Source organism: Zingiber officinale, chromosome 9A, assembly GCF_018446385.1.
Source record: "Zingiber officinale cultivar Zhangliang chromosome 9A, Zo_v1.1, whole genome shotgun sequence".
NCBI lineage: Eukaryota > Viridiplantae > Streptophyta > Magnoliopsida > Zingiberales > Zingiberaceae > Zingiber > Zingiber officinale.
In genome coordinates, this window is record NC_056002.1 from 4645013 (window position 1) to 4717101 (window position 72089).

The 72089-nt window shown below is 43.1% G+C and overlaps 2 protein-coding genes across 3 annotated transcripts; one reads left to right on the forward strand and one right to left on the reverse strand.

Annotated features, from left to right (window-relative positions):
- Positions 1-27252: 27252 nt before the first annotated feature.
- On the reverse strand, positions 27253-58910 carry LOC122021738. 2 transcript variants are annotated; one of them, XM_042579892.1, is made up of 14 exons: positions 58588-58910; positions 57347-57437; positions 57161-57245; positions 56973-57057; positions 44041-44110; positions 43394-43463; positions 42546-42591; positions 42217-42403; positions 40761-40966; positions 40592-40666; positions 28512-28581; positions 28305-28385; positions 27688-27767; positions 27253-27571 (listed from the first exon to the last, which is right to left on the reverse strand). In XM_042579892.1, the coding sequence occupies exons 1-14, from the start codon at positions 58719-58721 to the stop codon at positions 27493-27495; spliced, it is 1359 nt and encodes a 452-aa protein (XP_042435826.1). In that variant the 5' UTR covers positions 58722-58910; the 3' UTR covers positions 27253-27492. The 2 variants fall into 2 exon arrangements, with proteins under 2 accessions (XP_042435826.1, XP_042435825.1); XM_042579891.1 differs by having other exon boundaries at positions 42217-42463.
- A 2601-nt stretch (positions 58911-61511) lies between these two features.
- On the forward strand, positions 61512-63795 carry LOC122020116 (DELLA protein SLR1-like). The gene has a single exon (XM_042577879.1). The coding sequence runs from the start codon at positions 61624-61626 to the stop codon at positions 63607-63609; it is 1986 nt and encodes a 661-aa protein (XP_042433813.1). The 5' UTR covers positions 61512-61623; the 3' UTR covers positions 63610-63795.
- Positions 63796-72089: the final 8294 nt, after the last annotated feature.

The following is a 72089-nucleotide window of genomic DNA, read 5'->3' on the forward strand; positions in this document are numbered from 1 at the left end:
TTGACCGGATACTTGGCACAGAGAAAAGTCCAAGTGGGTCAAAGGGATTGACACTTGGTAAGGAAGTCCTAGCAGGTCAAGGGAGTGACTAGATGCTAGGCATGACATACCAACAGGTCAAGGTTGACCGGATGTTGGTTTGGGAGGTTTGGGATTTGGTTTTGGACAAAAATCAAGTGCTGGATCGATCAGTGAATCGATCCAGGCTCTGGATCGATCAGTGGATCGATCCAGACCTGTCCCAGCGAACAGAGAGCCTTTGGATCGATCCGTGGATCGATCCAGAGGTCCCAATCGATCAGTGGATCGATTGGGACGCGGCTGCTTCGCGCGATAAGCGCTGGATCGATCCGTGGATCGATCCAGGCGTTTTCCCAGAGCACAGAGGCGCTCTGGATCGATCCGTGGATCGATCCAAAGCCTCCCCGATCGATTGGGATCATTCGAATCGATCGGGATCCGACCGTTGGCGTCGTTTATAGCTGCAGGCGTGTGATGGCTGCGAAAAAAAAAACTCTTCTCCGTTTCATCTCAGATTACTCGCCAGCTCCTCCACAGCGCTCTCAAAGATCAGATCGCCAGTTCTTGAAGGATCTTGGAAGCTTTCCAAGTCAAGAGGCGGATCAAAGGCAAGAAGAGAAGCTAGGGTTAGGGTTTTCTGTACTCATTGTAAGCTTTGCGCTTGTATTTTGTTTCCCTTTCCTTTCTTCTTGTACTGAGAGTCTTGTAGGGCTTCTCCGCCCTCGGTAGTTACCGAAAAGGAGTGTTTTCTTAGTGGAGGGTGCGTGCGTGGTGTGGATCCTTGGACTAGTCACCTCTTGTGAGGTGGATACCAAGTAAACCAACCGTGTTAGCGTTGTTGTATTTGTTTCTGTATTTTCCGCTGCATATTCTTGAAGAAACGAGCAACGCCGAGCAACGAGCGAACGCGACGAGCTATTCACCCCCCCTCTAGCTACTTTTGGTCCTAACAAGTGGTATCAGAGCAAGGCCGCTCTTCACCGGAATCATCGCTGGAAGGGTCAAGCATAACAAGAAAAGCTAGAGGGGTGAAGAAGTTGGAGCAAATTCTTCAAGTTCAAGATTTTATCAAGCTCAACTTCAAGATGCAATTCCAAGATGGACTTGGATTTGACACAAGGGTGGCTCCACCATATTCATCTACAAGCTTCGATTCTTGGAAATCAAGAATCGAAAATTTTCTTATGATGGAGATAGAGCAATGGTTTGCTCTCATGGAAGGTTTTGAAGCTCCCACAAATTCCAAGGGCAAAGTACTCAAAAGGAGCAAGTGGAGCCAAGAGCAAGTCCAAAGGTGCGAGGCCAATGACAAAGTGACCAAGCTTTTGGTCAATTTATTGCCAAGCACCATCATTTGTAAAATTGGAGAATTTGAAGATGCAAAGGAACTATGGAGCAAATTGGCCAAGCTTCATGAAGAGATCCCCTCCACTGTACAAGAGCAAGAAGTATCCAGAGAGGGTGACTCTTTGGAGCAAGACCAAGAGAAGGGCTCCGAGGTTGAGAGATGCTCAACCTCCGAAGAAGAAGATCAACAAGAAGCTTCATCCTCAAGGGAATGCAACGAAGGGAACAAGGAGGGAGCATACTCCTTGTTTCATATTCAAGATGATGAAGCCTCCACCTCTAGGATTGAGGGGGAGCAATCCTTGGTGACGCCGGATCAAGAAGAAGGAGAAGCTTCTACATCCGGGTCAAGTGAAGAAGAAGAAGATGGTGCCACCTCCGAAATTCAAGAAATATCAAATGGAGGAGCAAGTGCCATCCCTATACAAGAAGGTATAAATGTTTCAATCAAAAATAAAAAACATATAATATGTTTTGAGTGTAGGGAACATGGGTACTATAAGAGCAAGTGTCCCAACTTGGCCAAGAAGAAGGGCCAAGTGGCACAAAAGGGCAAGGAGAAGCTCAAGGAGACCACCCCCGGGACAAAGAAGAGCAAGGAGCACATTGTGTGCTTCTTGTGTCAACAAAAAGGGCATTACCGAAGTCAATGCCCCAAGGGGAAGAAGATGGTCAAGGCTCAAGGAGGCACAAGTCAAGGGGGAGCCTCTAAGGTAAAAAGGAAGGTAACTTTCATTGAGTCTATTCCCTTACAAAATGGTAAAAAGCATGCTAGGTCATATTTTTATCATTTTAATGCAATTTACCATAAGAATAGAAAGCATGAGGGCTTTAAGGAAAAACATGTGGCCCTACATGCCAAAACTACACAACCTAAGGTTAGGAAGGTAGATAGACACTTGGGCAATAACTCTAAAGATTTTAGATACAAGCCCAAGAACAAATATGCTCATGAATCAAATGAAAAATCTAAAACTAAGGACTTAGTGATAGAAAATCAAGTCTTGAGGTCAAGGCTTGATAAAATGGAAAGGACCCTAAAAAGGATGGAAAATATCCTAAAAGGGCAAAATGAGCATAGCCTAGGTCTAGGAGCACAAAGGTCATCTAATGGCCATAGAGGTTTGGGATACAAACCAAAGGCTAAGAAGGATGTGCCCTCTTACCATAGAGTTCCATATAGTTATGGAACAAACCCTAGGTCTAGTGGTCAAGCCAAGAATACTAGGGAAGTCATCCCTAAGAGTATCTTTGCAACCAAAGTGACTAAGACTTCTAAGAAGTCTAAGAAAGTCACTAACAAGGTCACAAGGGAGGCTATCCCTAGAGTTGACCTAGAAAGTGTGACCAAGGCTTCTAAGAAGCCCAACAAGGTCACTAGGAAGGTATCTAGGGAAGTTATCCCTAGTGAGTACCTAGAGCATCCAAGGAGCACCAATAGGTGTTGGGTTCCTAGGAGCATCTTCTCTACCCCATAGATGAGTTAGAGAGTGTCAACTCCGATTAGAAGGATAGTTAACCCAACTTTGAGGAAATTGACACTCAAGGAGCATTTTCAAGGTTTTAGTTAACCTTTGAAAATGAAATGGACCTATTGATTACTCCTTGAAAGAGTAAAATGTGCCTAATGGTGGAAGAATTGATTTTAATCTTAAATGGCACATATTGGGAAATTCATAAGAACTATCAAGTTGGGATTTTGGTATGTTCTTAGGCAATTTAAGGCAATCCGGGCCTTAAATTTAAAAGTGCTACTCTTGAGGAAAAATGGAATATGCCAACATTTGAGGACATGTTTATTTTCAATTGGCATACATTAAATCAAGGAAATTAGAAATGCCAAATTTAGGTTTTGACATTCTCTTGTAGCACTTTAGGGCAATCTAGGTTTAAGTTGTAAGTTTAGCTAATACTTTAAGGATACTTAGATAGTTAATTTAGGTATATTTTATTTATGCTAAATCTTGCCATGATTGTTTGCCCATAATATGCCATGACATCATGTCTAGTTTTGCATTCATGTTTTATTATGAAAAATCCAAAAAAAAAATACCATGTCATGACATTCATACATCATGTAGAAATAGGATATTTTTTTTTGAAAATTATTTTCTTTTGATGTATGCCATAACATAATCATGCATTAAGTTTAATTCCTTGTAATTAAGGACGAATGGCATTTAACGACACTTATTGACAAGTGACATCCTGGGTGGATGTCTAATATCTCTAAAATGCCTAGATAGATATACTGATCCCTAGAATAGGGCAAAACCAAATTTTACATCTCACAAAGACCTCTAAGGTGACTTGTATGTGTTTTAGTGCATATTATATACAAGTGAGATGTTAGGATGATGAACAAAGCTCAAGATGTTGATTTAGTGCATTCCTTTGAGTTTTAAATTCATCAAAACACATAGTTATGTGTTTTCCCATCATTGGGAAAGCTAATGTACAAGTCATGTGCATTAAGCCCAAGAAATGTGATGGGATATTGGTTTTGAAAATGTTTTTAAAATGTTTTTGGAAAACCTTGGTGAAGGCTATCTTTTGATAGTAATCACCATTGAATAGTTAGACACAAACTTGAAGAGAAACACTAAAGTTTTTGCAAGTTTTCAAGTTTGTGTCAATCTTTGAAAATATGAAGTATTTTCATAGAAAACTATTTTTTCGTGATAGTAAACGCCCTAAATAATGTCTACACGAAATTTCATAATTTTTGGATTTTTGTAGAATTTTCTAGGGGTTTCTGAAGTTGACTGAAATGGAATTTCAGCAACTATCGAGCTCGATCGATCCATGGATCGATTGGAGTTCTGAATCGATCCATGGATCGATTCAAGCGACAATTCCCGCGAGAAGCTCGCTGGATCGATCACCGATCGATCGGGAGTCTGAATCGATCGGTGGATCGATTCAGAAGGTTCAATCGATTGGAACCCAACTTGATCGATCCAAGTTCGGTTTTGGTGGGAAGGCTGATTTGACATCTTTGAACTGTTTTAGTCTAGGTAACCATTCCAAACCCCTTAAATACATTTGTATACATACAAAGGGTGTTTTCATGTTGAAAACAAGGATGGATTGGTTAACGAAGACTAAGTAGAAGTTTAGGTTGAGGTTATTTCAAATTTTGAATATTTGAACCTCAAAACTTCTAAATTTGGGTTTCCTAATGTTTTAGGGATTCCAAGTCATTGTTGGTGCAATGACAGAAGTTACCACCATGTCTTTAGGGGGAGGGACTCTTTAAAGACATGAAAATTATTTTTCATGAACCTTGGAAGGTGGTTAACCTTCTGTTGTGAACTTGCTCAAGGTTGAGCATTTAAACTTGAAATGAGGAGAAATGGGGAGTGGATATCCTCATTATTTCAAGTGGACACTCAAGTGGTAGATAATGCTCAAGGTTGGGTAGTTGTCTACATTGAGGGAGAAGTTAAGGATAAATGAAGGGTATGAGACCTTCATTATCGTGTTGATCACAACGAGTGATGTTGTGAACAACGATGAGCAACTCTTCAGGGGGAGAGTCTTCAACAAATGGATTTGTTGAAGTGTGCCCGAAGTGGAGCATAGGTTGATGTGTGTCCAACGATGGGTTGATGTGTGCCAATAGGGGAGAATGTATGGTTAAGCTTAGGCCTTCATTACCTATGGGAAGGTCATAGGGGGAAAATGAAAGGACTCATGAAAGGGAGTAAGTTAGGCTTTCATTACCTAGATGGAGTTTGCCCTCTTAGGGGGAGAATGAAGAGCTTAATTTATGCTTTCATTACCTAGTGGCATGAAGAAGGAGGCTATGGGATTAGCCTAACTTACATATGGGATTGTAAGTGTTATTGTGGTATTGTCAAACATCAAAAAGGGGAGATTGTTGGTGCAATATCCCTCGGGTCAAGGTTGACCTGGGTAACCAAGCTGAGTCTTGGTTTGGGTTTAGATGTTTGACAATAGGATATTGATTGAAGAAGAGTCAAGTAGGTCAAGGTTGTTGGATACTTGATCGGAAGTCCTAAGCGGGATGTTAGGCAAAATGAAAGACCTAGTGAGTGAAGCTAGGCGGTATGAAAGTCCCGGTGAGTGAAGCCGGTGAAGGAAGTCTGAGTGAAGCCAGGCAGAAGAAGTCTAGTGAGTGAAGCTAGGCGGATGGAAATCCTGGTGAGTGAAGCCGGTGAAAGTCCTAGTGGTGAAGCTAGGCGGATGGAAATCACGGTGAGTGAAGCGGTGAAAGTCTAGTGAGTGAAGCTAGGCGGATGGAAAACCCTAGTGAGTGAAGCTAGGTGAAAGTCCCAGTGAGTGAAGCCGGCAAGGGAAAATCCGGATGGATCAAGGATGATCGGACATCCGGTGTTGAGAAGTCCAAGTAGGTCGAAGGATTGTTGGATACTTGGCATGAAAGAAAAGTCCAAGTAGGTCAAAGGGATTGACCGGATACTTGGCAGAGAGAAAGTTCAAGTGGGTCAAAGGGATTGACCGGACACTTGGTAAGGGAGTCCTAGCAGGTCAAGGGAGTGACTAAATGCTAGGCATGACATACCAACAGGTCAAGGTTGAACGGATGTTGGTTTGGGAGGTTTGGGACTTGGTTTTGGACAAAAATCAAGTCTTTGGATCGTCGATGGATCGATCCGAGCTCGATCGATCGTGGATCGATCCGCACTGCCAATGCAGAGCCTCGGATCGATCCGTGGATCGATCCGAGGTCCCAATCGATCGATGGATCGATTGGGGGCCCTTTCGCGCGATAAGCGCCGGATCGATCCAGGCGCGTTTCCCGAGAGCACGAGGCGCTCCGGATCGATCCAAAGCCTCCCGATCGATTGGGATCATTCGAATCGATCGGGATCCGACCGTTGGCGTCGTTTATAGCTGCAGGCGTGTGATGGCTGCGAAAAAAAAAACTCTTCTCCGTTTCATCTCAGATTACTCGCCAGCTCCTCCACAGCGCTCTCAAAGATCAGATCGCCAGTTCTTGAAGGATCTTGGAAGCTTTCCAAGTCAAGAGGCGGATCAAAGGCAAGAAGAGAAGCTAGGGTTAGGGTTTTCTATACTCATTGTAAGCTTTGCGCTTGTATTTTGTTTCCCTTTCCTTTCTTCTTGTACTGAGAGTCTTGTAGGGCTTCTCCGCCCTCGGTAGTTACCGAAAAGGAGTGTTTTCTTAGTGGAGGGTGCGTGCGTGGTGTGGATCCTTGGACTAGTCACCTCTTGTGAGGTGGATACCAAGTAAACCAACCGTGTTAGCGTTGTTGTATTTGTTTCTGTATTTTCCGCTGCATATTCTTGAAGAAACGAGCAACGCCGAGCAACGCCGGGCAACGAGCGAACGCGACGAGCTATTCACCCCCCCCCCCCTCTAGCTACTTTTGGTCCTAACACTCTTGACTTGGAAACCTTCCAAGATCCTTCAAGAACTGGCGATCTGAGATTTGTGAGTGCTGTGGAGGAGCTGGCGAGAAATCTGGAGTGAATCGGAGAAGAGATGCTGCAGCCAACGCACGCCTGCAGCTCAAATACGACGCAACGGTCGGATTCTGATCGATTCGAATATTCCCAATCGATCGGGGAGACTTTGGATCGATCCACGGATCGATCCAGAGCGCCTCTGTGCTCTGGAAAAATGCCTGGATCGATCCACGGATCGATCCAGCGCTTATCGCGCGAAGCAGCCGCGTCCCAATCGATCCACTGATCGATTGGAACATCTGGATCGATCCACGGATCGATCCAGAGACTCTCTGTTCGCTTAGGAAAGCCTGGATCGATCCACTGATCGATCCAACACTTGGTTTTTGCCCAAAACCAAGTTCCAAGCCTCTCAAACCAACATCCGGTCAACCTTGACCTGTTGGTACATCATGCCTAGCATCTGGTCACTCCTTTGACCTGCTAGGACTTCCCACCAAGTGTCTGGTCAATCCCTTTGACCCACTTAGACTTTTCTATTCATGCCAAGTATCTGGTCACTCCCTTGACCTACTTGGACTTCCTCGTGCCAAGTATCCAGTCAATCCTTTGACCTACTTGGACTTCCCAACACCAGATGTCCGATCATCCTTGATCCATCTGGATTTTCCCTTGCCTGGCTTCACTCACCAGGACTTTCACCTAGCTTCACTCACTAGGGTTTTCCATCTGCCTAGCTTCACTCACTAGGGCTTTCACCTGGCTTCACTCACCAGGACTTTCACCTAGCTTCACTCACTAGGGTTTTCCTTCTGCCTGGCTTCACTCACCAGGACTTTCACCTAGCTTCACTCACTAGGGTTTTCCTTCTGCCTGGCTTCACTCACCAGGACTTTCACCTAGCTTCACTCACTAGGACTTTCACCTAGCTTCACTCACTAGGGTTTTCCTTCTGCCTGGCTTCACTCACCAGGACTTCCCTGTCAAGTATCCGGTCAACCTTGACCTACTTGACTCTTCTTCAATCAATTTCTTATTGTCAAACATCTAAACTCAAACCAAGACTCAGCTTGGTCACCCAGGTCAACCTTGACCTGAGGGATGTTGCACCAACAATCTCCCCCTTTTTGATGTTTGACAATACCACAATAACACTTACAATACCACATGTAAGTTAGGCTAATCCTATAGCCTCAATCTTCATGCCACTAGGTAATGAACATATAAATTAAGCTCTTCATTTTCCCCTATGAGGGCACACTCCCTCTAGGTAATGAAAGCCTAACTTACACCCATTCATAGGTCCTTTCATTCTCCCCCTATTGGCACACATCAACCCATCTTTGGGCACACATCAACCCATGCCCCAATTTTGGGTACACATCAACAAATCCATTTGTTGACGACTCTCCCCCTGAAGAGTTACTCATCATTGTTCACAACATCACTCGTTGTGATCAACACGATAATGAAGGTCCCATACCCTTCATTTTTCCTTAACTTCTCCCTCAACGTAGACAAATACCCAACCTTGAGCATTATCTAACCACTTGAGTTCCCACTTGAAATAATGAGGATATCCACTCCCCATTTCAAGTTCAAAAGCTCATACATGAGCATTTTCTTTACAGAAGGTTAACCACCTTCCAAGGTTCATGAAAAGTAATTTTTCATGTCTTTAAAGAGTCCCTCCCCCTAAAGACATGGTGGTGACTTCTGTCATTGCACCAACAATGACTTGGAATCCCTAAACCTTTAGGAAACCCAAATTTAGAAGTTTTGAGGTTCAAATACTCAAAATTTGAAACAAACCTCAACCTAAACTTCAATGAAGCCTTCCTTAAACAATCCATCCTTGTTTTCACATGAAAACACCCTTTGTATGTATACAAATGTATTTTAGGGGTTTGGAATGGTTACCTAGACTCAAAGAGGTTCAAAGATGCTGAAATCAAGCCTTCCCAGCCAAAATCAGCAACTTGGATCGATTGGAGTTGGGTTCCAATCGATTGAACCTTTCTGAATCGATCCACTGATCGATTCAGACTACCTGGATCGATCGGCTGATCGATCCAGCGAGCTTCTGCTCGCGGGAATTGCCTTTTGAATCGATCCACGGATCGATTCGGCACTCAATCGATCCATGGATCGATCGGAGCTCTGATAGTTGCTGAAATTCCATTTCAGTCAACTTCAGAAACCCCTAGAAAATTCTACAAAAATCCAAAAATCATGAAATTTCGTGTAGACATTATTTAGGGCATACTTAATCATGGAAAAATAGCTTTCTATGAAAATACATCATATTTTCAAAGATTGACACAAACTTGAAAACTTGCAAAAACTTTAGTGTTTTTCTTCAAGTTTGTGTCTAACTATTCAATGGTGATTACTATCAAAAGATAGCCTTCACCAAGGTTTTCCAAAAACATTTTCAAAATATTTTCAAAACCAATATCTCATTATGTTCCTTGGGCATAATGCACATGACTTGTACATTAGCTTTCCCAATGATGGGAAAACACATAACTATGTGTTTTGATGAACCTAAAACTCAAAAGAATGCACTAAATCAACATCTTGAGTTTTGTTCATCTTCCTAACATCTCACTTGTATCTAATGTACACTAAAACACGGACAAGTCACCTTATAGTCCTTGTGAGATGTGAGATTTTGATTTTTCCCTAATCTAGGGATCATGCATATCTATCTAGGCATTCTAGAGATATTAGACATCCACCTAGGATGTCACTTGTCAATAATTGTTAAATGCCATTCGTCCTTAATTACAAGGAATTAAACTTAATGCATGATTATGTTATGGCATACATCAAAAGAAAATAATTTTCAAAAGAAAATATCCTATTACTACATGATGTATGAATGTCATGACATGATATTTTTGGAGTTTTCATAATAAAACAATGAATTCAAAAATAGACATGATGTCATGGCATATGATGGGCAAACAATTATGGCAATGTTTAGCATAAATAAAATATACCTAGATTACCTATCTAAATATCCTTAATCACTTAGCTAAACTCAAAATATACCACTTGTTTTAACTTAAAACGATACCACTTGTTTTAATTTAAAACATTAAACCTAGATTGCCCTAACTACTTCAAAGAAATGCCAAAACCTAAATTGACATTTCTTATTTCTCTTGATTTGTTTATGCCACTTAAAAATGAACATGTCCTCAAATGTTGACATATTCCATTTTTCCTCAAGAGTGATTACATAAATCAAGGCCCGGATTGCCTTAAATTTCCAAGAGAATACCAAAATCCCAACTTGGTATTTCTCAAGGTTTTCCCAATTTGTGCCATTTTAAGATAAAATCAATTTTTCACCATTAGACACATTTTACTCTTTCAAGGAGTAATCAATAGGTCCATTTCATTTTCAAAGGTTAACTAAAACCTTGAAAATGCTCCTTGAGTGCCAATTTCCTCAAAGTTGGGTTAACTACCCTTCTAATCGGAGTTGACACTCTCTAACCCATCTATGGGGTAGAGAAGATGCTCCTAGGAACCCAACACCTATTGGTGCTCCTTGGATGCTCTAGGTACTCACTAGGGATAACTTCCCTAGATACCTTCCTAGTGACCTTGTTGGGCTTCTTAGAAGCCTTGGTCACATTTTCTAGGTCAACTCTAGGGATAGCCTCCCTTGTGACCTTGTTAGTGACTTTCTTAGACTTCTTAGAAGTCTTAGTCACTTTGGTTGCAAAGATACTTCTAGGGATATCTTCCCTTGTATCTTTGACTTGACCTCTAGACTTAGGGTTTGTTCCATAGCTATATGGAACCCTATGATAACTAGGCACATCCTTTTTAGCTTTGGGTTTGTATCCCAAACCTCTATAGCCATTGGATGACCTTTGTGCTCCTAGCCCTAGGTATTGCTCATTTTGCCCTTTAAGGATATTCTCCATCCTTTTTAGGGTCTTTTCTAGTTTGTCAAGTCTTGACCTCAAGACTTGATTTTCTATCATTAAATCCTTAGGTTTTGGTCCATGAGCATTTTTGATCTTGGGCATGTGTCTATTTTCCTTAGTGTTCCCGCCCAAGTGTCTATCTACCTCCCTAACCTTAGGTTGGGTAGTTTTGGCATGTAGGGCCACATGTTTTTCCTTAAAGCCCTCATGCTTTCTATTCTTATGGTAAATTGCATTAAAATGATAAAAGTTAGAACTATCATGCTTTTCACCATAATGTAAGGGGGTAGGCTCAATAAAAGATACCTTCTTCTTTACCTTGGAGGCTCCCCCTTGACTAGTGCCTCCTTGAGCCTTGACCACCTTCTTCCCCTTGGGGCATTGACTTCGGTAATGCCCTTTTTGGTTGCAAGAAAAGCACACAATGTGCTCCTTGCTCCTTTTTATTCCGGGGATGGTCTCCTTGGGCTTCTCCTTGCCCTTTTGTGCCACTCGGCCCTTCTTCTTGGTCAAGTTGGGACACTTGCTCTTGTAGTGCCCATGTTCCCTACATTCAAAGCATATAATATGATTTTTATTATTAATTGAAATATTTATACCTTTGCTTGTAGGGGTGGCAGCTTTTCCTTTGGATCCGGAGGTAGAAGCTTCCTCTTGATCGAACCTTGATTCCCCTCCATTTGATTTTTCTTGACTTGTGGAGGTAGAAGCTTCTTCCTCCCCTTCTTCTCTTGACCCGGATGTAGAAGCTTCTCCTTCTTCTTGATCCGGTGTCACCAAGAATTGCTCCCCCTCAATCCTAGAGGTGGAGGCTTCATTATCTTGAATATGAAACAAGGAGTATGCTCCCTCCTTGTTCCCTTCGTTGCATTCCCTTGAGGATGAAGCTTCTTGGATTTCTTCTTCTTCGGAGGTTGAGCATCTCTCAACCTCGGAGCCCTCCTCTTGGTCTTGCTCCAAAGAGTCACCCTCTCTGGATACTTCTTGCTCTTGTACAGTGGAGGGGATCTCTTCATGAAGCTTGGCCAATTTGCTCCATAATTCCTTTGCATCTTCAAATTCTCCAATTTTGCAAAGGATGGTGCTTGGCAATAAATTTACTAAGAGCTTGGTCACTTTATCATTGGCCTCGCACCTTTGGACTTGCTCTTGGCTCCACTTGCTCCTCTTGAGAACTTTGCCCTTTGAATTTCTTGGAGCCTCGAAGCCTTCCATTAGAGCAAACCATTGCTCTATCTCCATCATAAGAAAATTTTCAATTCTTGATTTCCAAGAATCAAAACTCGTGGAAGTGTATGGTGGAGCCACCCTTCTGTCAAATCCAAGTCCATATTGGAATTGCATCTTGAAGTTGAGCTTTTTGATATCTTTGACTTTGACAATTTTTGCTTCAACTTCTTCACCCTCTAGCTTTTCTTGTTATGCATGACCCTTCCGGCGATGATTCCGGTGAAGAGCGGCCTCGCTCTGATACCACTTGTTAGGACCAAAAGTAGCTAGAGGGGGGGGGGGGGTGAATAGCTCGTCGCGTTCGCTCGGTGGCGTTGCTTGTTCCTTCAAAGATGTGCAGCGGAAATACAAAGAAACAATCACACAACGCTAACACGGTTGGTTTACTTGGTATCCACCTCACAAGAGGTGACTAATCCAAGGATCCACACCAACACACACACCCTCCACTAAATAAAACTCTCCTTTATGGTAACTACCAAGGGCGGAGAAGCCCTACAAGACTCAATACAAGAAGAGAGGGAAAGGATACAAGAAATACAAGCTTACAAGCTTACAATGAGTATAAACCCTAACCCTAGCTTCTCTTCTTGGCTTTGATCCGCCTCTTGACTTGGAAACCTTCCAAGATCCTTCAAGAACTGGCGATCTGAGCTTTGTGAGTGCTGTGGAGGAGCTGGCGAGAAATCTGGAGTGAATCGGAGAAGAGATACTGCAGCCAACGCACGCTTGCAGCTCAAATACGACGCAACGGTCGGATCCCGATCGATTCGAATATTCCCAATCGATCGGGGAGGCTTTGGATCGATCCACAGATCGATCCAGAGCGCCTCTGTGCTCTGGAAAAATGCCTGGATCGATCCACGGATCGATCCAGCGCTTATCGCGCGAAGCAGCCGCGTCCCAATCGATCCACTGATCGATTGGAACATCTGGATCGATCCACGGATCGATCCAGAGGCTCTCTGTTCGCTTAGGAGAAGCCTGGATCGATCCACTGATCGATCCAGCTCCTGGATCGATCCACTGATCGATCCAACACTTGGTTTTTGCCCAAAACCAAGTTCCAACCCTCTCAAACCAACATCCGGTCAACCTTGACCTATTGGTACATCATGCCTAGCATCTGGTCACTTCTTTGACCTGCTAGGACTTCCCACCAAGTGTCTGGTCAATCCCTTTGACCCACTTAGACTTTTCTATTCATGCCAAGTATCTGGTCACTCCCTTGACCTACTTGGACTTCCTCGTGCCAAGTATCCAGTCAATCCTTCGACCTACTTGGACTTCCCAACACCAGATGTCCGATCATCCTTGATCCATCTGGATTTTCCCTTGCCTGGCTTCACTCACCAGGACTTTCACCTAGCTTCACTCACTAGGGTTTTCCATCTGCCTAGCTTCACTCACTAGGGCTTTCACCTGGCTTCACTCACTAGGACTTTCACCTAGCTTCACTCACTAGGGTTTTCCTTCTGCCTGGCTTCACTCACCAGGACTTTCACCTAGCTTCACTCACTAGGACTTTCACCTAGCTTCACTCACTAGGGTTTTCCTTCTGCCTGGCTTCACTCACCAGGACTTCCCTGTCAAGTATCCGGTCAACCTTGACCTACTTGACTCTTCTTCAATCAATTTCTTATTGTCAAACATCTAAACTCAAACCAAGACTCAGCTTGGTCACCCAGGTCAACCTTGACCTGAGGGATGTTGCACCAACAACATTGACCATGTAAAGTGTTTCTGACGACACTCTTTTGTTCTGCTCAAAGTTGGTTCAACCGGCTCCCTACGAACTCCATCAATAACTTCAAGGATTTCAGGAAAGTATTTCTTTACCATTTTGCCAATAGTCAGAGGTATCACAAGACTACTTTGAACTTGTCCTCCTTCAAACAAGGATCGAAGGAGGCATTAAGGATTATATCAAGCTATTTAATCAAGTCAGCATGAATGTCTCCTTTGACACTCCATAGATTTTGGTAAGCGTCTTTTCCCAGAGACTTAGTGATAGTGATTTCTTCCTCTCCTTGGTGAGGAATTCTCCCAAAGATTTTGATAGCTTGTTAGAAGAGGCCCAAATAGCCTAGAAGAAAGAATTATTCAGACATGTTCCAACCTTCACAGCAGAACGCAAGGCTCCCCCTCTCCCATCCAGCATAAGGGGCCCATAACTAGCCATTGCCATCAGTCCCATGGACAAAATGTGATCTAGCATGTAGAGGTTCTTTGGACGTCATTCGTCGGTCCTCACCGGTGGGTCCCTTCCTTCTAAACTTACCATCAGTCAGGGACTCATAACATCCAAGACTACTATCACTACAACCAAAAGATGCGTCAAGCGGCTGATCAAGGATTTCGACACTAGCAACCTCCTTAAAATAAACGTAATCAACATCCGAGCGAACCTCCGGGAAGGGGAACCTCCAACACCAATCGAGCGAATCAGGTGCCCCAACAACAAAATCGTCCAGCCTAGCTAGAGCGTCCTCAGACTTGACTTTTCCGCGAATCTCGTTGCAACCTTTAAGGCGCCCATGTCAAGCCTTCTTCTTCTTCTTTTCCAAGTCATCGTCCACAAAGGATGCTAAGCAAGGGCCACCGACCCCTAGCAAGGAGAAGAGGCGCCGACCCTAGGAGGAAGAGGTGGCGCCGACCCTAGGAGGAGGAGGTGGTGTCGTCTGCCCTAGGAAAGGAGGCTAACCAAAAACCACACCAGCAAATACTCGTGGATGGGTGGATGCGAGACTTTATATAGATGCTACAATAGGGACCTAGAGGAGGAATTGGTTTAGGTCTCCTGATGGACTTGGACTTCCTGTGTTCGGCCCGAACATTCAACTCAAGTCCATCAATAATAACTCATACTACTAAAGGGTTATTATTGAACTACCGCATCAATCCCATATTACAATATAGGTTCTTTCTTATCATGAGTGCGTTAATCTCTCTGTGTTTAAGATATCGTATGTCCGTTAATTAAATGAGTTACTGACAACTCAATTAATTAACATATGATTTCAAGAGTAGTACCACTCAACTTTAATATCATGCCAGACTAAATTCACCTGCAGGATTTACATGATAATCCTTATGAGTTCTTCAAGGGGACATCATCAGCCTAAATAATTAGGACACATATTTCTTCTATAATCAATAACACACCATATAAACAGCACTATCTCCCAACTCATCGGACATATTGATTTAACAAATAAATCTCACTCATTGATAAGTTAAAGAAATAAATACTAAGTATACACACTTGTTATTATATAGGGATTAAGAGGACGCACATCTATAATAACAGAGGTTTTGTTCTTTTATGTAGTCAGTATAAATCAAACAACCTCAAACGGTCCTATTCAATACAAACATAGTGTACTAGTGTAATTTTATAGTCAAGACAGACTAATACCAAATTACACTACAACCGTTCCAATGGTTTGTCCTAATCCATCTTGGTTATGAGTTACTATTTATAATTTATAAGGAACCGATAACATGATCTTCTGTGTGGCACCACACACCATGTTATCTACAATATAAATTAAATGGACAACTGCATTGACATATATATAAATATAAAATGTAAACATTTGACCAAAGTGATTCTCATTTCAAAATATTTCAAAACAGATGTTCATACAAAAGCTAGACTTATAGTATACATCCCAACACTGATAACTTACTTTCGTCATCTCTTGGGCAAAGTGATCCGCTATCCCAATTGTCGTTTGTTTACTGAGGAGGTCCACACCTTCTTGCGGCCATTGAGCCCTTCAACTTTATGACTCTGATAGTCTTGGTGGCCTCTAGCTCGAGGATAGGAGCCCCTCTCAGGGAAGGAAGTAGGATGGTGACATTGAGGGTCCAGCAAAGAGGCCCTCTAGAATATTCATGAAGAGAGGCAGGGAGGTTCTCGCAAGTGATTCCAGTCAGAGGCTGTGGAGGCGCAGGAGGAGTAGGAGGGTGATTGATCGATGAGCAACCGATCGGAGATGAACTAACAACCCCTACAGTTGTTTGCCCTAAGGTGTCATGGGAAGGGAGCTCGGGAATTTGGATGGGCAAACTCCTACGAATTGAGGGAGGGCATCTGGAAGCAGAGGACGAAGGAGTTTGGTTAGTGGCCTTCAACAGCCGGCATTTTTTGTGCCTTTGTTGAAGGGGTACCGAATTCTCAGGGGACCAATATGACTCCTACTCCAAGACTCAGGTTTCATAGACCTATTTATGGGTAATTCACTAAAATACCTTTTTTGGTACCTCCGGAAAAGGGAATCGAGTACACAAAAAGATGGAACAAGTGCAACACATTGCACTTGTCCTTTTGTAAATAATTAAGTACACAAATTACAAATTCGTTACCCAACACCTTTGAAAATTGTCAGCTTAGGCTCGGTGTTGGTCGGCTTCTTGGCAGTAGTCGGGCGCAACAACGTCGTAGCAGAGTCACAGCAGAAAGTCGAAGTAGTTAGAACCTTTAATAGATACATAGAAGCTTGTATGGAAGTTGTTGTAGAAGCTTAGGTCGAGAAGCCCTTATAAAGGATGTGGAATACGCCTTCAAAGGCTTTGAAGGCGCCTCCAACTCGACAAATTTGATCCAAATAAACTGACCTGTGACGAGGTCTAATTCTTATCCTACGGAAGGTGCCTTTCATACATTGAAGGCGCCTTCGTTCTATCCCCTAGAAGGCGTACCCGCCTCAGGTACTGTTCACCCGAGGCTTTTTGTGCTCTTCTTACCCTGCAAAATATGTTAGTCTAATAGACTAAAGAATAACCTGCAAGACAAGTGTTAGCATAATGATATTGAGTAGTAATTAGATCTTGCCTTTCCGGAGACCAGGATCTAGTCAAGGTCTCAGTTTAGGAATCTGAAATGAACCTAAACTGGATCAACGCATATTGTCCTGTAACCGGGGTGTGTCCTCATCGAGTTACTCTCCTCTAGTGATTTACCTTCACTTACCAATTTGCAGTCGGTTGACTATCCTCATGACCTACCAGGTCTTCATACCAGTTGTCAGGTTCGCAGATCTAACTGGACTTCTACCGGTTGTCCACCGGACTTCCTGCCATATATCAAGTCGACCCATTGATCTATATGGACTTCACACCAGCTATCCAATCTCACAAACCTAGTTGGATTTCAGTTTAGTGTCTGGTCCTCCAGACTCATCAATTCCTGCACGCTTGGTAAAGCACTTAGATTACAAAGGCCCTTAACTTAACTCACTTATTATTTATCAAAACCTGAGTTAGACTATTAGTGCAAATCACACCAACATATAGACTCGCCAAGGATAGTTTTCCACATGGTTTTAGCTGCAAAGAAAAGGAAAATGTTAGGACTCATGCGACCAGCAAGAGGGGGGTGAATTGCCTGTTAAAAAAAAATCTTTCCCAACCTTCAACTCAAATTAGTAGCAATAGTATAATTATAACAAGTAAATTAAACAACTACAAAATGAAAGAAGAGACAAAGAAATTTATTTGGCTATAACCTAGGTGATTATTAATCCAAGACAAATGAAAATCAGTAAAAGTCTCTTTTGATGAAGGCGGAGAAGCCTCTTACACTTGTTGAATGCTCAGATAGTTGCTAGGAAATGAATACAAGAGTTAATGTCTATTTCCTAGCTCCATGGGTCTTTTTATAGCCCCTGAAAAATTCTATTCGGGGCTGGAAGACACCTCCAACAAACTGGAAGGCGCCTCTAGCAAGGCAAGCGAGGATAAAACTTTATCCTCACTAACGACCAATTTTTGTCCAGTCTAAGACACCTTCAAGTGATTGAAGGTGCCTTCCATGAAGGTTTAAAGGTGTCTTCCACCAAAAATATTCAAGGGCACTTCCAGCAGCATTTGAGGCACCTCGAGCAACTCTAGTAGCTCCGTTTTGCTCTTTCACTACTCCGTTCACCTGGGTGATTTCGTCTATCCAGAATTGGGCTCACCCAAACCCATTTTCGGGTTTTCTCCTTGAGCAGATTTTCTCCCTGACTTCTCATTTCTCGAACTTCGTGCATGTCCTTCTCGTCCACCAGTGTACTCTTTTGTAGTACCTCGTCCCTCAGATGCACCAAACCTGTCGTCTCCCTTCTCGTGTCATCCTTCTCGCTAGCTGTGTCTTCCGCTCGACTTCTTATGTTCCTAAGCTCCTACACACTTAGATACAAGGATTAAATACACAGGACTTAACTTAACTTGGTTGACCACATCAAAACTATCATGGGGTACTAACATAAAATATCTTAATTATAAAAAAAATATAAATTTAGATTAAAATCTCTTACCAAATGAGTAGGTCAACTCAGCCTTGATTGAACTTAGGTTAAACATATGCAGGATGCCCTCTTGAAGTAAAATGTTAATATTAAACTTCAACTCGACCAATGTGTTAGTGGTTATTACAAATGTGGGTTCTGCTCGGAAGTCCCTGAGTTTAGATAACGACGGTATATTCATTAACCATTTGATCGACCAAGCACCGGGAGGGACGAACTTAATGAAAATATAATGTGATTTACACTTCTTATTGGATGAAGATATCTTATCAAAGAAAACTGTCTTCATTCGGGCTTGATAGATAAAAATCCCTACATCAGATTTCTTAGGGTAGTAGAAATAATAAAAAAAAATACGAGGATTAAGGGGAATGCGATATAGTAGAAAAAAGATTACAACCCTACAAAAGTAGTCTGATAAATAAGGGCTAACTGTTAAAGAGGAATATGAAAATAACAAAAAATTTTAGCAAAGAAATAATGAACGGGAAAGCGAAGACTGACCATAAATTGATCTTTTAACAGGGTAAAAAACCTAGGGACGGTCGTTGGTGCTGGGGATGATGATTCTATGAGCCTTAGGGACTTCGAAAGTCAACCTAATCTGGTCCAAATCTCCACCAATGATGTCAGAGAGGGTGGGGCCGTGTAGAGGAGTTTCTTAGTCCATTTCTAAGCAAAGAGGAGAAATAAGAAGTAGGGGCAAGTTAAGTAGGGAGCGAGGCGAAGAGGACTTACGAAGGAGGGGAAGAAAAAATCATCGGCGCCGAAGACAAGAAAGAGTCTAAGGAAATGAGAAGAAGGTGAGCCTCATTTAGAAAATTTGAAGCCTTAAAAGCCCTAGCCTCATTGACACATCGTCATCTGATCCAAGAGAGAGACGACTGGATGAGATCACAACTGTTAAAGCCCAACAGTTGGTTGTCGCTTCGAATCCTAATAGTCATCTGTCGCTTCAAATATACAATTTTTTGCATGTATTGTCCACGTGGCGAATACTGATGACATTTATTAAGGATGAGACAATATAATCATCATTACTATAAATACCGGTGTGTGCCTTACCGTGCATTTATGACATATGACACGTCCCTTTTCGAGATGTGGGTATGGTGGTTTAGGGTACGAATAGTAAAATGACCTTAACCTTGGCATAATGTCTAATCGGAGATAGCAAGAGGCAATGGAACATGAAAGTCCAGTCAGCCAGACTCACATCTCCTTCGACTATACTTGAAGGGGAGATTTGTGATATGACGAATAAGGTAGAACCCCCCAGCGAACAGTAAAGTTAAGTTGGCTAGTTGACAGAGATCAAAGTTCAATAAAGGTCAACTTAAGCACCCTAGTCCTAGGGTGACTCCTAAAGACTGATCAAAGGCACAAGGTAAACTCCCAAGGAGGATGTAGAGTAGGGACCCCCCAAAGCAAAGCGGATAGCGCCGACTAGATATTGGCAGGGGTCACAAAGCCCAGATTGATTAGACAAGCATCCCAAGTCTTTTAATGAGCACATGAGATGGTTCCCTCTACAACACCGGTCGGATGGTTCTGATCAGACATTTGAGGAGCCTAGCTTCCCATGTCCGATCAGACGTGGCGTGGAACATATTCCCAGAGCATTCAAGTGACTAAGACCTACTGTGTAGTTGAATATTCAAACATCACTCTAAGTATGCTAAGAGTCCTACCTTCCTACAATGATCTCACGATCTCTCAGCCTCCCGAAGACAATTGGATATGATAGTACACATGATCCATTCAGACTCCAACAGGGCTAATTTAGCTGAAGGAGCATCACTGGGGCCCATTAAGGTCTCAAAACCCTTGGAGGCTCATCTAGGTTCAAATTCCTTATTTACGGGCCCACAATGCCTTCTCTTAAGCAACCTGTGTTCACTACTAAAGGATAACAACTAAAGGTCCGTTAATCTGTTTAGCCCATCAGTCCATTGTCTCATTTAATGTCATGCAGAAGCTTGTTAGAAGATCCCGGAAGCATATATTTACCACTCATTCTTGAGACATCCTACCATGTTGGAGCAATCTGAGTGCCCTAGATTTTGATATTTGGGTAAAAGATTAAGTTAGGTTTATTGTTGTATTTGATATGCGCTTGTGAGTGTACAAGATGTAGGTACAACAAGGAAAAGTACAAGTGGAGTCTTGGCAGTGTAAGTCTAAGTATGTAGTCTTGGTAACGTAAGTTTAAGTATGACTTGGTAAAAGATAAAGTCCCGGAGGTGAGGAGTCTCTTGGCAATGGAAGACCTGACAACAAAGGGCAAGACTGAAGGAAGCTCTTGAATGCAATGCGTGAAGGATGGGGAAGCATTCGAGGGATGCAAGGCTGATGGAGGAGGCTAGAAGGTAAGATTGATGTTGTGCGGGCAAGGATGAGTGCATGAGAGATTGTGCTCAGGGTAAAATCCTAGATAAGGGTTTTATCAGTCGATTGACAACTGGACTAATCGACTGGGCCAAGGCACATAATGTTTTTGTGCCCAATGACTGCGAAAACCAGTCTACCAGCACTGTAGCAAGCAACTGGTACTGTAGCAATCAACTGGAACTATAGCAGTTACTGTAGTAGTCGAATGGAAAGTATGACAGTCAACTGGTATCGAGCATTTGGGGTGTAACAATAGATCTTTTTATAGAGGCAAGTCGACTGATGACTTTACCAGTTGATTGGTGGCGGGAAAGATAGCTTGTGTTTTCTCCCGAGTTCTATTTAATTGAGCTCAGGATGGTCGACCATGGTTGATGAAAATAGAGGCGATTAACCCCTATTAGAGTTTTCCAATCTCTTGTGTGATCAAGAGTGCTTATGCTAAGTTATGACGAGGTTTCTCCAATCACAAGGAGTGACTTGAGGTAGTCGAGATTTTCTGGAGAGTCATCAATCGACGGATCGGGATTGTCGACCTTACGGACAGCCGTGGAGCATGAGTAAGTGATCTCCGAATCACGTTACATGAACGTGTGAGGTTTGGTGTCTTTCGTGTTCATTGTAGTGCTTAGGGTTAGCTTTCTCTTATTAGTTTTGTTTTTGTATTCTGCTATGTGTTAACAAATTGTAGGAAGTGAACGTCGTGGGTGATCAGCTATTCACCCCCTCTAACCGGACGTCAAGTCCCAACATACCATCCCTACGAGAAGACGACCAGGTATCATTTAAGTATGGTGGTAAGACAAGTTGCATTGGAGGTTACATTGTCATGATGATACACCTCATTACATGGGCCAAGGGTCAAAGTTCTATATAAAAGGTCCCTTCTCTACGCACAGGTAAGTTCTTCAATATTTTTACTATTCACTATCACTGTTTTTATAATTACTCAGATTTAACCCCGAAACTGATTTGAGTGTTGGAATGACTGCACCGGTGACTCATCATTGGCTCGTCTACTGACATTTCCTTCACTCTCTTGGTCTCCTATAATATGACAGGCTAGCTCGAGACTTTAGACTTTTCCACTTTGAAATCCTCTTATGGTCAATATACCATCCACCTAGGGCTGTAAATGAACCAAGCGTTCGTGAACAAGTTTGGTGTTCGGCTTGGTAAGAGCTTGTTTATGTTCGTTCAATATACATAAGATTAATTAAACAAACAAGCTTGAACAACTCGTTAAGCTAAACAAACAAGCTTGAACACATATGTGTTCAGCTCGTTAACGTTCGTGAACAATGTTCATGAACAATGTTCGTGAACAACGATCGTGAACAATGTTCACAAACCATATTTATTAATAAAACTCTTTCAATATGCTAAATAAATAATAAAATAAAATAAATAAATTTAAATTATCAATTTTAATAACTAATCAAACAATTAAAAGTTTCAAACAATCAAACAAGCTTGAATTGAGAGCTTGATAATATCTAAACCTTTCAAGCTCAAACCAAGCTCAAGCCAAGCTCGAACCAAGCCCAAGCCAAGCTTAAGCCAAGCTTGAATTGAGAGCTTGATAACATCTAAACGAACCAAGCTCAAGCCAAGCTTCAAACAAGCTCAAGCTCATAAAAAATAAACCAAGCCAAGCTTGAACACTCATTTTAAGCTCGGCTCGGCTCGGCTCGGTTATCTTATCAAACAAGCTTGAACACCCCAAAGCTCGGCTCGGCTCGGCTCGTTTACAGCCCTACATCCACCTCAGCTGTATATCTTTATCAATTTCAGATAACAACATATACATTACTAGAATTCACCCATTGAGTAATTTTTTTGGATTTTTTTTCCAGAATAAAGATTATTTTCACCGATCAACAATAATCCATCTTTTTCTTCCGATGCCTTTGTCTTTTCAAATCTAGATAACTTGGGTCTTGTGGCTTACAATTCAAGTAGCACATACATTCTTCCTCTCATGTTTCTACACTTGCCAATCAAACCAACAGCATGGCCCACCTTCTTCCTCCACTAAAGGGAAGAGAGCAGAATAGATGTCACTCAACAGAATTATTTATAATTCAACGAGCTAAGTCAACCGAATACATTTTTTTTTTTTTTTGTTCTTTTTGAGTGAGGAATGCATAAATAGTACTGACAGGGAGAGGGGTGCCAATGGCAAGATTGCGTGAGGCCTACGCGAATTCTGTGTTTGGAATACACGGAACATAATTATGTTTATGGAACTTTGGATGTTGACCTACTAGTAATAAAGTAGTGGGGTCGAGGTAGAAGTAGAGGAAGCATAAAACGTGGTTGAATCTAAAATGTGTCCCTAGTGCATCATCCATCAGCACAATGCTTAAAGATAAAAACAGGAAGAAGGAGCAAGCAGCATGGCGTAGAAAGAAGAAACAGCACCTGATGCCTTTGGCCTCCCCGTTCATCAATCAGAATACTTTTCTGTTTCGATTACATCAGATTAATTCTCTATTCTGTTTAGCCATCTAAACTATGGCACTTCATTCCTAGTGCTCAAAACTTGTCAATCGCTTTCTCATTTTTCTGAGGTATATATAAATTTCTGAAAGTCACATTGCCCTATTGCCACGCTTTTGATGGATATTGTTTTTAAAGAAAAAGAATACTCTCTTCTGTTTTAAGTCTGCTTTTCATGCTTCTCATATTTTATTTGTTTATTTATTGTAACTATGATTGCTTAGACACGAAGCTAGCCCACAGTTCTTCCAGTTAACAATACTGATTACGAACTGTTCCAGAATCAATCTGCTTTTTGTTCATTGGAACTGAGGCATCAAGGCCGTCATCATCGTCAATAATGTAAGTGGAATAAGGAGGTCCGCTTAATTAGCGTTGCATAAATCCAGAAGAGAGGGGACGACTATATTACTATATTATCCTCGTGCAATTTCCGATTTATCATGACAATGATGAAAAATTTTTATGGAATCAAATTGATCTGTCCTAGATAATAGTTAAAAGGACATTTGTTTTTATTGAAATAATGAGGACATATTGAAAATATCTTTATTTTGAGAACATAATTGCTACAGTTGTGATTATGAAACTATTATGGTAATTAGGATTCCGTAGTTTACAATTATATAGTTATAGCTAGTTATGGTATTGACTATCATTGTTATAATATAATAGTGATTATGTCGAGAAATATGATTATTCTAAATGTGTAGCAAATATATTTTCGTAGTTACTACGGTAACAGCTATAATTTTAATTATTATAATATAATATTAATAGTCTTGATCTGAAATGAAATGTTTCTACTATAGCAATAAAGTCTAGTTGTTATAATATAATATTATTAGTATTAATCAAATTGAAATGTTTATATTAGAATAATTATATGATCTTATAAATCATAATGCTATAAAAGCATTAAAAATAAAGATATTTTTAAAAACAAAAATATGTGTTGTTATGATAATAAAAAAAATTAAAATGATGTTAAGTTATGTATTAAAGGGTTACATGCATATAAAAAAAGATAATTACATTCATCTCATATTTTTCTTACAACACATCTTTAAATTATGTGGGAGGAGTTAAATTACGAGATCAATTTATAATGTCAAATGATTAGGTAGTGGAACCATTATTATCTTATTGGTGGTAAAAGGTGAATATGCTCGCATCCAGCGCCTCCTTTCAGTGTCAACACGGAAGAGGTAAATCACGTACGGTTACTAGTTTTTGGAATAGTGACTAGTACATGAGAGAGATATTTATCTCGATTTTATCGAGATTTGAATCTCATACCTCATAATGACAACACCTCATACATTAACTATTAGACTCATCCGAAGAACCTACTATTATCTTATTGAGTGTATCTTATGTGGATCGAGGCAATCTCCCGACAATTATTTCAGGGGGCAGACGGCCCCATGATTACGGCGCATGAACTTTTGGATGATTGAGGTCTAAATCTAATTCTTTCATGTTCTTCTTACTGAATTATTTAGCCTCATTTATGATGGAGCAATTATTTAAATTGGATCTTTAAGAGGTCTCTCTCTCAGTTTTGAAAATTATTTTTTAGAGACACCGGAAGGATTACCATAAATATTTGTTTAATTTAATGGGACAAGAAAAAAATTATTTAATTTAATTAATTTAAGTTAAATTATTTAACCAACAACAGGAAAGAATATCTTAAGATTAAAATAAATTTAATATATATATAACTTAATGGGAAATTATCCTTTTTAAAATTTGAATTTATTAAATTCCTCCTACGTGTTGTTTCATCGAATAGGTGAAATTAATGGTAGGAATTAATGCTAAAAATTTAAGTAATTTTTAAACTCATAATATCAACTGTTTGCTCGATTGGTTTAGTCTGTCGATTTATTTACAGTGAAACACACATGATTAGCTATTGTTTTCATTTGTCAATTCTCAATTATTATTCGGTCAGATAATTAAGAGAAACTATTTATAATATGTAATAATTCCGTACTAAAAATTAATGTGGGAATAAATTCTGTAATTTTTAATATATAATCGATTTTATTTAGTGAGATAAGGATTCGGTTTTAATTATGCATTACATTTTTTTTTAAAAAAAATTGAAAGTGACAAATTAGTATGCCCTATGGCCTGTATATTTTCTGGCACGCACCATAAAATATCAAATAAAGTGTGCAATAGATTGATATAATTAATAACACTGAATCATGTTAGTGACATTTACTAATATCATTAAATACTAGATTTTTGGTTGTATCTTAATGAAATTAAATATATAGCTAAACGCCATTTAATCTATTTGGCAAAGTTCTCCTCTTTTCAACTCTTGATAGCTTATTTGTTTTTCTCTCCGGATGATCTAATGGTTAACACAGAAAATATTATTATCATAAAATTTAAAATTCAAATTTCGATAATATAAAAGTCATTATTCTAAAGGCTTAATATTCATTTTTTATCATCTTGATAGTTTACTTGTGAGCTCCGACCCGATCACATGGTCACGGGCTCATAGCCAAACTTGATATGCGACGTGTTCTTTGATTATATTAATTTCAAAGAAAGAAGACAAAAAATCACCATGTGCTTTTACCAAGAGAAACAATGAACCGTTAATCGAGCCATACATATATACATGGCCACTCTCTTTTGTCACTGAGACAGCATTGGCTGGCAGCCAACCTTGACCTCCCGTTGAAACCATGAGCAATATCAAAGATGCATGCATTCTAAGCAATGTGATCTTCTTAATCGTTTGCTTTCAAGACATGCACATCGTGAGGTCGTTGTGTCTCTTGTAACATATAGCATATTCATTTTGACTTGTATGATCCAATTGCTTAGTGGTGAATCTTGGGAGGCTGGAAAGAAGGATGCTGAAAGATACATCGACCTGCAGAAATCCTGGACCTGCATGCATGTCAAAAGCACCACATAGCAAAGCAAAAAACGAAGCATTCCACTGTCAAAATCACATAAGACGCTGACAAAGTTTAGATAAATTTTCCTCATAAATGTGCAGGTGCCGGGGCTAGATAAAAGAGGTGAGGGATTCTATTACATCCTGTTTGGAAACTATTTAAGTAAAGGAATTGAATTAAATTTCATTAGGAATTAAATTCTGACAGAAATTGAATTCAATTCTTATGTTTGGAATAGATTAGTGAATAATAGAATTGAATTGAATTCCTTAATTTGGAATCTATTTGAATTGAATTCCATTCTTATACATGTATCATTTTATCCTCATAACTAACCATTTAATAATCAAGTTAAGTATTAGAGAATAGGAAGAAGGGATCGCACAGTTAAGGCAGCAGTATGAAGAAGGTGGCACACAGGAGAAACGGTGCAAAGAGAAGTTTTCGGCCCAAGGAGAAACGGCGTACGGGAAAAAAGCAGGAGAAAACAAGAGAGTATGGAAAAAAGGATTTTTAAGTTAAAAAGACAATTAAATAATTTTAATTATTTATGATAAATTCTTTATCCAAATATGACCATTTGAGGTCTGATTTACTGTTCACGTTTTGAATAAAATTGGAATTGAATTCCATATCAAATCCATCTCAAAAATTCATTCCAAACTATGGAATTGAATTTTAATTACCATAGAAATTCAATTCTATAGAATTCCAAACATGATGTTAACTGATGATAGGGATTAAGAGCATGCAATAAAAAATTAACTGAAGTTGGAGAATTGGAATAGTTCATCCAGTGGGACTTCCACTTCCATTAGTTGATTGATCAAACTCGATCGTGAAAGAGTTCTGTCGAGAAGGATGGGACGCCTCTAGCAAGCGAAGAGAGCCACACATCCTCCAAGCACACTTCGTTGGCAAGCCATTAATTGCAAGGCAGTGCTCATAAATTCCTAATTAATGTGATTGCTCTTGCTAGATTGAGCTCTACATAACCTCAAATTTGAACTAATCCGTGGCACCCAATAACTTATGGCTAAAGGGGCTTTGCCGACTACATGGGACAGACACTCTCCAGTGACATCAAAATCACCCAATCCATTACCGAGTCTAACACCTTAATCTGGCTTTCATGAATCTTAAATTATCTTGTATTAAAATTAATGATCTTACTTTTGATTAAATTTTTTTATAATTAACAATAAAATTTCAAAGCTCATCAGTTACTAATCTAATTGAGAAAGTAAACCTAATTGTACTTTCGTGTAGATTAGAACCCCATGTAAGCAGCACTATACCTGAAGGAGTTAGTTACAGCACTCGAAAGCTCTAACTTATAGTTATATACATCTGTCTATGAACACAAGCTGGTGAGGATGTTAAAATTACTTGTGGGTTTCTATTGGTGAGGACTTAAACATCATATACAGGCATCCGCTCCTCAATCTGTACTCGGCATATAGGGCATTTCTTGGACTTCTCAGAGCAGGACCTGTTGACATAGTGGAGTTAATACTATAAACATCAATTAATGCATATCAAGAAGGTATTGCCAATAGCTATGATGGCCGCCCTTGTGCGACTGAAACAAACTAGCACAAAACTTACTTGCAAAGAATCCGGTGGCGACATGGAAGGAGGACCATGCAAATTTCTGCCTCAGAGCATATCCTACATATCACTTTCTCCTGAAATAGATGGATACACAAATTATTTCAGAAATTTGGCACAAAAGTGAACTTGCAGAGAATATAGTAACATGCAATGTAAAAACCAGCTAATGTCCACCGTGTCAAATACAAGGAATTTTCTGGACTGCAAACTGGGTGGTTGTATCTTATCCGCTCTCTGGCCTCAGTATTCGTACCATAGATAACAGATGATCATTAATGCCTGCTTATTCCTAAGCATATACAACTACCACTTATTGTTTGTTTCTTCTTATTAATTGTGACTAAAATGGCATATTTTCCCTACTCCTAGTTTATCCGTCAGTAACAGGTCAGCCTGTGCGTGTATATTAACAATAATGCTAATCTACACAGATCATTGTGCTGGGTGAGAAAAGCAATAATTGAAGCCTGTGAAAGCAAAAAGGCACACATATCTATATATATATATGATAAAAATATTTAAAAGAAAAATAAAAGGCATAAACCAGGAATTAGAAACCCTAGCTATTCAACAGGTATTTTTTTTAACCCAATTATAGATTAAATACGGACATTTTGAAGCCTTTCATATTCTTGTTGGCTATACTTCGTTATTTCAACTTGTTCCCCCAAAGCTGCTTGTAATCTCCAAACCTGAGGTGCAAACACAGATGGGGATCAAACAAATGACAGTGTTGTGGAACATAAACCTGCTGTATAGTATCTAAAACTCTAAAATACAACTTGGTGATTGACACAAGCAAAAAAAATCCACTGTACCTCCTCGGCTAAATCCTTCTTTGCCATTTTCTTCACTACCTCAGGTGGATAACCACAAAAAGTGTTATACCTAAAGAGAAACTCCAAATGGTCAGAAGAAAGATGATAGTTGTCCTACTAGTTACTTTCAATGCTATTAATTTACAGCATTGATCCAAGACCCTCGTATGAGGAAGATCAGCAATCTCTTTATATTATGAAATCTACTTCTTGAATTTTGTGTTCCAAAGTATTTTGTTAAGAAGAGACAATGCCTATCTTTGCTTTTAGAACATTTACTAATCTTCAACAGTAAGCAAGACCAATGATGATATCCTATGTGTTTAGGGTTTAGGGTTTAGGGTTTAGCACAAAATGAGCCACAAGTATTATCATAAAAAACCACAGCCAGGCAACCTGTCTAGAAAGATTCATTCCTAAAAGGTTAAGAGTTAGTTAGTTATTATTATTAGATATTCAAAAATAATAATAAAAATCATCCAATGAGAAAATATAAGGCATGTACCGTGATTAGATTCATTCCTTACATATTTTAATTTCCTACAATAAATATTCCCCAAAGCTGACCACTAGAAGCTGAAATATTCACAAACTCAGATTAGCAAGATTTACCGGTGTCTCATACTTGGACAGTTAAATCAATCTTGAAGAATGCTAAAATACTTTTGGTCCCTACATTGTAGATATCTGTATCCATAACAACTTGTGGTCTAAATGTCTATTCTTCCATCATGGTTAAGAGCTCTACATTTTATATCAAATCAGGCATTGGTCACATGAACAATAGCATGAGAGATCACTTGTCCACTCTCCAGTCTCATTATTGCAATTCATTTGAACAAATTACAGCCATCATTTTCACAACAACAAAATAATTTTATTTCCAGAATCTACATCTAATATAAAAATACAAGCATGTGGCTTAACCATTCATTCCTTGCAAGCTTGCTTAGTTTCACCTCCTATTTAAACTAGAATCCAATTAAATGAGTTCATCTTATCACCACAAGTCAAACTCTCTCTCTCTCTCTCTCTCTCTCTCTCTCTATATATATATATATATTGATCCTGTCCGAAGGGCTGACTCAACGGACGCTGGGCACGTGGCGCTCTCCGGTTGCTGATGTGGGTCTTCGACTGGTCGTACGAAGCTCCGGCGACCTTGCACAGAAGTCGGGCCGGGAAGGGGTTCCCGGCGGCGACCCTCCGACGCTCAAGTCAGGCAAGCAAGCGGTAAAGAAAGGGGCTCCAAAGCTTGTAGAATGCGTACCTCCGGCGAAATCTGCGGCTCTTTATATAGAGCGGTGAAAGAGCCTCTACACGCCCACCGAGGTGCGTACGTGTCCGCAGCCCATACCTCGGTATGTGTGTGTCAGAAAGCTTACCTGACGTCATACTGCAACAGTCCCATCGCGCCTTCGATGGGACAACAGAACACCTTGTTGTCAGACTTAGAGTATGGCCTAGCCATAGGACTTGACGGCTGTCAGAAGATGTTCCTATCCTTCATCCACCGCCCGGCCGGGACGTCCGTCCGACGGCCGACGCGAAGAGCGTCGTCCGGACGGCTTTAATTCCCTGCGCTGGCCGGCCGGAGCGCCCATTATGTCCTGCCTTCTCTTAGGCCTTCCGTTCGGTCATTATTTACTGTTTCATTGAGCGTCGGAACCCCGACCCCTGTTAGGGCGTCTTTTACTATCAGACGTTTACGAGCAGACCGATCGGCCTGCAATCTTCTCATGCGTCCGGTCAGCTCATCCTTCTTCGACGGACCACCTGACCATTTGACCTCCACCTGACGTTGACTCCTCATTAGGGGGTCCCGGGCTCTTACCACCGGATCACTTGCCTTCCCCTCGAGTAGTCGAAGGAGGCGAAGTCCGACCGATCGAGCAATGATTGCATTGGGCCGCTCGGCCAGCATAAGGATGCTCGTCCGTTCGGCGGTATCTTGTCCGTGCCTTGTGTTTTCGAATCCATGTCATGCTCTCCCTACTATCCATCACGTGCGCTGCGCATGGTAAAGGGAGCTCATTAAATGCGGCCAGCTGCCACGTGGCGATCGTGCTTTGTCAGCGTATGGCGGTGGCGTCACTTCCGATGGCTGGATGACGACCTTGATATCGGTGACCTGAATCGAGCGGTGGAAATTGATGGCGGCTGCCCGTATAAAGCTCCGACCCCTCGCTCTTCGCCATTTCGACCTCCTCGCTTCAGACATTCCACTGCTCCTCCTTTCACGGCGACCTGCGTTCGGCTTTCGGCGACCCTGACTTCTTGGACCATCTTCTTTGCTCGTAAGACCCTTTTTCTTGCTCCCAACTTCTTTCTGTTAATCGTCTCCTTCAGTCGGTTTCCATCCATTCCTTGCTTGAACCTTCCCCTTTTGTCCCGCATTCCTGTCTTTCGATCATGACTAGTACTTCGCAGTCAACCGGCGGTGCTCCGGGTCTTTGGTATTCGACCATGGAAAGCCGGTTCGACGAGGAGGACGCCTTGCGCCTCACTCGAACCTATGACCTGCCGACCGACCACCAAATAGTTTTAGCCACACCGGCCGATCGGCCTCATGAACCGCCGCCCGGCACCGTTCTTTTCTTCCGAGACCAATTTCTGGCCGGACTGCGTTTTCCACCCCACAAGTTTTTCTTACAAGTTTGCAATTATTTTCGCATTCTGCTCGGCCAGGTAGTTCCCAACTCTATCAGGCTGCTGAGCGGAGTGATAGTTTTGTTAAACTGAACGGCATCCCCTTAGACCCAAAAATTTTCCACTACTTCTACTATCCCAAGCAGGCCGAGTGGGGCACTTTTGTTTTTCAATCTAGGATAGGTTTCGTCCTCTTCGATAACATGCCGAGCTCCAACAAACATTGGAAGGAGCACTTTTTCTATATACGTTTTCCCGAACGGCCAACTTTTCATTCCAAGTGGCAGACGGCGATGCCGGCGCAACCGGAGCTTAGCAAATTTAGAGGCGACGCGGCCTACCTTCATGCAGCCGAACGGCTAGTTGGCCAGCGCTATCATATTGACAAGCTACTCCTCCCGGGAGTAATGCACATATTCGGCTTGTCCTCTACCACAGTCGATCTGCCCTGCAGCATGAGTAAGTTCCCTTATCTTACCGTTTGTTTTGTTCTAACTGATTTATTTTTTGCTTCTGCAGCTGAAGTCATGTGGCGCGCCAAGGCAACCGAAAAGCTCAAATTGAAAGTCGCTCAGATTGAGGCGGCGACGAACAAGGAGGTCGCCGAGCGGGGCCTTGGTCTAGCCGCTCCGACCGGCGAGTTAGGCGAGGGGACTCAGGATGCCCCTGAAGCCTTAGCAGCCACTACCTCTCAAGAGGAGGCAGCGGGCGGCACAGATCCTTCTACCCAAGCCGAGGTGGAGGGCCGTTCAGCCGACGATGTTCCGCTAGTCACTCGGAAGCGCCGACGACCGGAATCTGCGTCTGCCTCCACTCCACTTGATGAACCACAGCCCGAGCGGGGCGCGGATGCTCCGGTGTTGTCCGGGACGGTTTCTCTCGAGAGCACTCCGACCCCGCATGGCTCTCCAAGGGCCAGCTCTGAGGTGCCGCCATCCAGCCCTTCTAGAACTCTGCGCCGTATCAGGCGTTTGGGCGAGCTTCCTCCTCGTCCACCGGTAAGGCCGATGCCTCTCAGAGCGAGTCGAGCGGCTCGAATTTAATTAAGACCGTTTTGCGCCTCCCCTCAGAGGAATACATGGCTACTGCTGATCGCCGGCATCGACACCACCTGGAGCGCAATCGGCTCCTCGCTCTGGCATCTCGCCAGGACGCCGGCCGATAAAAGCGATGATTCCGGTAGCTCGGCGACAAGAACCTCCAACAGCCACCGGTATGCTCTTCTTCTTTATTTGTGTAATGAATTAAGTTGTTAACCTATTCACCTTCTCAGAACTGGTGGAGCAGATTGCCATTAGCAATCGGTTGGCCGAGCTAGAGGATGAATCGAGAAAACTTAAAGCCGCCAGGGACAATCAACAATCGACGGCCGCTCTGGAGAAGGCAAAAATCACTGGAAGCCAAACGGAAAAGGGCTTCCGATCGGCGAGCAAGGTCGTCCGGCTTGATGATCAACGAGATAAGGAGATCAAGACGGTGACCACCCGGAGCCGAGCCATCGATGATATGGACCGGATGAAGGTGGAGATCCGAGGTGAGCAACGATCAAGGATCTGATGCTCTGGCTCACAGAAGGAGAGCCGCTCCGATCTCCAAAGATTGATGGAGACTTGAAGGATCTCGAGCCGCCACGCGCCACGCTCCAAAGAATATCAAGAGGGGAGTCGGCCCGACGGCGAAGGAGGCGATTCCGCTAAGATTTCGAGAGAAGTTTACCGACAAGATATCCTCACTTTCGAAGAAGCGATCAAGGCGGTGGATTACCTGAAGACCAAGGGCCACCGCCCGCCGAGCTGGCCATGACGCAACGGTCGCGCCGGTGATGGCCATCCTTGACACTCTTTTTGACTTTGACGCGTGATAAGCGTTTTTTCTTTTTTGTATTCCAGCCGTTCGGCCCAACTTATTTCTATAGTAACTTTTTTGGTTAGCCTTGTACTTAATAGATAACCTTTTCTTTTCCTTCAGTTTTTGTTTTGGCAAGAAATTTTCCTCTCGTCATAACTAAAGTGTTATGTAAAACTCCTCCGCTCGGCACTACGCTCCGTCAGACAAGTCGGTTGTCTTTAATGTCTTTCATTATGCGACTGAGTAGCCGCTCGGCGCGCGAACGTCACTCGTTTACTTGCTCGCATTTTTAATTCCGCTTAACCATTTTTTGCTTCGAGCCTTACCTCAAAGGGGTTTTCGTTAGATTTTCGCGAGACCTCCACGCTTATACGGCTGCGTCTCGATATTTAACGCGAGCTCGACGGTCTTCCGCCGGGCGTTTATGACGCCGACTGCTCTCGATTTTTAACGCGGTCGACGGTCTTCCGCCGACGCGTTATGACGCCGGCTCGTCTCGATTTTTAACGCCTCGAGCTCGATGGTTTCCGCCGACGCGTTTATGACGCCGCTCTCGATTTTAACGCTTGAGCTCGGCGGTCTTCCGCCGGACGCTTATGACTGCTCCCCTTGATTTTTAACGTCGAGCTCGGCGGTCTTCCGCTCGGACGCTTATAGAGGCAGACTCTCGATTTTTAACGTCGAGCTCGACGGTCTTCCGCTCGGACGCCGGCTCGTCTCTCGATTTTTAACGCCGGAGCTCGGCGGTCTTCCGCTCGGACGTTATGTCGGCGCCGCTCTCGATTTTTAACGTCGGAGCTCGACGGTCTTCCGCTCAGACGCCGCCTCGCCTCTCGATTTTTAACGTCCGGAGCTCGACGGCCTTTACGGCTAACTCGACACTGCGCTCGGCAAACCCTTGGCAATCCTTTGAATTAATTTTGCTTCTGCATTACAAGGACAAGGCGACTAACATATACAAAATGATTTACATTCGTGCTTTCACCCCGCTCGATAAGGCTGGAGATGATTCGCACTCACGGTCGATCCACCGCCTGCCTTCATCCTCAAATAATAAGCTCCCGAGCGAGCTTTTCAATAACCTCAAGGGGCCGCCAAGGAGCTTTGTTGCACGTCGCCGACCGGCGATTTTCTTCCGCACAAGATCGCCGACTGAATGATCCGGGATTACGCGTTGTAGTTTTGCTTCATCCGCCGCCGCAGATGCCATTAGCCGCGCTCCTCGTCGACCAAATCTAGCTCCATGTTCCTCCATTCGGCGTCATAACTCTGGATCCGGACGGACTCAACGCCAACTTCGACCGGAATGACCGCCTCGCCGCTATACACCAAGGCGTGACGCCTGTCCCTTCCTTCGGGCGTTCGGATGGCCCATAAGACGCCCGACACTTCATCCGCCAACTTCCCCCAAATGGTCGAGCCGAGCATCGAAGAATTTCCGATCTACTTGACCGCCGCTCGGGATAAGCCACGGATGTGAAGTGTTGCTCGATGCCGAGTTTTGCACCACTCCTCTAGCACCTTCCCCGTGAAGCCGCCCATTATTGGAAACCAATCGGCGAGGGATGCCGAACCGATAGATGATGTTGCCGGATGAATTTTTGACCATCCGCTCGGTGATCTTGGCTCGGCCTCCACCCACTTGGAAAAATAATCCATCGCCACTAGCAAAATTTCCTTTCCGGTCGCCGTCGGAAATGGACCGACAATATCCATTCCCATTGGTCGAACGGACACGAAACGGTTGATGCCTTCATTTCCTCGTCGGTGGGAGAAGTTATGGTACTTCCGCACGAAGGCACGTAGAATCTTGTCTGACGAGCGTCCTTGTAAGATCGGCCAAAGTATCCGCTAGCAGGATCTTCTTAGCTAGTGATCGTCCGCCGGATGTCCTCCGCACGATCCTTGATGTACCTCTTGGAGGATGTAAGCCGAGTCTTCCGAGCTCACGCATTTCGACGAGAGAAAGCCTTTTGTAAAGCTGATCACCGATGAGTGTGAACCGACCGGCCCTCCTTCTTAATTGCTGGGCTGCTTCCGGATGTGGCTCCCGAGCGGAGGAACTCTATGATGGGTGTCCGCCATCGCTTGGAAATGCGAGGCCTTCCATCCGGCCGACGTGCGCCACCAACAAGATTTTTTCAATTGATGGCGACCGACGTTATTGAGCTCGCGAGTTCGGCTAACTCATCGGCTGCTTGATTTTCTGCTGGGTATCTTCTCGACAATAACTTCTCTAAAATCAGCTTTGAGCTTCTCGTAGAGCTTGAGCCGAGCACTATTGATTTCGAAGGTACCAGAGAGGCCGAGCGGCCAACTGCGAATCCGAGTGAAGTGTTACCCGACCGGCTCCCACACGCCGCTACCTGCAAGCCGGCCATGAGGGCCTCATACTCTGCTTCATTGTAGCTTTATAATCCAAAGGACGGATAAGTGCATCTTCTCTTCTTGAGGGAGAGTAACAATATTCCAATCCCGCTTCCGAGCGAGTAGACGACCCATCCACATATATTCTCCACATAGCTTCCCGCTCCGGCTTTTGCACCTCGATCACAAAATCGGCCAAGGATCGCGCTTTGATCGCCGAGCCGGTATTGGATATCAATTCACTTAACTCCGTCCATTCACGAGCCGTCGGATGCCTCCGGATTTAGCAATACGCTACCGAGCGGACTATTGGTTTCGACAATGATGGTACGCCTGTAAAATATGGGCGGAGCGGCGAGGACCGAGCGAAGGCTAGCTTTTCGAGCCCAGTGTAGATTCAAAGTCTTTAAAATGTGACTAAGGAAATACATGTGCTCTTCTCCATCGCCTCACTAAAGCCGAGCCGATTGCATGCTCGGTTGAAGACAAGTACATGTAAAGTGGCTCGCCCGTTGGCTAATAACGGGAGAGAGTTCAGATACGCCTTTAAATCTTCGAACGCCCGGTCATTTTGTAACCTTGCGCAAGATCTTGAAAATGGAAGGCTCCGGCGGTTTGGAGATGAATCGACAGAGCGGTTATCACCGGCCAAACAGACTTCCTCAGTATTTCTGGAGGCGATATCTCAGAGTTTTCACCTTCGATTTGCTGATGCCCCGGTCACTATGCACTAAAGCCCTCTTTTGCTCGAACAGCACTTCGGGATTTAGCTGACCCATATTTCAGCAATGCTCAAGGTTTCCTCCATGTCTTTGAAGAGATCGTCGGATGGACTTTATGAGAATGTCGTCCACATAAACTTCTAGATTCCACCGATCCGCTCTCCAATACTTTATTCATCAAGCTACCGATATGTGGCCCCCGATTCTTCAATCCGATCACATTATAGCAATAAGTGCCGTCACGGTCGACTTTTCCCGATCTTCTCGGCGGCGGCTGGTGATAGCCCCGTAGGCCTGATTAATTCTTGTAGAGTCCACCACCGATCTATCCGGCAGAGGATAAAATCTTCTGCAAGCTTTGTTGAGATCCCGAAATCTATGCACACCTCCACTTGTTGCCCGGCTGGAGACTAATACAATGTTAGCCAACTAGCTCGGGATGGCCGACCTCCAAGAGCTTTTCCACCTCCGCCGGATGATGACATTCGCTCAAAATCTCTTTTTCTCGCTTATCGGCCGTCCCGGACACGCAACTCAGTCTTTGTATGCCAAAATTCGTCATGTGTCGACCGACGAAGACATCATGATTTCTTCTGAGGCATTGGATCAATTCTTCTTTCTGCTTCTCTTCCGGATCGGACGCTATAAAGGTTGTGGCCTCCGCTCGGGTTGGGTGAATCTGCACTTCCTCTTTTTCTTCATAAATTAAAGAGGGTGGCTTTTCGGTGATGGCGTTTACGATCCGGGCGCCTTGGATCCTAATTTGGTGTTCGGGGAGCGCAGCTCAACATCGCCGAATGTCGCTAGTTCTCACTTGGTAACTTGATAATGGTCGTGATATGCCTACGATCGCTCGGATCCGCGTCCCAAAACGACGTTGTAGGATGAGGAAGAGTCGACCACGACGAAGTTCGTTGTCCGTGTCCTCCCGAGCGCTCTTCTCCCAGGTAGCCACCGGATCCGTCCGATCACAACTTCAGTAAACCCGTAGAGCGGGGTTGTCACGTGGCTCGATCAATTACCGATCGAACGCCTTCAATACGATGTCGATCGAGCTCCCGTGTCAACAAATACACTGAATAGTGTAATCACCACTTCATGAGCGAGCATCGCCGTGGGGTACTTCAACTCCTTCCAGTCCTTGGGCCCAAACTAATTTGGTCCTTCGCTCGCCATACCGATCGCACGTCACGGACGCCGCCTTTCTCGCCGCATTAACTGCTCGATCAAGGCGACCGTCCAAGATTCCGAGGTACAGGATGAGCCACGAAGGGAAGACTTTGCAATCCCTTGTGCGTATCCGTCCGGTGGAAGGAGCGGAACATCGGGTCCATTTCTTCTTCGGCCGGAGGCGCTACCTCGCATACGAGACTCGCTGGGAGATCGGATTGCTCGCCCTGGTCCTCTAGCGGCGATGAGTGGCGGTCGCCCGCCGGAGGAGCCCGCCTACCGAGTTTTTCCTCGCCGCGCTTCTTCCACGCTGATATATTCGTTCGCCTGTAGCATATGATCATAGTCTCGGGCGGCTTTCGGATGAACGATCGGAAAAATCCCCATCCACTAGGCCTTGTGCGAAGGCATTCATCATGGTTTCCGAGGTGGCGTTGGAATGTCCATCGCCACTGGTCGAACCGCTGGATGTAGGCTCAAGCGATTCACGCCTCTTGCTCGACGGCGCAGGCTCACGCCGTTGATACCGATCGCTGCAAACGATGGAGGAAGGCCGCTCAAGTCCTTCAAGCTTGTGATGGATCCGTCCGGAACCACCGTTGAGCCGATCCCAGAGAGTGGTAAGAAAAACTCGGCACTTTACTCCATCTGTATGATGGAGAGTGGTGTTATCGAACTTACCCGGATGATCAGATTGTACTCGCCGATCGTCGGAGGCACGTAGTGCTTGGGCGGAGGGTCTTGTAGAATAGCCTCCGAAAATCGCGATTGATCCGCCGGGGGCTTTCCTTCATTGTCTCGCCTTGGTATTTCATCCAAGATGATCCCCGCCTCGATTAGTCTTTGCGGCTCCGGAGGAGTGCGGAAGAGAGCCCAATGGAATGGTACTGTCGGTGGTCCGCTCGACAACCAGACGCCGATGTTGCTTGTTGCTCCGCCGCCGCGGCTTGCTTTTACTCCACGAGCTTGGCCCTCATCTCGATCGAGCGCCGAGTTCCTCGCTCGAAAGCGCCACCACGTGTTGTCGCCCACCGCCCATTGTTCCCGTTCGGATGCGCAGGAGCTTCCCGACGCACGCAAATCGATCCCGTCCGAACGGCCGACTCAACGGACGCCGGGCACGTGGCGCCTCCGGCGATGTGGGTCTTCGATCGACGAAGCTCGGCGACCGCGACAGAAGTCGGGCCGGAAGGGTTCCCGGCGACGCTCAAGTCAGGCAAGCAAGAGGTAAAGAAAGGGGCTCCAAAGCTTGTAGAATGCGTACCTCCGGCGAAGTCTGCGGCTCTTTATATAGAGCGGTGAAAGAGCCTCTACACGCCCACCGAGGCGCGTACGTGTCCGCAGCCCATACCTCGGTATGTGTTTGTCAGAAAGCTTACCTGACGTCATACTGCAACAGTCCCATCGCGCCTTCGATGGGACAACAGAACACCTTGTTGTCAGACTTAGAGTATGGCCTAGCCATAGGACTTGACGACTGTCAGAAGATGTTCCTATCCTTCATCCACCGCCTGGCCGAGACGTCCGTCCGGACGGCCGACGCGAAGAGCGTCGTCCGGACGGCTTTAATTCCCTGCGCCGGCCGGCCGGAGCGCCCATTATGTCCTGCCTTCTCTTAGGCCTTCCGTTCGGTCATTATTTACTGTTTCATTGAGCGTCGGAACCCCGACCCCTGTCAGGGCGTCTTCTATTATCAGACGTTTACGGGCAGACCGATCGGCCTGCCCTCTTCTCATGCGTCCGGTCAGCTCATCCTTTTTCGACGGACCACCTGACCCTTTGACCTCCACGTGGCGTTGACCCCTCGTTAGGGGGTCCCGGGCTCTTACCACCGGATCATATATATATATATATATAAGAGATTTTGCACTCTAAATACTAGCAAGAATTGTTTTGCATTGATATGTTCCTACACTATTACTAGGCTTACTGTAATTATGGACTATCAAAAAAAAGTGGAGGAATTATCAGCATGCACCAATGACCAATTGATAACAGAAATTAAAAATCCAAAATTCTAGTTAAAAATCACCAGATGGAAAGTGTTAGTAGACTCAGTTCCGAATAATTTCATAGTTTGACTTTTAGCATGCACAGGGTGGCAGAAAACACTGAATTGAAATAAGCAAGACAAAAAAGTAACACTGCAATTCTGCATATCTATCAATAAGCAATGAAAGTTCTATTCGGAGGCTAATATCTCAAGTTGGCATAACAGCTTCAGCCACTTCACTTTATTTAAGCACATAAAAGCAAGGTTTAAAATCTCGACCCATGCCGAGGTTCCGATCTTAGACCGGAACGATACGATTTCGGTTATCGTATCGTGCCGTGCCAATACGGTTTCGGTATTTTTTTTATTTATATATAATAATTATTAGATAAATATGTTATGGTGTATAATTTAAAAATAAATGATATTGATTTTATATAAATTCTTAATTATTGGACAATGTAATATGATAAAAAAAAATAACTAAATACAGTTTTCTTTTAAAAAAAATTAATCTACTGATAATTTAAATTAAAATTGATACATCATAATATATTACCTTACTAATACCAAAAAGAGTGGTGTGAATTAGATGGAAGCATTGATTCTTGCAACATTCTGCTTTAGGTAAATAATGTAAATTTTAAATAGTAAAAAAAATATCAATTAAACAGTAAATAGTAAAAAAATATAAAATAATAAAAAAATTATCAGAATATAAATTTAATTTTTTATAATTTTTAAAGATTTTTTTAGAATTTTTAAATGAAATTTACAATAATAAAAAAATATTATAATATAAATCAAAATTATTATAATTTTTAAAAAATTTTAAATGAAATTTTAAATATTAAAAAAATGATTTTCAGAAGATTAATTAAATTAAATTTATTAAAAAAATTAATTTTAAACGTATTCTATTGAGATAATTTAATTAGCATTTATAAAAGCTTATTCGAAATATTACACATGGGAATTGTTTAAATTAATTAATTGAAAATTTTAATTTCCCATCGTCAAAATATTGCGCAGGACGGGTCACGATAGGGACTGCGATGGATCGCGAAGAGGGGGGACGTCCGGCGACCCTTCTGGCGGCGCTGAAAGCGTGCCACGACGCCTTCAGCACCAAAGGCATCCCGCAACTCCTCCGGCGCACCTTGCGACGCATCGAGACGGGGAAGTTTAAGGTGCCGGTTTCGGCCGGGTGACGGAACAATAAACACCTTCCATGCCGCCTAGCACGGAACGACATTTCAGTCCATGCATAAAAGTCGATTAGTTAGCTCATCAGATAAATATCTAGAGTTTTAGATGAAGTCGAAAAATACCCAGTTTCTTCAGCATGAAACAGGTGAGCTTGCTCCTCTCTGCTTCCTTCATCAATTGACCACCAACCAAGCAATCTGTGTCAACTTGGACACGATGTACCAATAAAGAAGAGAGCTAATTTTTTTATCCAAAATACCATATTCAAATGGTAGACAGATAAAATAGTACCTTGAACCACGATGCACAAAGGCGAAGAAGTCATGAACATTTGATGAAATTCTGAGATATCTACTATCAATAGTTCCATTATGAAGTAAAAAAACAAGCTTCTCCACCAATCTTGAAAAAGAATATAGGATAGCAGCACCTTGCAAAAGAAATAATGGCAAGAAAACTGCAAGAATTGGAATATGCCGAGCACTAGGAGGAGTTCCCTGAACCAGCAAACAAGTAATAAACATATCAGCATGGCATAATATCTTGCTTAAACGAACTTTGCAGTAGTAAGTTTTTTAGCATGTATGCTTTGAACTATGTTCAATTCTAGTTTCTAATTGCAAATGAATTATATAATGGGTAATAGCTGATTTTCCTAGCATTCAAAATTAATACAACAAATAGATTGGCATTATTAGTTCAAGGTTTTACTTAGTTAAGATTACATTTTGTCATTACTTGAACAAACTAGCTATTGGACAGCCCTTGTATTAGACTCCTACATACTCTTTGAACTTAAAGTGTACCGATCCATAGTTATGATTATCTATGCTCATTTATACAGTTGCCATTTGCAAGTATGTTGGTACTTTGGTTAACAGAGGTTGTAATATTAACGAATTCAAAAGTTCAGTTGAGAATTATACGGTGTTCAAATATTAAATGCAAGGTAAAACTTCAACATCGTTCCTGTTTTCAAGTTCCCTTTTAGCTTAGACTTGTCCTAACTTATTAAGCATTCGCACATGGACAAGGAGATGATTGCACCAGTCTTAAACTAAAATTTTGGGCATGCAATTAGTATGAACTATAATTTTTTTCAATTGAACTTTTCATATTCCCCTTACTCATGTCAGGACAACAAATACAGGTACTACAGCAACTTGGACACCTAGTAAATGATGAGTCAAACACCTAGATTCATTTCAATAACTATACTCCCATATCAAGTAACATAGATTAGAATAGCAACATATGTGCCTAGGACTATGGTAATTGATTCCATGCCCTAGAATGCTACAATTGCACAAAAGAAATTGCCCTAATGATAATCCTCCGAACATGAAGCACTCTAACATAGCAATAGATGATTGACGAAACAACTTAACATAGAAGGCAATATTGTGCTAGTCTCCCTCTACATCATTTTTAGGCAGAATATAGTGCAAGTAATAGTTAAGCAAGTTTAATTTTATAGAGAGATTTTTATTTGCAGCATCTATTAATACACAAATGGATGGCTAGAGTACACCATCAGGATCAAAATTATTTTCTCAATGTGCAAAAGTCCTCAATAATTCAAGCCACGTTTGGTGGTTTTCAATGGCTGTTATTATATCAAGTGTTTTTGTACTATTCTTAGTTGAATAAGAGCAACTTAGCAAACAAGCATATCGTTGAGTGATTGAAGCATGCCCATCCAAGAGCTGGAAGAAAAAAAGAAAGGAACTACAAATGCACATTATACCTCGAGGCGCATGCAAAGCAAAACCTGGAAAACTACAATAGGAATTTTCATTATATGGCCTCCAATGTCTTGCAGACTACATAGCCTATCCTGATCATGGTCCTCAATAGAAGAGAGCAGAAGACCACTATTCCAATCCCGATACCTAATTGCAGTTGAAGAAGAAGCTTCGCCATGAGAAGGACGCCTATGGATCATTAGATTATACCACTTTGTAGACACAAGAAAAGTAAAACATTCTGCAATTCTGAAAATGGTTGGTAGATCAGAAAATACAAGTGGTATTGTAAAAAACCATTGATGTGAAATAGAAAGGAGTGACGTGCTACCCAAAATTTATAAATATATCCCACCAACCAAGAGCTTCAACATCACCTGCACTGACAAAAAGATAGTTGCAAAATTGTATGACGTAGCTGTCATCTAAAATATTAAAATATTATACATGACAAAATATATATATATTGAATATCCTAAACACAGAATCAGATAGGGGAAAACAGGACAAAAGGGAAGCGAAGAAAGAAGATAATAGCTTGAGGAGAAGAGAGAAGATGAGGGGATATAGTAGATAAACAGAAGTTTCAAGATGACGATTAATTTATATCCAAGTACAAACACTTGGATGCTCCTCTATGTGGGAATTCAACAAAGGCACTAATCAGCAAACACATGACAGAAAATTTCTCGAGATCAAACCTACACTCTGAGCCATGTATAGCAAGTCCAACTCCAAAGCACAGGCTAAGAGCACATTAGTGCCTGGCAGCAGGCAGCATTAGATCAGGAGTATAAACGTAAACCAGAGTCCAGATAAAACAGATCCACATGATAGTAATATCAACAGAATTTCATTCATTTTGACTTCTTGTCAATTAGCTCTGTATTTGTTTGAAGGCTCTGTACAGATTAAACGGTAAACCATAGCATATCTGAATGAAATCCCAATTTGAGAACTACAATTTGACTGTCTTCAATTCCAGTTAACTGTTGATACCTTTTTTCCCTTAAAGGGATCTTAGATTCTTTTTTCCAGAGAACATGTAAAGAACAAAATAGCACATAAAATACACTAGAGCTCAAATTTAATGTTCATATAAAGTTGGATAATAAAATTAAATGTTTTATTACTGCAAGATATAAAAGCTTTAGACAAAAATGGTGAAGGGGGATTTACCACACAGCTTAAGAAGGGTGAATATGGAAGCAGCTATGAGAAACACCATGGAGATCGCAACCCAGAAGTGCTAAGACAAGTCCCACAGTATTTAGTATACAAACTTCAGAAAGTCAAAAACAAAATCGTATTGCAATTTGTAATATTCTAGCTTAGAAACTAATGAAAAAGGACAACATGGCCTATTAACACAAGTTCATTTTCCTTTTATTAATAATGCATCTTTCTTACATTGCTCAATGTCCAAATTGCCAGTATGGCAAGTAAATTAGGTAACAAAATGTAGTTAATATTAATTTCATGTGATCTATAAAAACTAGGAACTTATGAGCTTAAGCTTGAAAATATAAAAAGTTGATTGGATCACAGAAAAGTAGGAAGCTGCAATAGATGACTGGAAATCTGGATGAACAAAATCTTCCATATATATATATATATATATATATATATATATAAACAATTGTTAGGAAGGAATTGAATTCTTTTTGTAACATTTACTAGTGAAACTTTTCTACATGATAACACTTACAATTCCTCTTCAAAAACAAGCTCCCATGAGATGCCAAATCAATATTATTTCTCATCAAGAAACCAATATACTCATAAAAACTGAGACTAACTGAAGAATCCAACTGAAGTGAACTTACAGGAAGTGTCTCCCAGATAGCTTCATCACTCATGCTCTCTTCATCTCCTGGCATTAAAGCTCTACACATCCTGAAAATTAGAGCATCAGCCGGAGAGGTCAAATTGCCCAGAGAATTTCAAGGTGACGTGATAACGCTAATATGTGATGGATTTTTTCTTCTTATTGCCTTTTTATTTTTTCTAGTGTTTTCAGATGCACTTTTTGCTTACTTCCCAACAGTTATTATAGAGTCACCATAGTCCTATTTGAAAGATAGTTCTTAAGGAAGTAAACCAATATTCCTAGTTCCCTTTTTAGATATCCAAATGCCTCTTTTGTACATGATTTTATAAGCAGCGGCTTTTCTCATAAAAGAAAATGCTCTGATAAGTGTTGGTATTTCTTAGTATATGAATGCTTGCAACCCAGCATTCTACAGCTCATTCTCAAATACAATAGTACATGGTAAATTAAAACAACACTATTAAGAAACTTAAGCATGTAAATCAATAAAAAGTAACTTATTTAATAATAACTATCTTAATATTATCTCAAAGTCCATCTAAATAGAGGTACCATCCTATAGCAAGTTTCAAAAAGTCATGAACCATTGGATAAATTCATCAGTCTTACAGATACAAATCGATCTTACCATGGTTTTAAATGCTCTTTATCTCACCCAATCCAGATGAGAAGAAAGTTTTACAGTGAGACACTAGGATCAATGCATGTAAAAACTGTTGGACTACGTGGTTGTTTTGATGTGATTAACTAAGTTAGGTTAGGTCCTGTTTGTTATTTGATCTCTGTGTCTAAGTGTACAGGAACTTAGGAGCGCAGGAAGTCAAGCAGAAGACGCAGCTAGCGAGAAGGACGACACAAGAAGAGAGCCGACGGACTCGGTGCGTCCGAAGGACGAAAGAGCTACGGAAGAGTACTCCGGTGGACGAGAAGAACGTGCGCGATGTTCGAGGGACGAGAAGCCGGGACGGAAGCCTGCTCGAGGAGAAGGTCGGAAATTGGATTCGGGTGAGCCCTATTTCGATTGGCCGAAATCACCCAAGCGATCGGAGCTTTGGAAGAAGAAGAAAAATTGAAGCTGGAAGCTATTTATACCATGCAGGTTGAAGGCGCCCTCAACAGCGTTGAGGGCACCCTCAACATTGAAGGTGCCCTCAATAGCATTGAAGGCACCCTCAATGCCATTGAAGGCGTCTTCGACCCAGTCTACATGACTGTTTCGCAGATTGGATAAAGTTTTATCCATACCTTTGCGGGAGGCACCCTCAACCTCGTTGGAGACGCCTTCAACACTCGAGATAGGATTTCCAGGAGCTATATAAAGGCCCCTGGAGCTAGGAAATTATTCATTCAACTGTGTACTCAATTCCTAGCAACCTCTGTGCTTTCTTAGTGTGTAAAAAGGCTTCTCCGCCTACAATGAAGGAGATTCGTAGTGCGCTTTTTCAACCGCCTTGGATTAACAACCTTCTTGGTTGTAACCAAGTCAACTCGCTGAGTCTTCCTGCTTTTCTTCATTTTATTTTCTTATTATTATTGTTGCTATTATTCTTGAGTTGAAAGTTTTGAGGAGGGTATTCTTATTTTGCAGACAATTCACCCCTTCCCTCTTGTCGGTCCAGCTACTCCAACAAGTGGTATCAGAGTCAGACCGCCTCAAAAGGATTAACCACCGTCTGAAGCAACAAAGATCAAGACGATGGTCGGAACAAGTATTCATCCCCCGAAATTCGACGGAGACTTCGCTACGTGGAGACAACGAATGAAGGTATTTTTTAAAACGGATTTCGATATTCTTATAACTATGAAATATGATTTTACAGCTCCAAAAGACAAAGAAGCATACCAATGGACGAAGAAGGAGCAAGCCGATTTCGTGGCCAATGGAAAGGCAGAGTTCCATCTGCTCAGCGTGCTGCCGCCCCAGGAGGTAAGTCGGATCGGAAACTACGAATCCGCCAAAGACCTCTGGGAAAAATTCCTGGAGCTCCACGAAGGCACCTCAAAAGCGAAATTAGCAAGACGCGCTATCCTCCGGACTCAGCTACAAATCTCCGGATAAACAACAGCAAAAAGGTAGCGCAACTCCAAGCGAGAATTAAGGAGTTGATAACTCAACTGACCAATCTCAGAGAATCGGTAACAAATCGAGATTCTATCCAGTACACGCTCAACGCCTTCCCAAGAACTCCAGAGTGGGCGTCCTTAGTAGATACTTACTACATCTCTAAGGACCTTGAGGTAAGTATTTTAGAAAATTTATTTTCTACTTTCGAACTTCACGAGTCTCGAATTGCAGAACCGAAACAAATAGAGATGTCAGATCTCAATGTTGCCCTACAAGCCAAGATGGACGAATGACTCCGAAACGTCGATCGATGAAACTGAAGCAGCGCTATTGGTAAGAAAACTAAATAAGTTTATTAAGACTTGTTCAAAGCAAAACCCTAAAATCTCGTGTAGGGAATCACGAGTTAGGCCTTTATATAGGAAAGAAGATATACACCAAAAGACAAAAATACCCTTATAATTATTCTAGCACTCCCCCTCAAGCTTGAGAATATAAATCATATGCACCAAGCTTGTTACATATGTAGTCAATTCGAGGACCTCTAAGTGACTTAGTGAATATATTTGCTAGCTGATCATTTGAGTTGACAAAACTAGTAGATATTTCTCCAGATATGACTTTCTCTCTGACAAAGTGACAGTCAACTTCAATATGCTTTGTCCTCTCATGGAAGACTGGATTTGAGGCAATATGCATAGCGGCCTGGTTGTCGCATATGAGTGACATTTGTGTAACCTCTCCGAACCTTAGTTCCTGAAGCAACTGTTTTAACCATATAAGTTCTTGACTAGCAATAGTCATAGCTCGATATTCTGCCTCTACACTGGATCTTGCAACAACATTCTGCTTTTTGCTTTTCCAAGAAACAAGGTTACGTCCGACAAATATACAAAATCCAGAAGTAGATCTTCTATCAGAGGGAGATCCTGCACAATCTGCATCAGAATACCCCACGACTTGAGTATGTCTTTTGTCTTCATATAGAAGACCCTTTCCTGGTGTACCCCTGATATATCGAATAATACGAGTCACGGCATCCCAATGTTCTTTGCACGGAGAGCTAAGAAACTGACTTACTATACTCACTGCAAATGAGATATCCGGACGAGTGACAGTAAGGTAGCTTAGTTTCCCTACCAATCGCCTGTACCGTTCAGAATCTGAAAGAGACTCTCCCTGATTTGGCAAGAGCTTGACATTAGGATCCATGGGATTGTCGACTGTCTTTGAGTTTAACATTCCTGTTTCTTCCAGAATATCCATTGCATACTTCCTTTGGGATATAATGATCCCATCTTTAGACTGTGCCACTTCTATCCCTAGAAAATATTTGAGTTTATCGATATCCTTTGTCTGGAAATGTTTGAAAATATGTTGTTTTACTTGTGAAATCCCAAGATGATATTTACCTGTGATGACAATATCATCAACATAAACCACTACATAGATGCAACCAGTAGATGAATGGCGATAAAAGACAGAATGATCAGCCTCATTTCGAGTCATCCCAAACTATTGAATTACGGTACTGAATCTACTGAACCATGCTCTGGGTGATTGCTTGAGACCATATAAAGATTTCCGCAAGCGACATACAAGACCAGAAGACTCCCCCTGAGCAACAAAACATGGAGGTTGCTCCATGTAAACTTCCTCGAGCAGGTCACCATGTAAGAATGCATTTTTGATGTCTAATTGATGAAGGGGCCAATGGCGAATTGCAGCAATAGACAGAAAAAGATGCACAGAAGACATCTTGGCAACAGGAGAAAAAGTGTCTCTATAATCCAATCCAAATACCTGAGTATAGCCTTTAGCGATAAGACGGGCCTTAAGCCGATCAACCGTGCCGTCTACACCAACTTTCACCGTAAACACCCATCGACAACCAACCACTGACTTCCCAGGAGGTAGAGGAACGAGGTCCCAAGTCCCACTGCTTTGTAAGGCACTCATTTCATCAAGCATAGCATGTTTCCATCCCGGATGGGCAAAGGCATCACCTGCTGGAAGAGAAACAGACGACAAGGAAGACAGACAATAATAATAGGATGGGGAAAGACAATGATAGCTCAAAGAAATATAGTGAGGAGAAGGATTACGAGTGGAACGCATGCCCTTTCGAAGTGCAATAGGAACATCAGAGTCAAGAGATGGGACCGGAGGAAACGGCGAAGGACTTGGCTCCAAAGATGTGCCCACGGTAGTGTCAGTGTTGGTCGGCGGCAAAGTAGAACGAGGACGACGCTGATAAACCTACAAAGGAGGAGACGAAGCTGGAGATGATAGAGGCGCCTCCGGAGGACAAAAGATAGTTACTACTGGAGGCGGAGGAGAGAACTCGGATGGAGATGCGTAAGGCCCTAAAAAGGGAATCAGATCAAAGAATGTGACATCAGCAAGGATAAAGTACTGACGGAGAGTAGAAGAATAACACTTATACCCTTTCTGATATTGAGGTATCCAAGGAAGATACACTTATGAGACCGGGGAGAGAATTTATCAATGCCAGGATTAAGAGCATGAGCAAAATATATAGAACTAAAGACCCTAGGTGGTAAAGGATGAAGAGACTAATGAGGTTAAATTACATAATGAGGTATTTTACCCTAGAAAGTTGGGGAAAACATGCGATTGATGAGATAACACGCAGTAAGTATAACGTCGCCCCAAAACTGATGAGGAACGTGAGAGTGGAGAAGAAGAGCCATGGTCTTAAGGAGATGACGATTCTTACGTTTTGCAACCCCATTCTGTTGAGAGGTATGAGGGCGAGATGTGCGATGCAACACGTGAGATGTCAAGAAGGTACGAAATTGAGTAGATAAATACTCGCATTATCACTTTGTAAAGTTCAAGGAAGTACCAAATTGAGTTTTAGTTCAGAAAAAAGATTCAAAATAGAAACAATTCTGAACGATCCTTCGTCAGATATAACCATGTACAACGGGAAAATCGTCTATAAAATAACAAAATACCTTGATCCCATTGTAGAAGAAACACGCCCCAAACATCGGAATGAACCAAAGCAAAAGGAGACATAGCCCGACTCTCAATACGAGGAGAAAAAGAACTTGAATATGCTTACCTAATCGACACGACTCACAAGATAAAGACTCTAAGTGAGAAAGACTAGGATGAATCGCTTTAACTTATTAAGACTGGATGTCCCAACCGAGTATGAATAAGTAGTGGAGACGCACACCAACCAACAAAAGAGGGTTGTTGAAGCCGATATAGGCCATGAGATTCACATCCGAAGCCAATCATCCTCCCCGTACTCCGGTCCTGTAAAGAAATAGACGTATTAATAAAAGTAAGTTGACTTATCGATAATAAATTAAAGGGAGCGCCGGGAACATAAAGAACATTATGAATGGAAAGAGATGAAGAAGGATGAACAATGTCAATACTGATTGAGCTAGAACCATCGCCACGGTGACCATCGCAAATTACCGTGAGAGAGGAAAATAGGATTTATTACCGGTGATATGATCAGGCCCTAATCAAGAACCCAAGGACCAAGAACGAGATATGCCAAGAAGGAAGTACCAACAGGTAATGGTAACCCGAAGCCTGACGATCCTCAAACCATTTCAAAAAGTCAGTATAGGAAGGTGTTGGAGTCGAATCCGATGTTAACTGTGAAGTGGAAGCTGAAGAAGCAACAGAACTCTGAACGACCTAGGCAGCACGAGGAGGACGACCATGTAGACTCCAACACTTATCAATCGTGTGTCCCAGTCGGTGGCAGTGATCACACCAAGGACGGCCTTTGCCACCCTTGCGAGGTGGAGGTCCTTTGTGTCGAGAGACCAAAGCTGACGAGTCGGGATGAAGAAGGCATTGTCAAGACTTTGGCCGGACACGGAGTAGAGTCGCCCAGTTATTGTCCATGGTAGCCTGGGACTGCCCAGGATCTAGTCACGGACATGAGAATAATCTATGGGCATAAAAAATTTCTTTCGATTTTCAAGCTCTTCAACAGGATCAGCTGCAGGTGGAAGCAGTTCATTGAAGTCACAAAGAATGCTAGACACTGAACCCAGATAAGTTGACATTGAATCCTTAATCTGATGGGCGCTGAGGATGGTCATGAGATCTTCACAAACTTGATAGAGTCGCCGAGAGGTGTTTGTAAAGAGTTGTTGAGCTTGTGTCCAAACAGCTTTGCAGGTTTTGTGAGTACGGAAGACATTCCTAAGAGATGGATGGATGGTGGCTCGGATAATACAACACAACTGAGCGTCAACCTTCTTCCACAGAGGGAGATCGGCGACTTGAACATCTTCTTCAGTTTGAGTGAGGTGTGTCCCATAACCCTGTCCAATAAGCCAAAGCTCAATGTGAGATGCCCAAGAAATATAATTTTTACCATCCAACTGCTCGGAAGAAAGAGGTGCAGTGATATGGTTGGTAAAGATTGACGTATCTGGCTTTGGGGCGCCAGATGCAGCCATGAATAGAGCTGTGAAGCAGGCTGCTGGAATATATGAGGTGAGCTTGCTAGAAGAGATTCCTTAGCAACCAACCACAGAAGAAAAGGGAGTTGCTGCTAGTGACAGGGCTTGTTGGCTACTGGAAGCCTCAGAGCCGCAGCGGACAAAATCACACTAAGTCTTTCACGCCTCTACTCGAGCCCAACGAGGAGAAACGAAGGAGAAGTGGCGATCGAGAAGCCTCAGAATAGCAAAGCCAGGAAGAGGGTGAGAAGGCAGAGGGAGCGGAGGAGGAACACGGCTCCCAGGGCAAAGATGGCGACCCTTCTGCGGGAGAGGAAGTATCGGCGCCCGGATCGAGCGCGGGAGTATCGTGCCTCCGTGGAGGGCACCGGCAGAGGAGGCGGCGGAGGGGAGCGGCGATTCGGAGAAGAGGCGGATCTAGAGGGAGTGGTGGCGCAGGGGGAAAAACCAGAGGCAGACGGATGTGTTGAGATTAGGAAGGATGAGGCGGCGGAAGAACCACGGTGGCGCAGGGAGGAAAGAAATTAGGGTTTTAACCTGGCTCTGATACCATGTTCAAAGCAAAACCCTAAAATCTCGTGTAGGGAACCACGAGTTAGGCCTTTATATAGGAAAGAAGATATATACCAAAAGACAAAAATACCCTTATAATTATTCTAACAATAAATTTAGGTCGCAGTCGAGAAAGCATCAACGCAACAGAAGGACGGTCCGATGCTACAACCGTAACGAGGAAGGGCACATTAAGGATGACTGTCCAAAACTAAAGAAAAAGGACAAGGAGAAGTTTCAAAGGTCGACGTCCTCGAAGCGCAAGAGTCTGAAGGCTACATAGGATGAATCATCATCCTCCGAATCTGAAGTCGAAGTCTTCTCGAGATTAGTACTGATGGCCAACCATCAATCGGAAGAAGAAACCAGCTCAGAGATGAGCATAGATGAAGGGGGAGGATCATCGTTCTCTAACTCCCAAGTAGTCCTTTCAGTTTATTAAAGTGTTTACAAAAGATTTAGTTAAATTAGAAAAGAAAAATGATATGTTAAAATTAAACTTAGCAAAGACATGTCCTCTTAAGATGTACGATAATCTAAAATCAGAAAATGAAAAATTGAAATTGAAAAATTAAAAAATAATGCATGCTTAAATAAATTTTCAAAATCAAAACTTAGAATTAATGGAAAGTTGAATTGGTATATTAGAAAATATCAAGAACAACTTAGAAAAATTCCCAAAAGTTATGTACCCCCTAAGTTTTTTATTAATCCGGTAGGAAGGAATCTATACTGGTTCCAAAAACCTTTCTAGATTAAATTTTTCTAAGTTAGCGTGTTCAGCAAGAAAAATTAAACAGTTAATTTCTTTTGAGGTTTTGTTTAAGAAAGTGGTTGTTGCTCCAATAACCAAGAAGGCCTAATGCCTCGCCACTGCCTGGAAGCCAAAATATTGAAATAAAATGTTTAATTAACTTACTGATAAAACGTGAAACTAGAAATTAGAAAATGCTTTAAACAATTTTTTTTTGAAAATTTCTCAAAATTTTTTTAAAAATTGCCTAAGTTAGAATTTTTCTCTTACTTAGAAAATTTTCCTGCTTAAAAATGATTTATTTTAAAACTTGAATACCTTTTTACTTGAAAATTATTACCCTATTTTTTTTTATGTGATCAAAGGGGGAGAGATAGGTACAAGTTAAGGGAGTTTTAGGGGAGTTAATATTTTTACATTTTTTTTATTTTACTTAGTGTTGCAAATTCTTTATTGCAACCTTTTTGCTTAAAATGTTAGTTTTAAATTACTTGTCTGTTTTTTTTCTCTAACTTGAACTTGGGTTGATGCACATCAAAAAAGGGGAGATTGTTGGACCCCGTGGTTGTTTTGATGTGATCAACCAAGTTAGGTTAGGTCATGTTTGTTATTTGATCCTTGTGTCTAAATGTGCAGGAACTTAGGAGTGCAGGAAGTCGAGCGGAAGACACAGCTAGTGAGAAGGACGACGCGGGAAGAGAGCCGACGGGCTCGGTGCGTCCGAAGGACGAAAGAACTGCAAAAGAGTACTCCGGTGGACGAGAAGAACGTGTGCGACGTTCGAGGGACGAGAAGCCGGGACGAAAGCCTATTCGAGGAGAAGGCCGGAAATTGGAATCGGGTGAGCCCTATTTCGGTTGGCCGAAAACACCCAAGCGATCGGAGCTTCGGAAGAAGAAGAAAAAGAGAAATTGGAAGCTATTTATACCATGCAGGTTAAAGGCGCCCTCAATGCCATTAAAGGCGCCTTCGACCCAATCTACATGACTGTTTCGCAGATTGGATAAAGTTTTATCCATACCTTTGCTGGAGGCGCCTTCAACACTCGAGATAGGATTTCTAAGAGCTATATAAAGGACCCTGGAGCTAGGAAATTATTCATTCAACTCTGTATTCAATTCCTAGCAACCTCTGTGCTTTCTTAGTGTGTAAAAAAGTTTCTCCGCCTACAGTGAAGGAGATTCGTAGTGCGCTTTTTCAACCGCCTTGGATTAACAACCTTCTTGGTTGTAACCAAATCAACTCGCTGAGTCTTCCTGCTTTTCTTCATTTTATTTTCTTATTATTATTGTTGCTATTATTCTTGAGTTGAAAGTTTTAAGAAGGGTATTCTTATTTTGTAGGCAATTCACCCCTCCCCTCTTGCCGGCCCAGTTGCTCCAACAAAAACCTTAGCATAGGTGGGACGACATCATGACAAAGCTTTGGAAGCTAGAGAAATCACAAGAAAGGTGGACGATGAAGGTTCTGTTCTCTTATGCACATGTGCACTCTCCTAAAGAAATAAATACTAAGTATATGTGCTTGTTATTATATCGGGATTAAGAGTACGCACATCCATAATAATAGAAGTTTTGTTCTTTTATGCAGTCAGTATAAAAGGAATAACCTCAAATGGTCAGGTTCTATACACACATAGTGTACTAGTGTAATTTTATAGTCAAGATAAACTAGTACCAAATTATAGTACAACTATTACAATGCGAGAGCTTTTGATGGGCATGTTGAGGGGATGAGGATCAGATGTATGGCAGCATATGTGGCAGCATAGTCTTTTAGTATAAGTGGGAGATTGTTAGAATGTATACTAAAAGCCTAGCTTTTTGTATAAACATTTATTTTGAAATGAGAATCACATTTTATTTTATTTATTGAATGCATTGTTCATTTAATTTATATTAGATTAGAAAATGGTGGTGTCATGTAGTGTCTTTGATTCTTATAAATTATAAATAGAAGCTCACAACCAAGATGGATTAGACAAACCATTAGAATGGTTGTAGTGTAATTTGGTATTAGTTTATCTTGACTATAAAGTTACACTAGTACACTATGTGTGTATTGACCAGGACCATTTGAGGTTGTTCCTTTTATACTGACTTCATAAAAGAACAGAACCTCTGTTATTATGGATGTACATACTCTTAATCCCGATATAATAACAAGCACATGTACTTAGTATTTATTTCTTTAATTTATCAAAGGGTGAGATTTATTCGTTAAATCAATAGGCCCGATAAGTTGGAAAATAATATTATTCATATAGTGTGTTGTTGATTATATAAGGAAACTGTGTCCTATTTATTAGGATGATGATGTCCCCTTGAGGAGCTCATAAGGATTGTCATGTAAACCCTGCAGGTGGACTTGGTTCCGACATGACAATGAAGTTGAGTGGTACTACTCTTGGAGCTAGATGTTAATTAAGTGAGTTATCGGTAACTCATTTAATTAATAGGCATTCGATATGGGAAATTAACGCACTCATGATAAGAATGAGCCCATAATGTAATATGAGATTGGTGCGGTAGTTCAATAATAATTCTTTAGTGGTATGAGTTGGGTGTTCGGATCGAACACAGGAAGCTCAAGCTCATCAGGAGGCCAAAGTCAATTCCTCCTCTAGGTCCCTGTTATAAAGGTAAAGCTTCGTATCCAACCAAGTCCACTTCTTACCCAAGTAATGGGTCGGCCACATCCTTGCTTGGTGCCCAAGCAAGGGTCGGCCAAGCTTTGCTTGGAGCCCAAGAGGTGGTCGGCCAAGCCTTGCTGGGTGCCCAAGCAAGGGATCGGCCACAAGGGAATTAAAAGGGAGTTTTAATTTTTTAAAAATCTTTCCTTTTATAGTCATCCTCCAAGGGATTTAAAAGAGAGATTTTAATTTTAAAATCTTTCCTTTTCTAGCCATCCTAAAGGGGATTTAAAAGAAAGATTTTAATTTTAAAATCTTTCCTTTTATAGCTATCCTCCAAGGGATTTAAAAGAGATTTTAATTTTTAAAACTTTTCTTTTATAGCCATCCACAAAGGGATTTAAAAGAAATATTTTAATTTTAAAATATTTCCTTTTTTGTAGTCATCCACAATGGTTTAAAAGAGATATTTTAATTTAAAATTTTTCCTTAATTGTTACCCAAATAAGGGTCGACCACACATAATAGGAAGGTTTTAATTTTAAATCTTTCCTTTTTTGAATTCACCAAGGATTATAAAAGAGAGGTAGACGGTGCCTTATGGTAGAACACAACCTAAGTCTCTTCTTTTAATCCTTGTTGTGGTCGGCCCTCTTCCCTTTTAATTCTCCCCTTGTTTCCTTTACCAAGGGTCGGCGGCGTCAAGAGGCTCCATCTTCTTGTGGCCGGTTACTTGGAGGAGAAGAAGAAGAGGAGGAGGCTCCCTATTCTAGCATCCATTGGTGGCCGAAAGTCTTGGAGGCAAAGAAGTGGTTCGGGTGGTGTTGTCTTGGTAAATCGTCGCCCACACGACGTCCAAGAGGAGGAGAGGAATACAACAGAAGATCAAGAGGTCTTTAAGATACAAAGAAAGGTATAACTAGTTAATTGTTTCCGCTGTGTACTAGTTTAGTTTTCCTTTGTATGGATCCTGAAATACCAACACAAGAGACTAGCGATTTTGTGCTTCGATTGAGGTCTCTGCAGTTAAACCTAGAGTTTACTGTAAGGAGTTTAAATATTCAATTTCTTTGAAAGGTTTTGTCTAGGAAGTGGTGGATGATCTCATACCCAAGAAGGCCGAGTGCCTCGCCAATGACCTGGAAGTCAATCCTTGAAATAGATATTTAATCAACTTCTGTAATATGGTTTACTTCTGATGAACACATGAGTTGAACTTGGATTAATAATGTTAAGTTTCGTTTGCAATCTAAGTTTAACTTCTGAAAAACACATGGGTTGCTAGGAAAGGTTATGTGCTTGTACAAATTTTTGTACAGGGGAAACAGAACGGAATTCCGACAGCACCCAACAGGTCCAACACTAGGCTAGCAGCAACGCCAAAGCTATGATGAAGGATGCGTGGATGACAAACTAGTGGAATCATAGGCTGAGATGAGAAGGTAGAAATTTCAGGGACTCATGTATGTGATTTTCCTCCCTTTCCCTTCTAATCAATGCAAAAAACAACAACTCCCTGTAAAATCACATAGGCCAATCACCACCGGATTCTACCATTCCACAAAGCTATAAACACTAGTATTGTTATCCTTGAAATTCAACCTATCTGAGTCCATGTTGACAAATTTTAGATGGTTCAGATATGGATCAAAATCAATGGACATTAATGATACTACGCAAAACTAAAATTTTTGTTGTGGTTTCCTTTGATCAGGCACCAACTTAGCTTGAGTACACTACATAGATTGCCAATAACTTTCCAAAAGCCATCATGCTAGAAATATTGAGGGAATCAGTTAATGCTGTAAAATAGTACAATAATAAGGCTATTTTAACGTAGCATTTGAGGCTGAGGGGAAAAGACAAGGGCAAAAAATAGAGGTAGGGAAAATTGGGGAAGAAATGGTTTTTCTCAGTATACTTGGGAAGAAGGTGGAAGGAGGGATAGAGAGAACTTTCCCATCATTTCCATGGTGGCCAATGGGAAATTTCCGTGGGGTCGGGCTGATCATCCCGGGATAGCCAATGAGGCTAACTGGGATTATCATTTTTTTTTTTTTTGATTGAACCGGAGTGATGTGAGAGAAAGATTTCTCCTTCTATCCCTTCTAGCAAACAAAGCCTAAGCCTTATCTGAGTTTTGTGAAAACAACACAAAACAAACTTAACGAGTGAGAACTCACAAAGGATAGATATTGAGATTATCAAGGATACACAATCTCTTAAACTTCCCACAAATTAAAAACTGGATAAGCTATGGCAATTAGCTTAAGGAGTTTATGGCTAATGATCAGTTACAGTGTCATAAAAGAAAATTAACAGTTTAGCCAGCCTTAACATTTTATATCTGAGATAAGGTATTGTGGTGCTAATAACAATACAAATGTCCAATTGATTGTGAATATTCTCCTGCAATTGCACTCTAAGATAACATAAATACAAATATAAATATAGTTACCTGAAATTATCAACAAGAATGGTTATCTCAAAGGCCAAAAGGGGAAGAAACACAACCTTTAAGTTGATATAATTTTCAGTGTTAACTGTATGAAAGTTCAAATATAAAAATGATTAATAGAGTTCATATACTTGCAGGTGGAAGTATTTGTGCAGTGCAGAAAATGACTACTACTAATTGTGTCTTACCACTTTTATTGTGAAGAAATATACAAAGGAGCAGTTCAAAGGCAATTAGCAAAGGTATTGCAACAATAGCATGACAAGGTGCCCACTGTAAAAGGAAGTATATCAGGCCAGGTTAATGATATGACAATTATTACCAGCTATACCATAAATGAAAGTACATATTAATGAATAGGCATTAAATCATACACGGCGATCATGAGGCAATGATGGAGCAGGTAAGGAGAACCTTCCTCGTGCTACAACAGCATGAAATAGCCAAAGAGGAACAAAGATTATCCTGGCACATCAGAAGAAGAATAAGACCGACACAATAAATATATGCCATTAAATTAATGTAGATTACGACAACATAAAATGGGTTGATAATGGGTAAGATATAATCTATTGAAATTTGAAATTAAAAAAATATCACCTTACCAATAGAAATCTATAGAGTTGCAACAGAAACAGACAAATTGTGAGGGGCAATCCCCTTGTTCAATGAAATATATTTTTGTCCTTGTTTGTGACTGTGTTAAAGATACATGCTACAACCAGACCAGTGTGGAGATTAAAACAAGGTAAACCATATGTCACAAATCTTATACTACACAATCCCTCATTCAGATTTTATTTAACAAAGTGCCCCATGTGACATCCATTTTACTACGCACACTTCTGGTGATGGAGAATAACAACCCATGCGTGTGACCAAGATCGGCAGCAGCGACACTATCATACTCCGAGAAGTATTAAAATCCAAAAAACGCTACTAACTTCCCTGGGAAAGTATTGTATATAGAACATGCATAAAAAATGATAATTTCTATTTTACGAAAGCTCATGAAAGAGCATCCCTAGAATGATACAAGATGAAAAATCACTATTTAACATTCATCATCTCTGCTCACAGGAAGAATAGCAATTTCCTGATTCTAGCATCTAAACTAGTAGTAATGATGTCGAAGGATAATGATAACGACCACAAAACCCAAGAGCATTGTCCTGTTCTAAAAAAAAGAGAGAGAGAGACTTTTCCAAGATAATATTAAGACAAAATTAATCAAAGCAAGTTAGAAGAGCAACCAAGAGAACTTAGCAAGCCAATAAGCCATCATACAAGTGAATGGGGCAGAACCAAAGGCGCGAGACATGGAGGGGCGGAAGCAGAGAATTCGAATTCGCAGACACTCAATCCAGATCTCCTTATCTCAAACTAGAGTCGTAGAATTGAAAACAGGAATAAACTTGCATAATCGTAGTCATCCCTACCCACACTTGGTCGTAAAGCCCCCAATTAACCGAATCAACCGCCAAACCGTAGATCTGAAAGGCTAAAAGTGCTCTCGTGGCAAAAAAAAAAAAAAAAAAAATCCAGAGGCGAGCACAATTAAATCGAAGAAAAGGACATCAAACTACAATGGGACGAAAACAAAAGCAGAACTGACCACCAAGAGTAGGACGTCCCGCCATCGATCTTCAGGGCGAGTAAAAAGGTGTAGCAGAAGAGGAGCGCGTGCGCCGCCAGCTCCTGCGCCGCCTTCCCCACCTTCCTCCACGACATGGCCCTTTGCCGATGCATAGCGGCCGCTCCTCTCTATCTCTCTCTCTCTCCCCTCTTCCGAACAAGCGGCGCCACGAAAACCGCTGCCTCGCGATTTCTACCCTGATTTCCCCTGTTGAACTGAATAACGAAGGGACGCTGCGAAGGTCATCGGGAGGATTGCCATTTCACGCCCTGTTTTCTTAATCTGTTCTTTCTGGATCTTTCTCTTTATATCTTGCAGGCATAGAGCAGGTCGTCGAGTCAGCCCGGGAAATTACCATGGCCGAGTTAGTTGGAGGATCCTCCCGAAATTTCTTTGTCCTGTATCCTTTATCGATCGGACAGATCAGATTATATCTCAAGGATATCTTACACATCACAAGAATATTACACACATCTTAAGGATGTCATACATCCTTGAGATGTAATCTGGTCCGTCCGATTGACAAGAGGGCACGCGGGGATAGAGAAGTTTTGGGACAGAGGATCCCAACTGTGGTTGAGTCAGCGACGTAGGATATACATCCAAGCCACCGTTGATAAAGGCCAACAAAAAAAATGATTAATCAGATTGGGTAATGTCGAGTTTGGGATGATCAATCCGATTTCATGAAAATTTTTTACCGATCATCAAAATAAATCGAAAAATTGTCATAATGGACAATCAAGAAAGCCAATAGAAAGAAGCATTCTTCTTGGTGTTTCCTTTATCTTGATTAAAATAAGAATGATAAAAATCAAATCTCCTCCCACAACCAATCTTTTTGAAATCTTTGATAAAGTATCAACATCAAGACAAATATAATCCTTTAGGGTTTATAATGATCCTTGCCATCAAATTTGAATAAATTCTATCCTCCTTTATAATAAAGTGTGTGAACAAAGACTCAACGAGAAGGACACACATCCTTTCGTTTTCCACTTGAAATTAAAGAAAGCAAAATTCTTTTCTTCTAAAGCTTCCACTACTCTCCTGCTTTAGCTTCTGACCACGCTTCCACTTGCATATTACTTTGAAGTTTTATATACGCATAAATAAATTCCTCTCGATTCTATCTTCGACCCATCAAACTAAGTGGGCTTGGAATTTACTGACGGCCCATCATCCTCTTAATTTAATTTTTCAAGTTGCAATAGCTAATTCACGCCTGCAAATTCCAATGAAAAATGATTAGGGATGATAATTTTCCTCATATATTCGGGATCTTATAGAGAAAATTTGAAATGAGGATGGGTTCGGAGAGTATTTTTGGATATAGCCAAACGACAAATCAAATCGACAAGTTCGTGTACAAAATACACACACAGATACACAGAAAAAATAATATTATAAAAGTAAAATCTGGCAGATCCTGGAGTTAATGACAGCTACCAAGAGCCAATTAGATTCTCCTCCGCGCCGGTAGATTCCTTGGCCCTTTCCAAATGGTCCGAATAATTTACACATTCTCCATCACAATAATTTTCATACCATTAGTCAACTTACCGTGAACGAAGGATGAAGCGATTCCTCAGTGCTTATCTCATTATATATTCTTATATATGTATAATAATATTCGGCTAGTTTAATTTAAAACTCCTCTGTTTAATCGCCCATCTTTATTCTCGTTCTAATAGTTTATTCAATTACGTCTCTTCAATTAAACAAGCAAATATATATAATCGTTTGGCTCATGCGTTTGATTCCAGCAACGTCTCGTCCAAGGTAGAACATGAAGTCGTTTGCTAAATGCTTTAAAATAGCCTTCCTAGTTGCCTTCCGTGCCCGATGCTTAATTCAATGGCGCACAAGTCACAGATGGGATGAGCAAAATTGAACGGGCAAACTAGAATAGTTTAATATAATATTTTTCTTTGAATTGATTAGGATTTAGGATTTAAGATTTATATGCAAAAATACAACGAGGTGGTCCGGCAAACCGTTATGTATTATGACGACCCACCTCGGCACCATAATTCAACATGGATCTTCAAACTGGCTTAAACGGTATCGATGAGCATGAACTGGAGCTTGGATTCACACAAATATCTATCTGTTCATCAACGGACCGCGTGGACGTGGACGTGGACGTGGACCTGGACCGAACCCAGCGGAGGCAAGACTGTGCGTGACAGCAACAGATGGACCACGCCCTCGTGCGCGGTTGGGGCAAAGAGGGGCCCGCCTACTAATCCCAACTCCGTGTCCATGCTCCGCACTGTTCATGCTCTTTGAGAAGTAAAGTAATAGAGTAAGGTAATAAACGTTGCTACATGCATGGCGAGATTGCTATTAAAATTACATATTAAACGGGAGTAAAATTTCAAATTATGAGATTCCGGCTAGCTTGAATATGTTGCTGTGATATACAACATTCTTCCACACTACTGACAACGTACAAATACAAAGAAGTTGGCTGGCTCTTGATTAAGACGTTGCACCTTTTTCCTACCAGATCGTGCGAAGTTATTTTTTTTTCAGTAAAACTTTGATCCTGTAACTGCATTATTTTGGCATCAAATTGAATTGACCTCCTTTAGAAGGGGGTGACGTAAAATTTGATATTTTGATTGTCTATCAAACAAATTTTAAGCACAATGGTATGCCCAATTAAACCCTAAAGCCAAACGCCAGTTCAATCTCTTATTGCCCCTAAGTTTTGGTGCGATAGCAAGAGGAGAAGTGAGTACTAATGATTCAAATCTCATCCAAAATATATTATTCATCCTGACGACCAAGAAAATTGTGTTATGAGATCGAATGTATCATCATTAAAATTAAATTTTTTATTAAAAGAATAAATATATATTCAATAAATTATTAAAGTTTGATCACATTTTGAGGAGGTGGAGCTAATATTTCAGCGTTTTGTATTTGCGTTGTTGGGGGAGTGCGGGGCGAGGGTTGACCACGTCCGGACCGCAAAAGAATTAAAAGATCGATCACTTGGGCTTCGAAATGGAACCAATGAAACTCCAACGGGAGCGCCAAGGCAATCTCCGCGGCGGAAGGGGATGGTACGGAGCGGCGGCGGAGATGGAGTCCGAGAAGAAGAAGGCGGCGATGGCGGAGGACAGCGACGTGGACGAGCTCCTGGCGGCGTTAGGTTACAAAGTCCGATCGTCGAACATGGCCGACATCGCGCAGAAGCTGGAGCAGGCGGAGATGGCTATGGGAAGCAGCGTCGTCGCCAACGATGATGACCTTTTTTTCCAACTTGCGGCCGATACCGTCCACTACAACCCCTCGGACATTTCCACCTGGGTCGATAACATCCTCTCGGAGCTCAACGGGCCTCCTCCTCCTCCTCCTGTCTCGTCGCCGCCTCCCAACGCCCCTGCTCCGCTCGATCCGCAGAAACGCCATCCCGAGGCTCTCCCCTCCGATGCGGCGCAATCCTCCATCACAACCGTCGAACTTCCCCTGCCTACCCGCCGCCCGGCTCAAGTCTACGACCTCGAGCCACTCCCAGCTGTCAACGTCGCGCGTGCTCGAGGACGATTCGCCTACAGTTCGGATCCCCAGATGGACGTCGTCGATCCGTCGCCGAGAGATTCGAAGAGGATCAAGTTCTGCAGTTCGCCCCCTTCGTCGTCGTCCTCGACCACCGACGCGGCGACTTCAACCGCGTCCAATCTGCCAGCGGTGGTAGTCGACACGCAGGAGGCTGGGATCTGCCTCGTACACGCGCTGTTGGCCTGCGCAGAGGCGGTGGAACAGGGAAACCTCCAGGCAGCGGACGCCCTGGTGAAGCAAATCACGGTGCTGGCCGCTTCCCAGGGCGGCGCGATGCGCAAGGTCGCCGCTTATTTCGCGGAGGCCCTCGCCCGCCGCATATACAGGCCGCCTCCCCTGGGTGGGGTTGTCGGATGCCCCTCTTTCGATTCCGTTGCGTTCGATGACATGCTGCACGCGCACTTCTACGAGAGCTGCCCCTACCTCAAGTTCGCGCACTTCACCGCCAACCAGGCAATCCTCGAGGCCTTCGCCGGCTTCCGCCGGGTGCATGTCGTCGATTTCGGGATGCGTCAGGGCCTGCAGTGGCCCGCCCTTCTACAGGCACTTGCTCTTCGCCCCGGCGGACCGCCTTCGTTCCGCCTCACCGGGATCGGGCCGCCGCAGCCCGACAACTCAGACGCTCTGCAAGAGGTAGGATGGAAACTTGCGCAGTTCGCCGAAACTATCCGTGTGGACTTCCGCTACCGCGGTTTCGTGGCCTCTAGCCTCGCGGATCTGGAGCCTTCTATGTTACTCGGCAAAAACTCCGACGACTGCGGCGGAGCCGAGAAGGAGGAGCCAGAGGTAGTGGCGGTGAACTCGGTGCTCGAACTACATCGGCTGCTGGCGCGGCCGGGAGCACTGGAGAAGGTGCTGGGGACGATTAGGGCGGTTCGGCCTCGCATCTTGACAGTGGTGGAGCAGGAAGCGAACCACAACGGCGGGACGTTTCACGAGCGGTTCACGGAGGCGCTCCGCTACTACTCCACCGTGTTCGACTCTCTGGAGGGCGGGGGGAAGAGTGGCGGCGAGCGGGACCAGGTGATGTCAGAACTTTATCTCGGCCGGCAGATCTGTAACGTGGTGGCGTGCGAAGGTGCGGAGCGGAGGGAGCGGCACGAGGCGGTGGAGCAGTGGCGGGAGAGATTGACGGGGGCCGGCTTCGAGTCCGTTCCCATCGGCTCCAACGCTTTCAAGCAGGCTAGCATGCTCCTCGCCCTCTTCGCCGGCGGAGACGGCTACCGGGTGGAAGAGAAGGACGGCTCCCTCACCCTCGGCTGGCACACCCGCCCGCTGATCGCCGCCTCTGCCTGGCGCGTCGCCGCCGCCGATCCTCCTTCGCTCGATGATCATTTCCAAGATGCCTTCCGTGTCAGCCGTCCGAGTTGCATCGCACGGCCCCAAGCATCGTTCGGCGTGGGGTCCGCAGGGAATCGGGTACGGTAACTTAGCCCGCAGGATCCGCCCAGGCTCGGCTCACGCCGGTGGTGGGGCCTCTTTTCTCCTCCCGTCCTTTTTTTTATCTTTTCCGTCAAATGTTAAATCGTTCACGAACCACTGGCGCTCTACTTTAATGATGTATCGATCTACGAAGCTGCACCTACCCAATTAATCATTTCTACTTTTACCATATTTGGATCGACCTGATCAGCATTCAGCCGTACGTTGCATCTTCAAAACTAAAATGCTTTCCGCCAAAAACACTAGAACAAAATCCTGTTTTCCTTCAATAAAGAGTTTCTATTTATAAAGAAAAATAATAATGATTCTATCCGTGCACTAAGTCGATGAAAATTAGAGGCGTGATGTTTTCTGCTGCTCTTAGGTGATCTTCGCAATGATGTAAACTTTCGATGAACCTGCAACAAAGTCAGGCCGGGAACGGATTCCCGGCGACGACCCTCCGACGCTCAAGTCAGGCTAGGGCTGTAAACGAGTCGAGCTGAGTTTTGGGGTGTTCAAGCTTGTTTGATAAGATAACCAAGTTGAGTTGAGCTTAAAATGAATCAAGTTTTTGAAATGAGTGTTCAAGCTTGGCTTGATTTATTTTTTATGAGCTTGAGCTTGTTTGAACCTTGGCTTGAGCTTGATTCGTTTAGATGTTATCAAACTCTCAATTCAAGCTTGGCTTGAGCTTGGTTCGAACTTGGCTTGAGCTTGGTTTGTTTAGATGTTATCAAGCTCTCAATTCAAACTTGTTTGATTGTTTGAAACTTTTAATTGCTTGATTGGCTATTAAGATCGATAATTTAAATTTATTTATTTTATTTTATTTTATTGTTTATTTAGCATATTGAAAATAGTTTTATTAATAAATATGGTTCGTGAACATTGTTCACGAACGTTGTTCACGAACATTGTTCACGAACGTTGTTCACGAACGTTAACGAGCTGAACACATATGTGTTCAAGCTTGTTTGTTTAGCTTAACGAGCTGTTCAAGCTTGTTTGTTTAATTAATCTTATGTATATTGAACGAACATAAACAAGCTCTTACCAAGCCGAACACCAAGCTTGTTTACGAACGCTTGGTTCATTTACAACCTTAAGTCAGGCGATGGCGAGAAGAAACAGCGGCAGAATAGAGACTGTGGCTGGCTACAGTAGATGAGAAGAAAATCATACCTTCGTCGAAGTCTGGGAGTCTTTATATAGGACCCCGGCGTGCACGCTTCCCAAGGCATGCACGTTCCTCAAAGCATACCTTAGAATGACTGTGTCAGAAAAGCATGTCTGACGCCATAACGCAATTGTCCGAGCACATCTCTGTCATGACAGCAAAAACTTCCTCCGTATGATCCTTGGTACAGCTCGGCCGCCGACCATGTTGCTTGTCGACGGCAGACGCCTCGAGAATGATATCACTAGCTGCCCTTTTTGTCCTCTTCTAAGCCCTTTGTCTCTAGTTGGGCCGGTTGGGCTGATCGCTCGGCCTCCAAGGCGCCCGGGTATACACGCACCTCGGACCGGGCGAGACGGTCGCTCGGTCACATGCTCGGATGGGGCACCGACTAGTGGTTCTGCAGTTCGACCGAGTAGCGTAGCTACTCGGCATAGCGGTTCCTCCATAAAGGAGCTTGTGAGCGTCGGAAGCTCAACCCGAGGTCGAGCTGTCTTTGTACTGGTCCGGGGTCTACTCAGGCCGGTCGCCCAGGAGACTTCCTCCCTGCTCGGCCGGACTTTTGACTCTCCCGTGTCATTGACCCCTTCCTCTGTGGGCCCTCGATCCTTACCACCATATCACGTGTCTTCCCTTCAAGTCTAGTCGAAGGAGGCGACAAGTCCGACTGACTGGACCGTTGGCTTGGTGGTGTGTCTGCCACTCGGCTACCGATGTTAGTGTCTATCCGATCGGGGACTACGCAAATGGGTTATGCCGATCGGCACGTCAACGGTTAGCACTTGGCAAATTTTGTTTGCCGGTGGTTGTCACGCCGCTCCGGCAGTGGTCAATGCTGGTATCCCTAGAAACTCCTCGGGATTTGTGCAAATCAACGCTATTAAGGCTGAGCACGCAACCATGCCCACATAATGATGCTCATTAAATGCGACCTGTGAGCGGGTACCACGTGGTCGCGCAACCGTCACCGCTCGCTCGAGCTGTCAGGGCTGATGTGACCTTTGGCTTTTCGAATTCGACGATCGGATTTGCTCCTCGGATCTCGTGACCTGGATCAGACGGCTCCGGTCGATCGAGCCCAACGTGTATAAGGGCATCTCCTCTTCCCCAGTTGCTTCGCGTTATCGCGTGTGCGCATCCGAGGGCTTCCGCTTAATCTCGTTCAGCGTTCCGGCGAACTCGTTTCTCTGCGCTCCGGTGATCCCTCGCCTCCTCCTTCGGTCATATCTTCTGTAAGGTTCCTTCGCCCCTTTCCTTTCAGTTCTTTTGTGTTTTTCTTTGCATTTTCGCCGTATTCGTGCCCCCCTTAGACACTGTTCTGGCCATTCTTCTCCTTAACCTTTGTCATCTCTTACTTCGGCCCTTATCACCAATGGCCAGTTCTTCTCGCCAGTCCGGCCTAGCCCCCGGCCTCTGGTATACCACCACAAAGAGCCAGTTCGACGAGAGGGACGCGTTGAGCCTCACCCGAACCTTCGAACTTCCTTCTGACCATGAACTAATACTAATCACACCCTTCGATCGGCCACATGACCCTCCGATCGACACTATTTACTTTTTCCGAGACCAGTTTGTGGTCGGTCTACGTTTTCCTATTCATCCTTTCATACTTGAGGTGTGCAACTACTTCCGCCTCCCGCTCGGCCAACTTGTCCCTAACTCCTTTAGGTTGCTGTGCAGGGTAGTTGTCCTCTTTAGGCTGCACGGCATGACATCCCCTTAGTCCCCAAGACTTTCCACTATTTCTACTATCCCAAACAGTCCGAGTGGGGTACTTTTCTCTTCCAGTCGCGGATCGGTCTTATTTTCTTCGACAAGATGCCGACCTCGAACAAACATTGGAAGGAAAACTACTTCTACCTTCGTTTTCCCGAGCGGCCATCTTTCTACACTGAATGGCAGACCACTGTGCCGAGCCCGCCGGACCTTGGTAAATACAAGAGCCAGCCAGATTATCTCCACACAACCAATCTGATGGCCGTGCAGAGATTCAACATCCAAAAGCTGCTCTGCGAGGGGGTGTTGTACATATTCGGATTGAGCCCGATCCGAACGAAGCTTCCGAACAACATGGGTAAGCGTTTTCCTCATTCCTCTTCCTTTTGATATAATTGATTTATTCTTCTTTTATGCAGCCGACATCATGTGGTGTGTCAAGGCTACTGAGCGGATGAGGCTGAAAGCTGTCGAGGTAGAGGCTGCGGCAGCTAAGGAGATGGCCGATCTGGACATCAAACCGGTCGGTTCACATGAGGGTGAAAGCGAAGAACCTCCACTCGCGGTTGGAGAGTTGGCCGTTCGGATCCTTGCAACTGAAATGGTCGATGATGCTATCTCGTCTGCCCGACATCAGGCGTCAAAAGACGCGGGGCACTCGGCCGAGGACTCGCCACTGGTAATACGCAAACGGCGCCGGACGGACCTCCACACCCACTCAGCTACATCTGTGAAACGATGACAGAGCAGGTCGGCGCCCCCTCTGCCGCAATCACCCCGACCCCCGCTTCAGTCAAGGCCATATCGTCGGACTGAACTCCCTCCCAGCTGGATTTGCCTGTGGCTTCCCTTGGAGCGCGGTCCGTCAGTTCCCAGCCATGAGCTCATCTACGGCTTAGGCGTTCCGGTATAATCTCCGCTCCGCTCAACGAGTCGTCTGGCCGCTCAGCCTCAGCTCAGTCGGATCCGAGCAGTCGTCGAGTGGTTAAGGCCATCCTCCATCTCCCTACAGAAGAATATTTTTCTGGCGGTTGATCGGCCAGTTGCCTCGGAGCATCAGATCACTATTCGTGGACCGCTCGTCAAAATATGGGAGGATGCGAGGGCCCGAGTTGCCTTGATGACTCCTGGTCAGCTCAGCGACAACCACTTGCAGCAAGCTACCGGGGTATGCTCCTCAACCTACTACATGGCTATTTAATTTGGTTCTTGATATTATTTCGTTTGAGCGCAGAACTGGGTGGAGAACATCGCGGTCAACAACTGCCTGGCTGCGCTGGAGGAAGAATTGAAGAAGCTTCAAATTTCCGGAGGAGCGCCGGCTCAGGGGCCCTCATACGCCACGATTCAGTCCGAGCTGACCAAAACGGAGAAACTGCTGGCGGTCGAGCGGCACAAGTCTTCTGGCCTGGAGACCAGGGTAGCTGGGCTTGAAGCCCAGGTTAAGTCTCACGACCAGGAGATGAAGCTGGCGACCAACAGAAAGAATAGGGTCGTATCTGATTTAGAAGCAAAAAATGTGCAGGCCCGAGCGCTGGAGAAGCGCGTCCAAGAATTAGCCGACCTGCTATCTACTGAGCGAGAAAGTCAATCGGCTGCTGAAGCTAAACTTCAAGGAGATAAGAAGGATCTCTAAGACGCTCTCGAAGCTTCCTGAGCTGCACTAAAGGAATATCAGGACGGTGAATCAGGCCGCTTCACGGTGATGAAGCAGAACTATTTCCGTTCGGACGAATTTGGTGAGAAGTTTAGCGATCGGCTAGTCCTGGCCTTTGAGGAAGTCATCCGGGCGACAACTATTTATCTGAAGGCTAAGGGCCAACTCCCGGAGACGACCTCTATCCCTCCCAAAGACCTGGCCGGACTGCTAGAAACCATCCCCGAGCCCATCTTTGAGGTCCTGGAGTGAGGAGCGTTTTTATCTTGTCTTTGTTTCTATGTTTTGAAGTTTCATCTGTATGCTTGCCGTTCGGCGAGTTAAAATTATCCGCTTTAATCTGACTTTCAGCCTACTTGACTGTGTTATTTTTATATGATGAGTCAATATAAAATTCCGACTCTACTAATGTTACTTCTTCGCACGCATTCAGCCCGAGTGGCATTCGTTAGTCTTCGGGCTGGGGGGTTTATAGTCGCCGGTCCAACTTTGGGATTTAACGTCACCGCTCGACGGGCTTCGGGTAGGGGGGTTTATAGTCGCCGGTCCGACTCTGGGATTTAACGTCGCCGCTCGACGGGCTTCGAGCCGAGGGGTTTATAGTCGCCGGTCCGACTCTGGGATTTAACGTCGCCGCTCGACGGTCTTCGGGCCGGGGGGTTTATAGTCGCCGGTCCGACTCTGGGATTTAACATCGCTGCTCGACGGTCTTCAGGCTGGGGGGTTTATAGTCGCCGGTTCGACTCTAGGATTTAACGTCGCCGCTCGACGGTCTTCGGGCCCGGAGCTTTATAGTCGCCGGTCCGACTCTGGGATTTAACGTTGCCGCTCGACGATCTTCGAGCCGGGAGGTTTATAGTCGCCGGTCCGACTCTGGGATTTAACGTTGCCGCTCGACGGTCTTCGTTCAGCATAAATTGTTCCTTTGATTTTACTCCCGCGGTCAAAAGATACAACATGATTGAACATTTTGAGTTACAATGACACACCTTTCACCCAGCTCGGTACGGCTGGAGGTGATTTGTGCTCCACGGTTGCACTAGCTTCCGTCCATCTTCATCCTCGAGGTAATAGGCGCCTGAACAGAGCTTTTCTACAATCTTGAACGACCCGGCCCAAGGAGCTCCCAGCTTGGTCACGTCGCCGACCGGCTTGACTTTCTTCCAGACGAGATCGCCGACCTGAAAAGATCTGGGAATTACTCGTCTGTTGTAGTTTTGCTTCATCCTCTGCCGATACGCCATCAACCGAACGGCGGCTTTGGCTCGCGTCTCGTCCACCAAGTCCAGCTCCAAATGCCTCCGCTCAGCATTGTTCTCGTTGTAGACTTTGATCCGGTCGGATTCTATCCCGACTTCTACCGGGACGATGGCTTCTCCACCGTACACCGGGTGAAAGGGGGTCGCTCCTGTTCCCTCCTTGGGCGTCGTTCAGAGCCCCCATAATACCCTGGGTAGCTCGTCTACCCAACTGTCACCTTCATGGTCGAGCCGAGCCCGGAGAACTCGTAAGATCTCCCGATTGGTGACTTCGGCTTGCCCGTTACTCTGGGGATATGCTACAGAGGTGAAGGCTTGCTGAATGTCGTACCCCCCCCAGCACCATTCCTTGAGCTGCTGACCCGAGAACTGCCTCTGATTATCAGAGATGAGCCACCGCGAGATGCCGAACCGACAAATGATATGCTACCATATAAATTTCTTGACCATTTCCTCGGTTATTTTAGCTAGTGGCTCGGCTTCAATCCACTTGGAAAAATAGTCCACTGCTACCAGCAAGAACTTTCGCTGCCAGGTCACCATTGGAAATTGTCCCACAATGTCCATGCCCCATCGATCGAACGAGCAAGACACTGTGGAAGTTTTTAATTCTTCCGCGGGACGATGTGAGAAACTGTGGTATCGTTGGCAGGATAAGCATGTGGCGACTGTCCGGGCGGCGTCCTCTTATAAAGTCGTCGAAAAATAGTTGGTCAAAAGAATCTTCCTTGCCAACAAACGACCGCCCAGATGCTTGCCACATGAGCCTTGGTGTACTTCTTGCAAAATGTAGTCCACATCCTCCGGGCCGACGCATTTAAGCAGAGGCCTGGAGAATGCCTTTTTGTAGAGCTGGTCGCCAATGAGGATGAACCGACCAGCTCTTCTTCTGAGCAGATGTGCCTCCGACCGATCGGACGACGTCGTTCCGGACTTCAGAAACTCGGTTATAGCCGTTCGCCAATCATTTGGGAATGTGAGTCCCTCCATCCGATCGATGTGGGCGACCAGGGACACTTGCTCGCCTGGCTACTCAATGACGATTGGTGATATCGAACTGGCCAACTTAGCTAGTTCATCTGCAACCTGATTGGCCGCGCGGGGGATCTTCTCTTGTTAGCTAGAGCCCTAGAGCAATCATTTGATGATTGTATTTTGGACTTGTTGTATCATATTCTATATAAATAAAGACATTTGGTTTTTTGATTATTATACTTACTTGTATTGGTGCTAAATAAACTAAGTATAATAACGTCCTAGAGTAGAAGGTTCTTATCTATATCAATCGATTGGTTGAATCGATAGTGAGATGATATAGGGAACACTACTCTAAATCATTCCTAGTCGAGTATTAATATTCAGTAACAATGTTAATGCAATAAGACTAGCATGTAGGTCAACTCGATGACTTGATCTCACAAGTCATGGATATAGAGATATCAAGTTGACACATGGGTATGCATTAGAGAATGTATACTGAATGACCCGCCATGAGAAAGTATCATGGATCGTTATATGAGTGGCATATACTTTCTCATGTGGCTATTAGTATGACTACTAGTCCTTAGACCTGAAGTCACCATGGTTCCCTACATAAGGAGTTATGTACTTTAGTTTTGTCAAACGTCATCCGTAACTGGGTGGACTATAAAGGCGATTACTGGGTATGTAACGAATTATGTGGAGGGATGTGAGTGATGTAGATGGGATCTATCCCTCCTATATGACGGGAGTGACATCGGTATTCTTGATAGAATGAGACCACGAAGTGCATGACCATGCCCAAATGAGTTAATATAGGATATTGAGCTCATTTGATTTAGTGTGTCTACTTGGAGTTCAAGATTTAGATTGATTAGAGGATGACACGGTCTATGCCTCATATTGATCAATCTAGATGTCTAGGATAGAAGGACACTTGTCATATATTGTGAGGAGTCACAATTAGTAGTCACAAGGTGATGTTGGATCTCAACATTTCTTGTAACTTGGGTAGCAACGATGTATTGCTAGATGCCGCTCATTGCTTATGTTTCTAAAGAAGTTTAGAAACATTGCCAACGTTACAAGAACCTATTGGGTCACACACAAAGAACAAGTGGATCGAGATTGGGTTCATATGATGAACCAATTAGATTAGGTTCATATGATGCACCAAAGATTGGATTCAAATTAGACTTATTGAGTTAGACTCAATTAGATTCAATTGTTGAATGAATTGAGTCATTGAGTCAATTTATATTAATGAATTGAGATTCATTAAATTAAAATTGACTTGAATCAAAGGTTGGATTTAACTCAACAAGGAAGAAAATTGGTCAATTTTGACTTGACCAAATGGAAGTTGAAACATCAAGTTTGACTTGATGCATTGCCACATCATGAAGGTTGACTCATCCTACATGGCATGACTAACATTGCCACATCATCTCCACCTCATGAGGTATGCCACCTAATGGAGGTTACACTTCTCATGCCATTTAATGTGGCCGGCCACATTAATGAGGGAGGTTACATGGTGTGGCCGGCCACACTAATGTAGTGTGGAAGTTTTTATTTTTGTGTATTGATGTGTGCATTCATTCTATCATCTTCTTCCTTGGCCTTTCTTCCTCCTTGCTGTGGTTGCTGTGAGCTTTCATCAAAAGAGAAGGTGGTTGAGTGAGTCCAAAAG

Excerpts from the sequence above, each read along its gene's own strand:
- LOC122020116 (XM_042577879.1), top strand. The coding sequence starts at position 61,624 with ATGGAACCAATGAAACTCCAACGGGAGCGCCAAGGCAATCTCCGCGGC.
- LOC122021738 (XM_042579891.1), bottom strand. The coding sequence starts at position 58,721 with ATGCATCGGCAAAGGGCCATGTCGTGGAGGAAGGTGGGGAAGGCGGCG. Across the intron at positions 44,111-56,972 it reads ATTCTTGTTGATAATTTCAG|GATGTGTAGAGCTTTAATGC; the intron begins GTAACTATATTT and ends TCTAATTTTCAG. Across the intron at positions 28,386-28,511 it reads AGAAGGATTTAGCCGAGGAG|GTTTGGAGATTACAAGCAGC; the intron begins GTACAGTGGATT and ends TTTGCACCTCAG.